Source organism: Maylandia zebra, linkage group LG2 (genome assembly GCF_041146795.1).
Source record: "Maylandia zebra isolate NMK-2024a linkage group LG2, Mzebra_GT3a, whole genome shotgun sequence".
Lineage (NCBI taxonomy): Eukaryota > Metazoa > Chordata > Actinopteri > Cichliformes > Cichlidae > Maylandia > Maylandia zebra.
Window position 1 is genome coordinate 37,676,771 of NC_135168.1, and position 60,948 is coordinate 37,737,718.

At 41.2% G+C, this 60,948-nt stretch overlaps 2 protein-coding genes and 1 long non-coding RNA gene across 3 annotated transcripts; 2 read left to right on the forward strand and 1 right to left on the reverse strand.

The window, feature by feature from the left end:
* Nucleotides 1–15,722: 15,722 nt before the first annotated feature.
* kctd16a (potassium channel tetramerization domain containing 16a) lies at nucleotides 15,723–27,846 on the reverse strand. The gene is made up of 2 exons (XM_004540950.3): nucleotides 26,359–27,846; nucleotides 15,723–16,984 (listed from the first exon to the last, which is right to left on the reverse strand). The coding sequence occupies exons 1-2, from the start codon at nucleotides 27,179–27,181 to the stop codon at nucleotides 16,533–16,535; spliced, it is 1,275 nt and encodes a 424-aa protein (XP_004541007.1). The 5' UTR covers nucleotides 27,182–27,846; the 3' UTR covers nucleotides 15,723–16,532.
* Nucleotides 27,847–30,848: 3,002 nt separating this feature from the next.
* On the forward strand, nucleotides 30,849–57,373 carry nr3c1 (nuclear receptor subfamily 3, group C, member 1 (glucocorticoid receptor)). Its single transcript, XM_004540949.4, has 9 exons — nucleotides 30,849–31,158; nucleotides 31,635–32,842; nucleotides 46,080–46,228; nucleotides 46,454–46,570; nucleotides 46,652–46,930; nucleotides 48,358–48,502; nucleotides 50,865–50,995; nucleotides 51,471–51,628; nucleotides 53,539–57,373. Exons 2-9 carry the CDS (start codon nucleotides 31,635–31,637, stop codon nucleotides 53,689–53,691), a joined length of 2,340 nt encoding a protein of 779 aa, XP_004541006.1. The 5' UTR covers nucleotides 30,849–31,158; the 3' UTR covers nucleotides 53,692–57,373.
* Nucleotides 57,374–59,171: 1,798 nt separating this feature from the next.
* On the forward strand, nucleotides 59,172–60,637 carry LOC143422028 (uncharacterized). The gene is made up of 3 exons (XR_013101624.1): nucleotides 59,172–59,957; nucleotides 60,043–60,152; nucleotides 60,233–60,637. It is a non-coding gene; the product is annotated as an uncharacterized LOC143422028 (long non-coding RNA).
* The last annotated feature ends 311 nt before the right edge of the window (nucleotides 60,638–60,948 follow it).

Here is a 60,948-nt window from a genome sequence, read left to right on the forward strand (position 1 = left end):
GCTGTAACATGATTATTATGGCCTGCCCTGTGTGCGCGGGTGATGAAAGTAATTCACATTAGAAATGACTGGCTGAGTTTCTTTCACTCATCTCCCGTGGAACAAACCCCCTCAATCACACCCTTTGATGTGCTTCTGTGTGTGTCTAATTCCCATTCAGTAGGCAGATACATGTGTCACACTGTTTGCTTGGTATCAGTTTTGGAGAAAGACTGGGAGCTTTCAAAATAGGTTACGCAACCCTTCTCCTTTCTCCCCTCTGCCTCATCATTATTCATGCACGTTCATCACAAACATATCTGGGATGCAGCCCTCAAATCAAACGGTTGTTTGGGGTATTACCTGCTGGGCTGACCTTAAGTGGATGATTGGCGAAAAGAGAGTTGAAGATACCATAAAAAAAAAGTGAAGTCTGTGTAAAAAAAAATTAAAAAACACGTCGGGATCCTCTGTCCTGTGACAGTCTTGGATAAGTGGTGCATGACAAGTGTGTCACCAGTGATTAAGGTGACACTGAATGCCATCTAGAGGCCGGATCACGGCTCCTGTTAAACCATGGAAATAATTTGTATGGTGCAGAAAACCGAGAAATATCACCAGTTCCTCGAAGCGGTTTATGTATTTGCTCAAGGCTCTTCTACACACACACACCCACCCACACACACACACACACACGCACGCACGCACGCACACACACACCAGCAGAATAGCATTTTGTCAGACCCACTTTCTGTCATGGCTTGAGTGTTTTTCACTCTGATTTACCAAGAGTTCTGAATGGTTGAATCATACATTTCTATTCAGCCCGTGTGTGTTATTAATCTAAAAATAAATAATACATCATGGGAGAGTGGCTTTGTCAGGTTTTTTAGGGTAATGGGCCCAAATGAAGCTCACAGAGGTAGAGCGACAAGAAGGAAATGAAATATAAGGATCTTTAGTGAGCAGCTGAAAAACATACAGGATATATGTGAGGGTAGCAGGAGCCTCCAGCACAGACAAACACGGGCAAATAATAGCACAAAACATGATCCCAGTGTTCACTCTAAGGCTTAAATGACATCACCTGCGTGTGCAGGTTGAGTTTGAGCTGGTAGGGATTGGAAATTGTATAAACAGAAAGTGGACTGCACTTTATGACTTATGAAGTGATGTTATTGTAAGGTTTCCAACTTATTGCAGCTTTTGGATCATTTGTTTCACTTTATTTTGGTGCTTCCATCAGCGCCCAGTAACTTAAAGGGGTAATCTTCCAGGGTCTCGCTCTATACCGCGAGGATGAAAGTTAGAATAATCTGTTTGTGGAAGTGCTGTACATATGAATGGGTAGGGCTAAAATCCAGGAGGATTTTTAGTCTTTGAATACATATCACATTATATTTATATCTAGCCGTATCTTGTGTCTTGAATATGTATTTCTATTTTATGCCTTAAGTATTACTGCCTGCCTAGGGACTGCAGATGGAAATTAGCATGAGATCATTGTTTCAGTGTGTGGTCCCTGACAAAAAATAAATAAATAAATAAAAATGAGCCTTAAAATAAACTATGTAATAAAAAAAACCTTTCATGTAACTTTTTTTTTTGTTTTCTAACTTTTAAGTTGTTTTCTTCTCCTGTCCTCGCTTGTTTACCATTTTTTTTTCCCATCCTTTTTTTCTAAGGCATCCCCTGCAACATATTTAACATCACAGTGCTGTGAAATGTGGGTACTTCCCTTTGGCACAAGTCGACAGAAATGTCGACTTACTGACAGTGTGCATAAAGGGCTCAAAGGCCCAACTTCAATCCGTGTCCTACACCCTCCAACTCCACGGTGAATGTAACTCCATGTGGAGTCACATTTGCAGCTGCTGAAGGGTCTCTTAATTAAAGGGCAGAGTGGAAAATAACTCAGCAAGCTTTGGGATAACTTCGCCTTTCTGCAGTGGAAAAAGAAATTTGTAATCAGCGTCTTTATTTGTACAGCTGTCAGTTTCATGTATTAAAGGTTATCACTTATTAGAAAATGGACCAAGTCAGATTTGTTTCCATATATATCTTTCTTGGGTTATCAATTCAAAATACACGCTCACACAGGAGAGATATGTTTATCCCACACTTTTTCCCTTAGTGACACCACACATGTGATGTTCCCTGTCCTAATCAGAGATGGGCAGTAACGCGTTACTTGTAACGCGTTACTGTAATCTGATTACTTTTTTCAAGTAACGAGTAAAGTAAGGGATTACTATTGCAAAAACGGTAATTAGATTACCGTTACTTTCCCGTAGGAACGCTGCGTTACTGCGTTACTAAAACCGTGATTTTTTGCGAGAATGTCTCACGACAGTGACGTAAGCGAGTGCGCTGTTAGTGACAACAGCTGTGTGCAGATCAACAATGGATCACATATCGATTGTGGGAGAGAGTATGAGCGTGCAGCGTTTAAAGCGTGGAAGTACTGACCTTACTTTGAGTTTGATTCCATAAAAAGTGACAAAAACATTAGCGTCCATTGTGCGTGGGAAGAAAACTTCTTTTTACAGCGAAAAAAACCCCTAAACTTCCAAGCAAGCACCGAGTGTGCTATGACGTAATGGGAAATTTACAGAGAAACTCGCGGATTCTTCAACTGACCGCTGCGGCACACCTGCACCAGGGTAAACCTCCGCCTACCACAGTCCTGCTTTACAGGTGAAAATAGAGCAACAGGACTGCTGAGTCTTTGACTTTATTTATGTTCTGCTGTGTTTTACTTGCATCTATTTGAAAGACTGAGTGTAAACACAAAAAATATTTTATTTTATGTGCTGGAATGTGCAGAAAATAGGTTTAAATGTTAAACTAATTTATTCAAGTCAGAGAATGTTGTATATAATTAAATTTTTGCTTGATGCATAAAGTTAAAAGAGTAAAACTGATAAAACAAGTTTAAAAAAAAAAGATACTTTTCCATTTGATTACATTTTGTATGATGGATTATGTAGAAAAAGTAGAATTGGGCTGAAAGATCTATCGCTTTATCACCTCTTCAGGTTGTAAATCGTGTTTTTAAAAAGTAACTAAGTAACTAAGTAACTAAGTAATTAATTACTTTGAAAATAAGTAATCAGTAAAGTAACGGGATTACTTTTTTGGGGAAATAATCAGTAATTAGTTACTGATTACTTTTTTCAAGTAACTTGACCAACACTGATCCTAATACACAAATCCCAAGTTAATCATACTTTATTTATGTAACCCTGATACTATACTTAGTGTTTTAAATGTAGGAACAACATTAAATCCAAATACTAATATATTACTTATATTTCGTACTTATATTACTTATATTAAACAATATTATTACCTTCTCCTGTTGGTGAAATGTGTAATTTTTTCAGATACTGTTTACATTGTTTGAGAATACGAAGATAGAGGTCCAACATGAACTTGGTCTAGGACAGGAGAAGAACGTATGTGCATGACTAGTTTGTGACAACAGCAATATGTTGAATGCATCACTTATGTTAACTGTTTTCTAAGTGTAATCTTTGAAAATGTACCTGTAGAACTTTAAACTGAATTAAAGTCAGACAGCACAACGTGGAGTCGCACTAACCCTCTCTGTATCATACATTTGCATCGAGGGTGGCTGCAACTGACTTTACTTCATTCTTATCCTACCAGCATTTTTAACAAATAAATAAATTAAATTATGGAGAACCTTTCAAGAACATTAGAAATCATGTACAAAATTTCCATAAATGCTATTTCCTTTAGTTTCAGTTTCCTCCATGCTGGACACAAATGTGCTGCACATTTTGCTGGGATTTATAAGCCCGCACTAGTGAGGGCTCTATGTGGGAGAACTTCATAAAGCACTTAAACTCAAGGCTAGGGTTTTAAAACAGCATTTTTTTTTGTGTTGGACTCTCCACATGAGTATTGGTTTAGGTGCCAGACTGGAACTATAATAATAATAATGGATTGGATTTATATAGCGCTTTTCAAGGCACGCAAAGCGCTTTACAAGGCCACTATTCATTCACTCTCACATTCATACACTGGTGGAGGGAAGCTACAGTTGTAGCCACAGCTGCCCTGCCATATTGTGCCATCGGCCCCTCTGGCCAACACCAGTAGGCAGGAGGGTAAAGTGTCTTGCCCAAGGACACAACGACGAGGACAGAGAGCCTGGGGATCAATACGACAGACGACAGAGAACCAACACAGAAACTTGTGAGGACTGACTCTGTGGCACAGTTCAAGTCTGTGCCACAGAGTGGTACACACCTGGGTAATGGGTGGAAAATCACAGGTAGACTCATTTGGATACTAATGAGGGTGGGAAGACGTAGGAAGGAAGTAAAAACACAGGAAGAGAATATCTACAAAATAAAAGATTGAGTAATAAAAAAAGAATAAACTTACAGAGAAAACAAGAAGAAACCGATGGGTGGAAGGCACAGGAAAAAGTAAAACACTCAAAAACACAAGGAGCAATCACTATGAAACTATCACAGGTGTGTTTCATCCTGTATGTAAGCCTTGGCTCTATTTCCTCGAGCAGCTCTGATCCTGCTCGAGGTCTCCTTTATCTAAAGTTAATCACAGAGCAGACCTGCTCCCGACTCGAGGCTGTTGCACACACACACACACACACACACACACACACACACACACACACACACACACACACACACACACACACACTCCTGCCCCTAACACAATCACCTTTTCTCCACTTTCACCTTGGCTTCGCTTTCTCAAACTGGACCTCCTATAACTTAATAAAAGACAAGAAGTTAATAAAAGAACGACTGTCCAGATGTTGATATTTCTCCTGGGAAAAATGAGATTCGAAGCAAATGACAGACATCCTTGTGGCAGAGATGTAATCAGCCTTACTTCTGAGGCTAAGCCAGGGTTCAGTTGTGTAAGATCCTTGTTAGGGTAAAGTCATGCGGGTGAGCTCTTTGATTGGACCGTGATAGACCGCAGGCTGTCTCTGTGTGGGTGACTAATTAACAGCACCCTAATTTGGAAATCAGACTTTCTTTGGTGTAGAAGCAGGCCGTGATTTAATACCACAATCAAAATCAAACCCAATTACCCAGGCGTTCAGGGAGCTGCAGGATTATTTTTAAGTTTGTTGCCATGGAAATCAAGTCCATGTCATAATGTAGTGAAGGATTAGATGGTGATGTCAGACATCTGTGTCAAATCCCTCTCCAGTTCATTTCAGCCGTTTGTCATGTTCTTGGATGACAGATGACAGGCTGACACTTGCAGAGGAAGTCAGCACGCTGCAGCTTTATAATGAGTTTCAAACTCCTGTTTATACCCCCTCTTGCTTTACCCCTATCTTGGCGTCATAGCCTCCTATCCCTTCACCCTGAGGTAATGTGGCCTTTGAGGTAAATACCATTTATTTTGTGGATTTTCTTATGATGGCAGAATAATGGCTTGAAGTAGGAGGCTAAATGAAAGTCCAAGGCCGGGGATGGGAGTAATCTCGCCTTTCTTTCTGAGCGCTGACACAGGCCAATAGAGATTAATGAGAGTGCCATGGTCTTAACACTTTCACGGCTATAAGACAAACAACATCTGCTTTGTGTTGGTTAGACTTTTACACTCACCACACTCACATTCACCAGCTCCACATAGTTGCACTATTTTAGCATTAAAACAAAGTTTTGATTAAAAAACTCCACCTTATCTAAGATACAAATCAGCTATTCAACTCTTTATTAAACATTATCTGGTTGTTGGCTAGCACTGAATGCTAAATCTTCAAGAATAAAATGAATGTGGGGAACTGACAAGTCATTTATTTGCTGTTGACCTTAAATGTAATGCATTTAAACGCCTGTCTCCTGTTCTTAAAAGCAGTGAAAAAAATAAAGGACATGATCTCATTATTCAAAGTGCATTAAGCTGTTTAAGTCACATTGTATTAAAACTGGGTTTTTCTGAAGAGATTTAAGCATCTTATTGCAGTCAAACATATTTTATTGACGTACTTTTTAATTATGTCATCATTTGTGACCTTTTTAAACCAGCCTCTGCTTACAGGTGACAGCACGAGCCGCATCATTTGCGAGCAGCTTCATTCAGCTAATTTGATTTTTATGCACTGCTCATAAAATTAAGGGAACACTCAGTCATCACAGTATAATACAAAGTCAGCTGAGGCTGTGCTGGGAGGCACACAGCAGATTTTCTTGCAACAGCATGTGTGGAAGAGCCATCCTGGAGGAGCTGGACCACGTGTGAATGTGCTGCAGGTACCGTGTCACGCTACCAGCAGGGTCTCTGAGCAAAAAAGCGAAACTGGAGAAGAATCAGTCAGGAGGCATAAGGTGGGGTAATGGTCTGTGGCTACCACCTGCTAAACCATTTTGGGAGGTTGTCTTGTTGCCTCTCTGGTGCACCTGTTGACACTTTCACTTGTAGGAAAAATGGATTTGAAGGGGTTCATGGGAGGAATGAAGCGGTCTTTGTGGTATACTGTGGTATACCAGTGTTCCCTCTATTTCTTTCAGCAGTGTTTTCTTAGTTAAGCTGCTATAGGTCTTGGCTGTTGGGGACTTTCAATGATGCACTGAGGATTTCTTCTTCAGTCACCTCTTTTCAGTTCTTCTTCTCACTGTCACCAAGTGACATTGTTGGGGTTTTCTGTGTTGTTGTATGGTCTTTACATCACAATATAAAGCACCTTGCTAAATAAATAAACCTGAATTTCAATGAATTGAATTGAAACAACTAAATGGGCAGATTTTGAAAGAAAAACATTTGCTAACATACTGATGTAATGCTAAGAAATCACGAGTTCATTTAATTAATTATTACTTTGTAAATAAAGCAGTTTGAAATAATGATATGTTTACTAGGTAATGGTGCAGGATGCGAAGTTAGCCTTTTACTAAAGTTAGTAAACCATTATTTTATTTTTATGTGGACCTTTCAGCGAAATCTACAATTGTTACCTTCCACATCTGTGAATCATCTCTGAATCCTCTCCCGTGCCTCCTGACTTCAGTGGTTCCAACTTTTTCAGCGTTTCAAGCAATTATGGAGTCCTGGCACAAGCTTTTTGGCACAGACACTCCATGGGCTGCATTCAAATGCATGAAAACAATTCTAGAGTTGGCACCAGGCACTGGTGAAAAAGATATATAGTAGAAGTCAGTGAAGTTTTTAGGATGTATTCACTGCAAAAAGTTAGAAGTTAATTGTTTCCACATCAAACGCCGAGAGCTTGGCTAAAACAGTAGTTTGCTTTATTGTTGCTTCATTGAAATAAAAAAAGAGAAGACTTTCTATCTCACTGGTGTTTTTTGTTGAGATGGGCACTGCACAGAATTGCATTGTAATTATTGCACTGTTATCTGACCCCAGAAGCTGAGTGCTTTGGCGTAGGCCTTCAGTGAAAATATGTGCACAATGTACTAATGTTTTCATGTTTTTAAGCAATCTGTGTGGATATGTTTAGTCCACTGCTGATAATCGCAGAGCAATGGTACCGGGTCAACTGATGTGGATGCAACATGCCCACCATCTGTGTGCAATGTTTAATCTCTGGAAGGATTAATCTGGTACTCCATGGGTGATATGAGCTCTTCCTTACATGCACGACGCACTCAGCTTTGGGAAAATAGTGCCTAATACCCATAAAAACACATCCCGCAGACCTGCATTGGTTGAGTTAAATATCTCTCCAGAGAAAAGAATTTGATTTAATGAGTGTAGCTGGGAAATAAATGCATTTGGCATTAATACGTGGCTTCCGTTTTGTGGTGCTGCACCTCCCCATCCTTCAAAAACAGATTACCACTGAAAATAGATTGGATTATATTGAAAGAACGCGGCATAGTGAGCATGAATCTTCCTCGCCGTCCAGTCTGGATGCCACATGATAGTTACCTCCCAGCTGTGATTTGATCTGACTCAGTTTTTTTAATTGCATATATTTGTGAAGATACGCGCCAACAATATTTATTTTTTCTCCCATCAGTTAGACGTCACATAAAGGCTTTGTTTGACTTCAACTTGAACCTGCTCCATCGCCTTAGAGTCAAATTGAATTCTCCAACTTAATACACAGATTATTTTCGCTATACACTACCAGCTTTGTAATGTATTCAGAGAAGGGCTTCTCCCTGGGCCCTTGTTAAAAGGCATGAAAGAAATTAACAGCCAACAAAGTCTTTATCGCGCTTGTACACTGAAAAGGGTTGCACAGATGGAAAAGTGCTCGGAAGCTATTTGAGGATGTTTTAAAGAGCGACAACACCTCAAGGTATGGTTAGGGCATGAAATTCTAATTGCACATCACTGGGAAAATGTTGGGAGGAATTAAGACAAAGTTCGCCTACTGATTACTTAATAGGCCGACACATTAGCTGAGCGCAGCATATTTTAAGGTACAAAATCAGGTTTAAGGGGACTGTGAAATCTTCCCTTGTGTTTCATAACATTTTGACAAAAGACAGCTCTCTCTCTCTCTCTCTCTCCCTCCCCCCCCCTCTCTATATATATGTAACGATATATATATATATATATATATATATATATATATATATATATATATATATATATATATATATATATATATATATATATATATATATATATATATAAGCAGAGTAAGTCCTTGTCTATTCTCTCATAGCTTCATAACTGTTTACCTGTCTTGCTGTATTCATTCTCTGATATCAAACCTCACAGACAATCAGTGATTATTTTCCAGATTTATGATACGGTGTCCTACAGTATTTTATCCCCTGCAATATTCTCTGCTCTCTTCCTTTGATTTATAATACCCTGTGCTCTGCGGCACACATCATAGCGTGCTGCTTTATGCTGTGGCACAGCAGCGCTGATCAGTAGCCCTTGGAGGTGATTTATGAGCAATGAGATTTCCGGTCAGAACAGCTTAATTGAGCCTGTATATGCTAGCAGAGCAGTCCTTGAGGAAGGGATAAGGTAATGAGGTGGAAAATGACGAGTGGGAGACACTTTGGCTGTAAATCAGCCTCCTTAAATCCGCCAAGAGGAAACGTTTTAAAAAAACCAAAACAAAGCATATACACCTGTGCTGATGCTGTGGAGCTTCAAGTTCACTTGACTGACCTTAGAACAATGCAGTGGGGTGACTTCTTGAGTGCACCCTCATTTTTCCTCTCTTTCATCACCCACTTATGTCTCAGATGGATCCCTGGTGAGCCTCTGTATGTAGTTAGCGGGCTCGCTCTTTGCACTTTTACTCTTACTCTGGACCTCTGGATATTACGCATTATTAGGAGCATGGATTTAAAAACTTTATTTTGTGCAGTGGGAGAGGCAGGAGGGATCCCACAGGGGGTTGGAGGAATATCCAAGAATGTAGCTGAGCACATAATCCAGACACAAGCTGCAATGCTGACAATGGTCGTCTGAGGTGGGCGGGAGGGTGGGGGTAAATTTGTCAAACCTCACTACTGGCGCCAGAGGGGAGAGCTGAGGGAGGAGATAGGGTGCCGAAGAAGTGCAAAAGAAGACTCGCATTGGACTCAGTGACTGCTGAAGTCAGCGGTATTGACTGACACCTGTCTTTGCAGTATTCATTGTGTGTCTATGTGTGTGTGTGTCTATGTTTGTGTGTGTGTGCGTGTCTATGTGTGTGTGTGTTTGTACCTGGAGTAATGAGAAGAGATTGCAAGGGGTTCTAGATCAAGAAGGCTCTTAAGGTTTTGTGCTGGTCAGCAGTAGAAATCTTGGACATGTTAAAACCTGGACACATAAAACTAAGAGTCAAAAATGACTCGGTAACACGGGGCACTTTACTATGTGTCGTTGCGTTTTCAAAATAAAGTGCTTCAAAGTCAAAGAGTGTGTGGGTGTGTATTGTTGTAGCTTGCACAGGGCGATCGTGGCTCAAGAGTTGGCAGTTCATCTTGTAATCGGATGGTTGCCGGTTCGAGCCCCAGCTCGGACAGTCTCGGTCCTTGGGCAAGACACTTCACCCGTTGCCTACTGGTGGTGGTCAGAGGGCCCGGTCCGGCAGCCTCGCCTCTGTCAGTGCACCCCAGGGCAGCTGTGGCTACAATGTAGCTTGCCATCACCAGTGTGTGAATGACTGAATGTAGTGTAAAGTGCTTTGGGGTCCTTAGGGACTAAGTAAAGCGCTATACAAATACAGACCATTTACCATTTAATAATCATTAGCTGTTGGCAATGGTGAAATTGAAGTGAGTTAAAGGAAATGGGAGGCATAAAGATTTAAGGTTTATGTTTGAACCACTGCATTCTCACAGGGAAGTCCTGCCACTCAGGGTGTTGCTCCCTTTTTTTGCTGGGGCTATGGTGATGATATTTATTGTCATCCTGTCACTTTTCCCCCAGAATTCATTGGTAATCTGCTCTGTTGGTATTTCTACACATTGGACTTGGCAGAATCAGGCCAGTTTAAGACCCCCAAAAATGCATTTCTCCATAGCTACTTCCCCGCAGGCTCTCTATGCATGTGCGAGACAGTATGTAAGTTCAGTATAATCACAGCTCGCAGCACAATGTGGCATGCAAGGGAAAATTGGCCCCATTTACAATCATAAAAGACAGTGAAATCTTACATATATCAAGTAATATGACACTGAAGGGAAATCAGGGCTCCAGGGTGGTCTTTCCATTAAAAAGAAAAACAAACAAAAAAAGCCCAGTATGAGCTGCAAGATTTTTTTTTAATCATTTTTTATCATATTATCAAAGGACACGGTGGCGCAATCCTGGGAATACCCTCTTCTGCCATAGCAATGAGGAAAGATGCAAATAAACAAAGATACGTACCACAGGAGATAAATCCTAACTTGGAAACATTTCCATTCACTTCCCCATAAAACCCAGAGATGTCAGTCATCTAAAATTTGACGAATGAGCTGAAAATGGATATTTATGGAAACACAGTGAAACCTCTCCCTTAAGAACTGTTTTTTGTCAGAAGAATGAAAAATTGCATAATTCATCTTTTTATGCCAAGCTTGTCAAAAAAAAAGAGAGCATAGGCTTGTTTATTGTATAGCTGCCTAAATCGTTCTTGTTGCAACAATGACACCAGTTATCAGGTTGGATTTATAACATAAGGAAGAACAACATAGCCTCATCTAAATCTCATACAATGCAGAGCCTAATCCTCACAGTCCTTGTGTGAAAAAAATATATGTAATCCCGTTTGCCTGGTTTTACATCATACGTCCATTATTTCTTTTGTGAATAACATCCTTTCTCTGGTCGCCTAATATCTGATAATCAGGGTAATTCTCCCACTCCTGAATCCTCACAGGCTGTGCTGTAATTTTCTAATACAAGGGCTGTAATCACGCTGTCAGACCTGCCTTGTGCTGAAGAAAGCTGCTGTGTGTAATGCAAGGCCTGCAGGCAGCCCTGGCAGATAATTGAGGGTAGTTAGCGGTGGCAGGGATGCTTTTTGAGTGAAGATTTAATGTTAGCTTGCATCCTTGAGGAGGATGTTGGTTATCGACTGTCTATAAAGACTAGAAAGGCCCGGGCCAGGATCTGAGGGTATTGATCTGTAAGGAAAGCAGAGCGATGCCGGCCGTGTTCAGGTGGTTCTGTGGGATATGTCAGCAAGGTCACCTGTGCAGGGCCAGGCTCGGCCATGCTACACTGTGATGTTGTGCATATTTGATATGCAAAAACAGAATGATTGATTTTCTTTTTTCTTTTTTTTTCTTCCATTGAGGTATTAGGATTCAGATTGTGCGAGGCGAAATGTCATCCAAAGCGGATGTGGTTCTCAAAGTCGGGGAAAGGGACATTGAATTTCAAAGAGATTTCATGCTGCGGTGCTGTTGAATGACGGCTGAGAGGAAGAGATATCAGTGCAGGTGCAGAGTGCAGGAGAGGCGGAAGGACCATGATATCCATGACAAATTCATTATGTCACCGTCACTGAGTTATTACGGATCTAATGCATATTTTTTTAGTGAGTTTCAGAAAGCCCATTTACATCCTTACCCACATCACTTCTTAGTTACAGAGCAGTTAAAAGGACTTTAATAGAGGCTTACAGGCCTGAATTTTTCTCTAACATATGGGTGTAAGCTGATGGTTTTTTGCCCCAGGATTATAGGTTCCAGTTTGCATTTATGCCTTAGCTGACACTGATGGAAGCTCTTGAGAGGTATTCCCCTTCCTCACTTATAATCTGGTTATTATCAAATGCATTTCTGCAGACAGAGCAAAAATCACCAAGCCCTATAACAAAGCTTTTTTCCTTGGAACTTGTGTTGGAGGACACTGGCTGCCTCAAGAGAGAAGCAGGTCTTCATCTATCATCGCAGGGGCTGTTTTTGGGTTGCAGTGATACGCTCCCTAAGCCTCGCTCCTTACGGATGCAGTAAGGAACACTGCAGAAATCTGTTTGCTAAAAATAGTGCTCTCTATGCTATGGTTTTCTTCGCCTTTCTTTAAGATCCTCTCGAGAGGATGAGGCAGACATTAAAATGTCAACAAGCAGGGATCTATTTCACTTCTTAAATGAAGCCAGTTTGTGTGGGATGAGCAGGTGATGCAGTGCATCTCAAGGGAGCATGGTTTTGTTTCCAGCGTAGACGAGCTTCTGTATGTGGAAAATTTATAAGGCATCTCTGTGTGGAGGAAAACAGGACATGGAAGGCGTATTTACATACTTCATTTTCAGATGTTGGTGTCAGAAGCAGACTTTGTAAGTGAAAACAACTGCAGACATGATACTGTGCTAAATGTCTGTATCTAAAACTATGTCAGCATCCGCCTTCGATGATCTGTGTAGTCGACCTATGAATAACAAACAGTACTGTTTATTGTAACAACCCTGGTATGGCTGCTTAATAAATATACCTGGATAAGAAGAACAGAGATTACATTAAAGAAAAATGTTTTCAAATCAGTTTGCAGAAATTTGTACAAAAGGAAACAAGTGTACTGTTTATACGCATCAAATACTAGTCTTATCCTTCTTTCTTCTGCTCCCTTTAGGGGTTGCCACAGCAGATTATCATCCATCTCACCCTGTCCTGATCCATGAGTCTTCCCTGTGGTTTTTGTCTTTTCCTCCAGTGTGACAGCTCCATATTCAGCATGTTTTGTTCAGTATGTCTACCATTCCCATTCTGCACATGTCCGGACCATCTCAGCCTTGCCTCTCTAACTTTGTCTCCAAAACACTCAACCTGAGCTGTGCCTCATTTATAATCCTGTTCGTCTTCATCAGTCTGAATGAAAGTCTTAACATCTTCAACTCTGCCCCCTTGAGCTCTGCCTCCTTACTTTTTGTCAGTTCCACTGGCTCCCATCCATACATCATAGCAGGTCTCACTACCATATTTTAAACTTTCTCTTCCACTTTTGCTTCTATTCTTCCATCACAAATCACCCCTGACACTTATCTCCACCCACTCCACCTTGTCTGCGATGTCTTCTTCACCTCTCTTATGCACTATTCATCACTTTGAATGGTTGACCCCGGGTATTTTAACTCCATCCATCTTCACTACCTGTACTCTTTGCATGTTCTGTCTCGCTTCTACTTTCATTCCTCTTCTCTCCAGAGAATACCTCCACCTCTCCAGGCACTCTTCCACCTGGTCACAGTACAGATCACAATGTGTCCATTACCACTGGATACTAATGCTAATAAACAGGAATAGGATTAATAAGTAAAACACAAACAGCTTTGTAAGGGAAATGAAAGCTATACTGAAACAGTGATGTTGCCGAAAAGATAAAAATTTCACACCGTAGTAAGAGTAGTCAAAACGACGATGTGATCATTCTGCCTCAGCAAAGTCTGTTACAGGCAGAGGTTTTATATAATTCTTTCCAGACGTGCTGTCTAACTCTTTCAGGTCTTCACGAGCACAAAGGCCTATGACTGAGTACTAGAAACACAGTGGTCAGCCAAGGACTGAGCACAGCAGACATGACACAGGTTAAGCTGACTTTCAAAGCAGTGTTCAGGGTTGCCCATCAGCTCAAAATTGGGATTCTAAAAAATAGGTAGGTACTCTGGACTAATGAAACTTAAAAATATCCACATCTGACTGAAGGTTTTTCTTTGCAGAGGAGTTGGGAAGAAGAAATTTACGGTGAAGCAAGTTACAACCTGCAAATCTGGAGTTCAATTAGTGAAAATAGTCACAGATGTGATCAAATTTATGGTCTCCAGCACAACAAGGACTCTAATCAAAACAATAAAAAGCTATTTTGCAAAAACAGCAATTAGCCCTACAACAGAGGGTATGGGCCCCATGAATTGTTGATGTCAACACCATGGCTTACATGAAAAAACTGAAACAGTCTAAGCTCAGCAAGCTGCTTGGAGCAACACACAACAAATGTCAACTAAATACCCAGATGTGGTGTTAATAGAGAAAACTGCCTCTTGTTTTTTAGTATAACATTTGGTTATTGACTAGATTATTGACAAACTAGGTTATTGTTGGCATTTTTCACTGATTCACAGAAATGGTAACAAATTGTTATGTTTTAGCAACAAGCTGATAGTAGCAAAGATGGTAGCCTGGATGATCATGCAACTTCAAAACCTGAAAGCAGGATCACCAGTTTCAAGGTGGGCATGAAAAATTAACCAGACTTTGAAGGTACGACTGTATTCATATCTGTGCACAATAGCCTCTTTGTTGACCTCACAAGTTACCAGGTTGCACTACGTAGGTACTCGGGCACTTTCAGTAGCTATACTTGTTAAAGTAAACCACAGACAATATAAAAGATAGAAATAGCGTCTCGTTTTTGCCATCAGTCTTGGTGCTTTGAGACAGGACATGATTAATTGTAAAAGTAAACACACACACACACACACGTTAGCTTAAAAACACAGGAAACTGCTTTACTTTAGAAGAATTACTAGCTTACAGCACTGAGCTAGCTAACCAGATATATTAGCAGTATAATGTTTGAGGAACTTGAGCAGATGAACAGTTTTGTCAGTTGTGTTGTTTTGACTGTTTGGTCTGTTCTTTTGGATTTTTTTTCCATTTCTTAAGAACATGAATGTATTTATTTTTTTAGGCCTGCCACTTCTTCTTTTTGTTTGTCTTCTACATGTCCAATTTCCTCAAAATTTTTAAGGCCACAAAGCACCCAATGCTCATTCGAAGTAAAATATAAAGAAATGAGAAGTGGCTCGAGGCTTTCACACAGTACCGGATGATCATGCAACTTCAAAACCTGAAAGCAGGATCACTAGTTTCAAGGTGGGCATGAAAAATTAACCAAACTTTGAAGGTACATCTCTATTCATATCTGTGCACAATAGCCTCTTTGTTGACCTCACAAGTTACCAGGTTGCACTACGTAGATACTCGGGCACTTTCAGTAGCTATATTTATTAAAGTAAACCACAGACAATATATAAGATAGAAATAGCGTCTCGTTTTTGCCATCAGAGTCTTGGTGCTTTGAGACAGGACATGATGAGGGAGGGGCAGGTTTAACTGTAAAACTAAGTACACACACACACACACCCTGGATAATCCTTCTTTCTGACTATAATAACCACCATGAGTTACAAAATGAGCTGCTGGCCATTAGAAGGAATGCAGGTTAAAGGTACTGCTGCGTTGGCTTCTCAGACCCAGAAGCTATATCAATCTCTTAAAGCACTCTTAGAAACAAAATAGCAAGTGTAAGTACTGAAGTAGGTCATCATTTGTTAAAAGTTGTAAAAGTTTTGAAGAAGGCTCATTTTGAAGGAACAGAATTCTTACTCATTTATTTACTTTTTTTATGCACACATACAATCAAGGATTAGATCAGTATCCATTGGCATTATACACTCTACCTACACAACATCAGCTATCCAACACATAATGACGTCAATGGACAAAAAGTTTCACAATGGCAAAACAGATCTAGGCAGTGCTTTCTTCGGTGAAGTCGGCCTCGGTCCTGACACGCCACTTTTACCTGTCACACGAAACGGTGAATTTAAACTTTGCTTGATATTGCATAATTATGATAAGAGTGAAATGACATGCAGTGCTGCTTTCAAAGCGTACTATAAGTATATGTTGCGTCGGTGACGTATAGTGATAATCCGTTGCTAACTCACAGCACCATCTGGGTACATCCATTTAGAAAATAGCTATTGTGGGCTATTGCACATACAGTATGTGGTGAGTTGATGAACTGAAATGATGTTGCCCCTGAGGTTGCTTTGTTGTCAGTGGTAGTGTTTCCTGCCTCTCAGCTCCGCGAAGCGAGAACAGGGTGTGTGTGTGTGATGTCAGCCCCAGCAGGAGAAACCTGATTTACACATGTGCATATCGTACACAACACTGTGCATACCTCACAAATAAATGACTCACACTGCCTCATACTGTGTGTGCTTGGCTAGTCATCCTGGCAGGAAAGTGGCCACAGTTTTGTTTTGTTTTTTTTCTAGTACAGTATGTGTCTTAGAGGGTGCAGTGTATTGCCTATGCAGTTTAATGCTCTCCACTGATGGTTAAATGATACTACGGCACCATCTCTCACTCTCTCTTGCCTCTCCTCCACTCATATATTTAGAGATGGTACTTCCTCAGAAGCTCTGATTGCCACATGTACTTCCTTTCCGGAAAGTGATCGGGAATCCTAATGCGCTGGAAGTCTTGGATACATTTCTCCAGCTCCTGCTCGGGAGTCATCTTCTCCTTGTTCGCTTTCCTTTTCGCAGCCTCTCGCTCCCGCACTCCAAAGGTTCTCACACGGAGCATGTCAGTCTTGCGGCGCATCTCCGCCTGCTGCAGCATGTGAACCGGCCCTTTAGGCACCGGCCGGTCCAGCGTCTGAATGTTGGAGTGCCGGCTCACGGGCCCGCAGATCACGGTTCCTTGAGGGGAACTGGCCTCTGACTGGGTCTCGGAGCAGGACGTGGAGAGGTCGTTGTAGGATGTGCCGCTCTCTCCCTCGCGCTCGCTTTTGTGGCTCTTGCAGCAGCAGTCACAGTGAGAGGACGACCACCGAGAAGGTCCGCCTACAAGACAATGCAAAAAGGTTTGTCAGTGGGGTCCGACCACATGCAGTTTGCAGAAAACCACCGCAAACAGTCTTTACGGAGACAAATCCCCACAGTAATCGACCGAAACAGTTGGAGTGAACAAGCAAATGCTGACAAATGCCTGCACAGCAGTTTCGGTGTCCACACGAGTATCTTTCAATTATTCAAAAAAGGCCACAGCTGTAAGAACATGCGAGGTATTGGCTTTGACATTTAATTGCTGAATTTCAAAGAGCTGGTGGGCTGTGCATATTGCATCCCCTGATAAGGAGAACCTCGGAGCTCAGTGCAGCTCAGTGCGACTCCCTTAAAGACCTTTTCCCAAGGCGAAGCTTGTCTCGGAGCCAAAGCAATCTGCTCTGCTGTTGCAGCTTCTTATTGGAGCTGTAACCCTGGCTGCCAAGGAGGTGGCGCATGATTTTTGTGTTTTCGGATCACTCAGTCAAATAAGTCTGGGATTATGTTTTACACCTCTGGGGGAGCCACCGGGCCAGGAAAATGTAGGCTAACAAAGCACAATTTATCTCAGCTGGTGTTAGAGTCAGGTCAGTGCATGTTGCAGGATGGGTGGATGTATGTAGACCTCTGATGTGCTGCAATCTCTGATCATGAATTTTGGGAACAGTGACTCACGCTCTGCAGCGAGCAGCAAACAGGTACAAACTAAAGATTTTTTTGTAGTCTTTTGTTTTTCTGCCCGTACCTTCTTCTCGTCTCATCTCACATCCTCCTACACGGCTAATTATGGACTGTACAGTACTGCCCGCTGGCTTGTGAAGTGTTCAAGTAAAGGCAGCAAACACTGTAGCTGTCTTTCATTTCCAAAAATAGCCACAGTATGTCTCATTTAGGTTGAAATGCGTAAACACCAGCATATGAGGAATAAACTCGCGGACACAGAAACATATTAATGGCTCTCCCCCCCAGTGTTATCATACAGACCACATAGCAGTGATATCTCAGAGGGAGCAATAATTTGTCCATTACTCCCTCCAGTGCACGCGCCAATTTAAACTGAGCATAGTTCAAGGGGGATTTTAACCTCTCTGCGCAGACAGTAATAATGACCTTATCTGTAGCACGATGATTGCATTGCGCTGATAGTGAGAGAGTCACTAACAGCTTTTTAATGGCTAATCCATGAGTAAAGAGGCCAATCAGCATGCCAATCCTACCCCTCCCCTTTCCACATAATGAATCCCACTGAATCCGGCAGACAAACAGCACCAGGCAAATGGATGCAGGCTCTTTAGCAAGGAGGATGAAGAGGAGGAGGCTGAGCATTGTTTCGAAATGGATGGATGCTGTAGTCCAGAGGGGGAAACCCGTTTAGGAAACTAGCCAACACCCAATAATACCAGCATGAAATTTCTGAGCCCATGCAGGGGAATGGATTGTATCAAAGCCGCCGATGAGGTTGAGAAGCACCTGTTTTTGCCTTTTTATTTTTGTTTTCCATAACAATTCATGTTGCTGGAGCATGGATACGGAAATGGGCTCTTGCCACGCAGCCAGTAACACAAAGACAAATCTGAGCGTTTGGGGAGAAGTTGTGAGGTTCTTATTTCTGCCGTCAGAGCCTAGTCAGTAAACAACTAAGAGACTTTCAGGAAACACAGGTGCATTTAAACAACTAGGTGGGTGTGATACACTCTGGTATCTTTTCAGGGAAGCCACTGATTGTAATGTGTTTTTTGTCTTTTTTTCTCAGATCTATACACCCCGTCTAAAAGCTCATATTCCAACCACATTAACTGACTAGGGCTGGTCCTCAGACTTGGGCTGTGCCTGCACTTCTCATAAATAACACAGAGAGAGGGAGTCGAGCTCTGCACAGAGCACGGGGCGCGAGCAGGCCTGTCACACCGGGTATCCTCTCCACCTCTGAGGAGAGCGGGAACGCTTGTCCCCGTGCCTGCAGAGGCCAGGTTTACACGGTTCTGGCGAACTGTGCATTCGCTTATAGGTGTTTAAAGGTTTTAAATGGCAGAAAAGTAGGACATGACTGAAGGCACAGCGATCTGACAAACTCAAATGCAAAATGTCAGAGGAATTCTTGCCAGACACTGGGGGGAGGAGGAGAGATTGGTTTTAACTGTGCTCCTAAACTGAGTCATCAGGGGTGTCTGATGATGGCAGCTTTAAAGGCAGAGCAGCGCTGTGCTCCAGTCATGCAATCTGAAAGAGACTCTGCACAATCGTGTGGTGAAAGTTGAGAGGCAAAATAATTTTTAAAAAAAAAAGGCAACAAGAACATTGTTATAGTACAAATCCACAAGGCCAGAATGCAATTTATGTCCCGTTCAGATGTGAGTGACCCAGATCTGCTTTTTAAATGTGAATATGGTGTGAACTGTGCCCTCAATCTACACGGATGAAAGTTTGGAACACACACACACAAAGAGCATTTCACATCAAAGCTGTTGGAGTCAGGCACAAAGATACTTTAAAAATTCTGAAATAAACACGTCTGCTTCTGTTCACTTTCATTACTGTCTGTTATTTGTGCAAACACAAGAGAAGCCTGTGAGACCTGAGAGTATGAAGCTCCAGTTGCTGTGTTTTCTCTTATGAAATAATATTTTCAGGCCAAGACTTTGGGCGTGAAGCAAAACAAAAAAAAGAAAAAAGAAAAAATGTAGAAAATTGGCCCGTTTATTAACTTGGTGTTGGAGGATGAATGTGTATATTCATGCGTCATGCAGCTATTCAGAGAGTAAGCTCATACAACTTTCTCATCTTATATTTTTCAACCTCTATATCCAGTTACACAAATATATCTATCTATCTATCTATCTATCTATCTATCTATCTATCTATCTATATATATATATATATATATATATATATATATATATATATATATATATCTTCCTGCCTCAGGAAGTAGTTTACATGCTTGTTAGCTCACAATTTAGGTCAGCATGTCCTTGGAGCAGAAAAATAAAGAATTGTCTTGCAAAGGCAGCGATTGTCCTTACACGGAGAGGGTAATCCATTTCACCAAGATAGTCTTATTTGCCGCAGAAGTATCACTTCAGCAGTTTGTGTCAAACCTCCTGCCGTGTATAATAAAGTCTGTAATATTTGCATACATTTGAATTTGTCAATATTAATTACCTCCATGCAGCCACCCTAATGTACTGAAACAACCATTATTGGCAGCAGTGATGAGAAAGAGCTGGGAAGTTGGGGTAACCCGTCCCAAAAAAGGACTACGTGACCTAATTCAAGGACACAAAGCATGGCTTGTTGTTTTTCATTGCTCTGGCTGAAATTATCTCCCTTCCATGAGGACAGTGACAGCATGACTGGCTGATTGTTAATGACAAGCGGGTGCTCTCCCCTCCCGAGTCAGAGGGTGGCTGTCCGCTGAGTGTCTCCCTGACAGGGAGATGAACAAGCATAGCAGGCAGATTGAAATGTCTATATCAGCCTCTCCCTGTAGGCCTGTCCTCTGACCCAGAGCCACACCCCTCTTCTGCACAAGCACTAATGAAGCGAGATGAAGGGAGGACGTGTCCCGAGTAGTTTGCAGTGCTCTATTCATCCCTTAAATGATGCCTCAGGAGAACTTGGGGGGTAGGGGTTTGTGGTCCCTCTCCCTGTCAGGTTGGTTTTAGTCAAAGAGGGAAATCTAAGAAAGTACACTGAACAATGAGTTTGAGTACGAGACTGTGCATACTTTATCAACTACATTCACTGGCCACTTTATTAGGTACACCCATTCAACTGTTTGTTACCTCCAATATCAAATTAGTCAATCACATGTCAGCAGCTAGGTGTATTTAGACATGTAGACACCGTCTACATGGCATGGCAGCAGATTGGTTATAGCAGCAGAAGGCCACAGCAAGTGCAAGTGTCATCAGCTAAGAACAGGAAGCTGAGGCTACAGTTCAAACGGGCTCGTCAAAATGGAACAATGGGACTTTTTGGTACTCTTTCGGTCCCTTAGTTCCACATGAGCATTGAGTATACAGGGTCTTACTCGATATAGTAACAATTTGTGCATATTTGTACGTATTTTTGTACACTATTATACCTATTTCATCTTATTTTTTTATAATATGTTTCTAATTCACTTTTTCTTCCTGACCCTTGTGCTGCTGTAACAAGATTAAATAAAGTCTTTAAAATGTCTTTAAAAAAAGACAGCCGAAAGTATTGTTGCTGACCATGTCCATCACTTTATGACTACAGTGTACTCATCCATGATGGCTGCTTGCAGCAGGATTTTCATGTCACAGAACTCAAATAATCTCAAACTGCTTCCTTGAACTTGACAAAGGGTTCACTGTACTCAAATGACTTCCACAGTCACCAGATCTGTCTATGGCACGAAAAATGTTCTAAAGGCAAAAGTTCAACCCAATGAACTGGTTGGTGACTGCAGAATGCCACACACCTTCAAAAAACCTATAACATGCCAGTGACTAATATACAACGGTCTCCTTCTGCATACCAACACAGGGGATCCCCTTTTCTTCAGAAAACACTCAGTCCTGTCCATAATGTGAAGACTTTCACACCCGAGCAGCCATTAAGTATCTCTGGAGGGATCGTAAAGGTGTTAAATGTCAGACAGAAAGAGCTGTTATACCTGCTCTCCAGCAGATTCAAAGAGCAGAAATAGCAGAAGCAGAGACCAAAATAATAACTTCTGTGTAAGTGCTGCCTGCACAATTCCATTAAGGGGGGAGAGTCTTCAGAGAAATATGAGAAAAGGGTTAGATACAATCATAAAACCTGCTTAGCTGATTAACGGTTAACGATTATGTCTGAATCCCAGGCAGTGTGCACAAAATGTTTCAGAACAACAATATATTTTATTGGATGAAGTCAGCTATAAAAGTTGTGTTTCAGTTTGCTGATATAGACTGTAGGGTCTATAAAGAGGGAATTTGGGGTTTTATTACTCAATAAAACAGAAAAGAAATTCTAAACAGCTAGAAAAAAAAAAGATTTTCACCATCTTTTTTGGAACAAAATGTTCTATAAATCAGGCTATGAATGATGTATGAATACAGCCCATGTGTAATGACCTTCGGAATAAAGATGGGAATAAAACTGGAACGGTTTCTTTCTGGCTCAGAGTATGAGAATGAACTTTTTTCCAAGTAAACAGCATTTAAAGTTATGCACTGTAGAATTTCACACACTTTATGGCAATTTTTCTAACTAATACATGTAGATATCACCACGAAACCTCCCGGCAGTTATTAAAAATGTGATTATTTGCATATATGTTCGGTAAAAAAGTGATGTGAAGACCTAAATATGTACTCAAATTTTTTTTTTCAGTTTGTCTGAAGTAAAACATGGTAAGTAGCAACAAAGTTTAAAATCTGAAGCTTGACCAGTCTTTTCATTTCAGTGTACAACTTGCTTAAGACTGATTAAAATCCATCATCAATGACAATCTTTATTAGTTTGTCACACACTTGTGTTACAGTATACTTAAACCAGAGGACAATCAGTATGCACAGACAGTCTTAAACATGAACAATTCCAGCTTTCATGTTGGGTTCTAGCTCTTTGTGTTGTAGGAAAATTAGGTTAAAACTGGGTAGAAATCGTAAAAGCTTGTAGAAGGTCAAACATTTAGAAACCATGCGGCAGGGCCGCAAAACAGGCCACAACATAATCTTTCAAAGAGCGATTGATTTCAAAGACTCGATTTTCCCTTTGAGATGTTTAATAAACTCATACTTTACTCCCAGGGTGGAGCAGATTGCCTGCGTGAGCTGATGTCACGCACAAAGTTCGGTTACCTTTGGGAGATGGAAAAAAATGGCACATGCACACAAACCTCGCCTTGCTTCCAACCATTTTTCCGCCCAGGTGCTCTTTAAGACGTGTACGAGTTATTCATGGGAACACCATCCATCTCTTGTAGGCACTGCCAATCCATCCAGACTCCAACCAGGCTCCGTGGGAGCTCAGGGACGGTCCAATCTCTGCCTCCATTACGCCCAAGCAATTGATTACTTTCACTGTCTCTCCCTGCCGATTTGTGGCCATTGTTCAGGAGCCATTATGGGCAAACATCATCTCTTTCACAGCTTAAATGAAGACTGCACAGTTATATTAACAGACTAGAGGAAGTACAATCATCCTCCATCTTTACTGTACAAATCTCCCATTTTGACAAGGCTCTCTGCACCGCTCTTTCAAAGTGGGAAAGATGAGCATGTCTCTGGTTTCGCCGATGAGCAGGCTAGGATGATATTTAGTCCAAGAAGACAGCTAGTTTTCATTTATGAATTGCCTGAAAGTTCTCCTATGGTGTAATGGTGCCTAGAGTGTCTCTTTAAATAGGGAGTTTGTTTTTTTTCTTCCTCGGTGGATGACGGCAGTTGAGGAAATATTTTGGGATCACAGATTGATTTTTAATTAGCAGCAGCACTCCCCTCTTTCCCCGGAGATAATTAGCAGTGAGGGGACCGGTCCCAATTGCCAGCTGGGAGGTTAGAGTTTTTAATCACTACAACGATAATGTTGTCACTACCAGTGGAAAACAGCAAACATGTCTATCATGCTAAACAACCTACGTCTCTGCCTGGGATGTCACTTGACAGAATCGCTTATATAAGGCCATTTCTGCAAGTCAAAGGGAGGGGGGTGAAAAGTGTGTAATGATATAATTAAAATGCTCAAAGTAGGTTAATATTTTGATGTACTGAGTCAAATTTCTCTGCACAGGGTGTAATTGAAAATGTCAGAATATGACGACGTCCACATTTAAATTCCTCACTCAAAAATTTATGATCTTTCCCATTTTTTCTGTTTTTTCTCTTCTCATTTTGATTAAGTAAGCTATAATTTTGACTTTTATCAAATATTTTACTTATGATTTAATCATTTTTAGCTTTTAAATTGCACAGTTTTGACTTGGGATTTTAAATAATTGATATTTTTCATCTCATGATGACTTTTTATGTATGACTTCAATCACCTTACTGTCTTGCTATTACGACTAACTTGCAAAGCAAGATCCCGGTTGACCGGATGAGCCTCTAAAAGCAAAGTACTGATCCCAGTCCTGTTCGCTCTGTGTGTTCATTAGCAGTTTCAGTTGTTTATTCAAAAGGTGTCCAAGTCATGCTTGGCTAAATGTGAATCATTCATCATGGCTGCAGCCTCCTGAGGAGATTGCCCTTTTAGATGAAAATATCATTTGTTTTAGTTTGAGGAGAAGCTGGCAGCATATTCTACAGCGCAGGTGAGGATGACAATAACTGAGATAAGAGTGTCTTAACATGATGAGAGGAAAAAGTCCCCTGACTGTTAACAGAAAAGATTATGAATATGTGGAGTCCACACTAATGCTGTCAGACAGTGGAGCCAGAAAACAACTGACGCATTTAACAAGAAGAGCAACACGGATGATGCTAAGAAACTGACAGGCTGGAAGGAAGTCCTCCGTTTTTTTTTTTCTTCCATTTTCTTTTTTTTCTTACCGCGCTGGATTGCTCTTCTTAGAGACTCAACAAACCCATCCTCCCTCTGACCATTTTCCCCACTATGTGAGTCTCTGTTAGAAGGAGGAGAGGGTATATAAAAAGAGAGCAGTAAAATGTTCAGCTGAAAACAACAAACAACAACAAAGCACATCTGTTTTCTGCCATCCCCGAAGGTGCACTTGTCTACATGCATTCTTAGCTTAGGACTACCTGCCCTAGGCCAGCCAGCGTCCCACATTTAGAATCAGGTTACAGTATTAGTTTTGAGAGTGGATGCAGGCCGCTGTGCTGCTGTGAAGAAAGGCCTGTCCCGCCTGTCTACCTTTGATGTGCCTATACATCACCCTATCATCTATCTATCTATCTATCTATCTATCTATCTATCTATCTATCTATCTATCTATCTATCTATCTATCTATCTATCTATCTATCTATCTATCTATCTATCTATCTATCTATCCCTGTGCTATCCCCTCATCCACTGTCTTCTAATGAAAACCCAGCCTGTCTCTCCCTGTGCTTCCATGTTTTACCACCCCGTTTTTTTCTTTTTTCCCCCCTTCCCCGCTCCCACGGCCTCAATGAACTTCCCTGTCTGATCCTTACTTTAATCTATTTTTGCTTCCACTGCCTCTCTCTTCTTTCTGCCTCAGTTCTTTCTCCCCATGGCCAGGTCTCATGCAACTTTTACTCCCTCATCCCTCCCGCTCGGCAGCTCTCTCCTCCATCTGCCAGCCTCCCCTTTCTTCCCTTCACTTCAGCTTGGCTTCTTACATTGTGCCTCTCTTTTCCCGTTTTTGCTCTTCGCTCTTATTTTCTCCTCTGTCTCTTCCCACCTTCTCTCCACCTCCTGCTGTCCCATGACCCAGAACAGTGTTTCTTAATGGGGAATGGGGTGAACACCTACACCATATGTTGTTGTGCTCCAGAATGTTGAATGACTCAGGAAAACCCTGCTAGCTGCCTGGTTGGATGTTTTCTCAGGTCAAGGCAGAGCCCTCTGTGATAATTACCTCGTATTAACAAAGCTATTGGTAAATCATTACCAAACCATATGTCATGTCTTCCTCAGTCCACCTTGCACCTCCAACTCTGACCCACCAACTGGATTTAATTCAGCTCTTCTAAGGGGAGCCGTTCAGAATAATGAACAAAGTGCTTTTTAATTGGCCATATGCTCCAACTCCTCCCTCCGCAACGGGACAAGCCATATTTGCAGCTAATTAGGTTATTTGCTGATGAACAAACTTTGTCTCCAAATAAAAAAAGAAAAGAAAAGACAAGCTGATTCAAGACAAGCGGCAGTAGCAGCATCCATGTGATTTCCCCCCGCCCGCTGGTGCTATATTATTCATCGCCCAGCGGCTGGCAAAAATGTGAGCAATAAGACATGTTTACGCATGACGCATGTGTACTTTAAGTGTAGCAGCATTGTGACTCAACTCCTCCGAGGGCCGTAGGCAGGTTTGCCTCTTATCTCGGACCCAGAACACATGTTTTAAGTCAGTCACTGTAAGGGATGCAAATATTTAAAAGGATAATGCTGCAATCCGACCGTGCCTCCTGGCGGTGTGAGCAACCCTTGTAAATCTTCAAATCACACTGACTGTCGTGTGGCAAACTAGCAGGATGGTCTTTTCATGTGAAAAAACCCCTTCCTGATAGGCATTACATGTGGATGTGGATTTATTAGAGGGGGCGAGAGGGGAGGGCATTAGTTCCTGTTTAATCGTTTGTTTTCTTTATTTTTAATTCGTATTTGGGGTTGTTTGTGTTTTACTTTGGTGATGGTTGCCTTATGATTACTCCTGAAGGTCAGAAAGCCTCCAGCTCAGCTTGTTAGCACTTCTAAGAGAACAGAGTGGGAATAAATCTTCACTCACGGTAGAAGATGTACTGTGCGTAATTGGACCAGACCCTGTCATCCGGGTAATGAGCGATCGGGGACGTGGTCAGGGACGAATTGCAGGCCACAATATGAAAGCCGCTCTCTGACAGCATGTCAAACGCCCTCTCCAGGTGTCTGAACTTGAGGTAAAATCTGCAGGTGTATCGGTCCGGAGGTCTGTCCGTGTCCCTGTTCTCATTCAGGGCGTCTCCAAACACTTCTTTCGCCAAGCCAATTCTGCTACTAATGAAGATTCTCGGTAACTTTCTGGCCTTGGCATCACTTTGATTTTCTCTGCCTCCCGCTGCGCAAACGCCTTTGAGGGCGACCGTGATGTAGCCGTACCTCCTGTCAAAGGAGTAAGAGGGATAATACCTCTGGTCGCTGCCCTGCGACGCATCATCCAAATCGCTGTAGTACAAGTCGTCTGCGAATAGTTTTGAGTCCTCGGATGACAAAAGTTTGACTAAATCTGGCAGCTGAAAGTATTCCGCCTCCCTTTTCAACCTTCCTCTTTCAGGAAAGTGATCAGGGAGGACGACTTGCTTGTCTCTAAGGTAATCCAGGATATACCGAAACAGAAACCCATCTCTGTCTATAAAATAGCGTCCTCTGAGGTCCCGGGACAAGTCATTCGAGGACCCCTTCTTGTTAGAGAACAGCTTCCCAAGTAGAGAATTTGGAAAACTTGCCAGTGTACCATAACGAGTGTAATACACCTGCCCACCCACGTTTAGCTCAATCACATCCGATGGAGGGTTTTGCACCGAGCCTTGCTCCTTTGTGGGTTGCGTTTTGCAGTTTTCGCTCAGTGCCATTTTGTCCGATCCTGTAAGAAATCCGAGTCTCGATCACGGAGCGCAAACGTCCCAGAAGTTCAGGGTGTAGGGTGTAGCTGCATACGGTGCCGATGCGCTCAGAGCTAACACACAGTCTCGATGCAAGCTGCAGCACTCGCATCCAGTATCTCATGACAGAACAATCCCAAGGTGTGTCTACAGTACATCCTTTAACCCCGTGCGTAAACGTGCCTACCCACCACGATGCATCCTTTTCTTTTTTCTTTTGAATGGAATCGATTATCCTAACCAGCGTCGAATTACACGCATCCACCCCGTTGATTTGCTAGTTTGATTCCAGATAAATGTAATATACTCACTTCACTCAGAAATTTCACAGCACAAAAAAGTGAATACATCTCCGCTCAAGTTTCAGTGGAGAGCGTCACTGGTTTGCGTTTGTCCCTCAGTTCAGCCAGATAAACTCAAATAAAGAATAAAAAAAAAACAAATGTGCATGCACCTCATCGCTCTGCTGCCACGCTCCCGGCTCCTGAGATACTGAAATGCGCGAGGAGGTTTCTCGCACAGATGAGGAGGATGGGATTCCTGCGCGCATCCATCTCTCCAAACTGCTGAGTGCGGAAATGTTTGGACCGACGGCAGGCTCAAGATAACGTTGCTCCAAGCTGTGCAAGAGAGAGAGAGAATGGGAAAAAATCGTCCCGTGTAGTAATGTCTTACATCATCTTAAAGGAAAATGACATTTTCAGCTGATGGACGCAAAGCGGGATGATTGGAGAGAGAGAGAGAGGGGGGGGGGGATCTGTGCAATTTTTCATGAAATTCTGATACGGCCACGGGCGACGTGCAGCTGGCGATGAGGTGTGACGCAATTTTAAGATCACAGATTAATCCCCTTTTACATTTAACACTTTTAGCTGGCGTGCTTATCCCGTGAGATGGATGAGGTGGGGTAAGGTGTCGCTGTGTCACTTGAAAGCTCGTCGTGTGTGACAGCTGCGCGTGATCTACACTCTTAACTACACCCCTGTCCGGTGTTACGCTTGAAAACTCGAGCTGAGTGAGCAATAATTAGAATCTGAGCGGCACTCTGACTGAACCTTTGAGCACCAGGGTCAGACATCACGGTGAAACTGATCTCTTTACCAAAGGAACTAATTAAAAAAAAATATTAAGAAATGCATTAATGAACACTTTTACTTTTTTCTGCACGTGTTATAATGGTAATTGAACATGTATATCATAACGAAGTCTCCGTTTAGTGCGCTCTCCCTGCGGTTTATAGAGTTGGAACCCTCATTACTGAGTCATTTTATTCTGGATTATATAGCAGCAGAGGGGGGCTGAGGTTTTGGGGACGTGTGATAGTGCTTAAGGCCTGCTCAGTGAATTTGCCGTAGAGTCATCAGAGTACACTGCGCTGAAGCCAAGTTTTCTTGGGGTGGAAAATCGAGTTTGGATAATGTGAGGTGCAAAGCAGAGGTGAAGGATTGACAGAGCATGTCATCATCTGCATGTGCATTTCTATGTAGGTCACAAGCTCCTGTTGTATATATTGTGCATAATATAAGATGTGTGTAGGAGAAATTATTTAAATGGGGAGAGAGGGCCATTCAAGGGTTCACAATCACCCGAATCTGTGATACCAAGTTGAAACGTACTTGCCTGTTTGCGCTGTGTGTGAAATATCCCATAAATCTTGCTGTCCACATCACACGGAGCCCCCAACCACGTTTCACACTGTTTCGTGTCTCGTGTTTGCTTTTCATGTTGTTTTGGTTTTGGATCCACGATGTAATAAAGCCGCGGCTTTTATTGCTGCAGTGCTGAGAGAAGGCGTTGGTGATGGGAGAGCACCCTTGACTCGTGGTTGTGAGGAGGCAGCGGTCACGCTTTACCCTGTTAATTCGGAGTATATTGTGCTGGAGAGGGGTTGCTAAGCAGCCGCAGGGGACTGAGTGGGATTCAAACAGTGGGGATTTAGAGCTACAGTGAGCATACTGATCTCCTTTTCTGTCATGTGAGGGCTTTGCTGCTTACATTTGAAATTATATCCTGATGTTTTGAGGCTTGTGCGCCCTCCACACTGAAGCGCACGCCACTATAGATAAGGAATAGCATCATACGGTGTAGTTTACTGTATAAGGCAGGTTGTTTGCAGTTGCACATGTGCAGATAGGGCGATGTTTGACTTGTATAACAGAACGACTTGGAGTTAATTCCCTAAAATGTACTTGGGGATGACTCTCCTCCTGTGTGTGCTATAGATCCTATTTCTTATTCATCTCACTCATCCTCCCATTAAAGCCAATTTCCCTGCCTCCTGTCTTCACTTTATTTCCTGTTCGTGCAGAGCTCCCAGGTTAGATTCTATCTTTTGAAAGGGATTGAATTTCATGCAACTTCAGCATGAATAATGTAAGACAATATGTCTCTCAGCTGAGCGTGAAGTAGAAATCTGTATGAGCTGTAACATTAAATTCTCAGCTGTGGGCTTTGGAAGCTCGTGCATTGTAATCTGTGGTGTGGGCTGATTGGACAAAAGATTTTTTTGAAGCAGGTCAGCTCGCACTGCATGCACAAAATATCTCTTTTAAATTATTTAAGACTCGTTTGTAAATCTGAATACACACGTATGCTCGGTGATGAATGTCCCCGTTCACTCGTTAAACGCTGCTCTTTTACTGTGCAAATTTACTGACAGGCATTGAATTTATGCACTCTTGTGCAGCCTTTAGAGGGGAAAATAATATAGGACTGATCCTCTCTGCAGAATTATTGTCCCCATGCACAAACAACCTGCCTCACACGATTTCCTCTTCTCCCGCCCACTTTTCATCCACTTGTATTTCCACATAAAAAGGCAGAAGTGTGAACCGGCTTTTTTTTTAAATTTTTTTTTTAGGGCCAATATGTGTTTTGCAGCTTTTTGCATAAGCAGTGCAGCAACTGTCTTTTAGTTTTTTGGTAACTATCTTTTTCTTGCTTCATAATAAATTTCAACATGAATATTTTGATTGATGACGCCCATTGTAACAGCTTAACTATTAACCTACCTAATAAAAACTAACACGCACAGTTCCCTTTTGTAGCCCCTAGAGGGCGGTAAACAAATTAAACCAGGAAATTGCATCTCTAGATATGAGTTATTCGTTTATTTAACTACTAAGCCCAAGCATTCTAGAATATTTATAACAATCTGACGTTAGGTGTAACTTATATTGGATCAGGTTCAATCATTTGGACAAATAAAACATGGGTTCAATTTAAAAAACAAAAAAGTGAACAGATATTGCAGGAGTACACTAATAAACACAGTGTTTCATCATACCTGAGTTTACACACCAGTAAACACTCTTGAAATCTTTAAAACTGAGAGGAAATGTTCTTGCAACCACGAATACCACCCTCCACCAAAAACCACCCACCCACACAAACACACGCAAAACATAATTAACTGTACAAGAAAGCAGAACTTTGCTGTAACTGTGGCACTAATTCTGATTCAGTAATTAAAACAAGCAAACAAAAAAAAAAACCAAACTGTCGTTCTGCACCCATTTTCTTATATTTGATCGACTCAGTTTTATAGTTTTTTTTTCTGGAAGTTTAAATCGGAACTTCAGCTGCAGTTCCCCGGTGCGGCCAGCAGCGGGCAGGGCTGCATGTAGTAAAGCAGGTCAGCCATGGAACCGCCTCTTCCAGTTCTCCATTTTGTATGTTTTTCTTAGAGGTTAGCGCCTACTTTCCTAAGGGATAGCTGGCAATCAGTGTAGTTACCAATCTCACCTTTTGCATGCAAATCTACAGCTAGATTGATTTGGGCGGCTGAAAAAACGCCGAGGCTGGGTGTGTTGTATCATTTGATGTCGGAATGTAGAGACGATACGCCGCGACAGGAGTAATGTTAGCAGACTCAATCAGGGTGTATCAACCAAAACAATGTTGACAGGCGACCTGTGGACAGATATCTGCAACCACTCATTTCAAAGGTAAATACGATACATTATTCACATTTAGTTGGTTCAGTTAATGCTAAAGCAGCCGTTGTAAGGACTGCGTTAGCTTGAAGGCTAATATTAGTGTCAACGACATTAGCCTATTGCTACCTAGCATGTCAACAGTTAGCAAGAAGCTACCGCTGGGAAATCTTAAACTTGTCTTAACTTTACCAGTCTCTGCATACAGTGTGTAGTCTAATTCGCGATGTGTGTGTTTGCTTTAATTGCAGTGGATAAGAGGTCGAGATGTGTGCATTCATGTCAATATTGTGCTAATAGCTAGCGTAGTTAGCGGTTGCAGTTCGTTGAGTATCAGGCGCGATCAGGCAACTTTCCTCTGGTCTTGAACATAACTGGAGTTACCTGCTCTGTGCATGTGTTATTATCGAACTCCGTAGCATTTCTGCACATTTATCTGTGTTTGCACTCTGTATCTTATCGCTGTCTGTCTCCTCTCCCCTCTAAAGATGGATAAAGGTGGAGTGAAGAAGATAGCATACAGAAGAGATGACCATTTAAGCAAACTGGTCTATACTGAAAGCCCCGAGGAGGGAGGTCTGTTGAGAGTAGCTCCTCACAGTGCCATGTCTGTCACCTCTCCCGCCTCTGTCGTTCTTCCATCCAGCTCTTTGATGCAGCCAGGACAGGTGCCCAACGGCCTCAACAACAACACCCTTCCTGAGGAGCTCACCTCTGCCTCTGTCACTGCCACCGTAGGCTCGTTGATCGACAGTCCACAGCCCCGGGGATTGACCAAAGATCAGAGACCCCAGCACCAGCAGTTACTTCAGACGCAGACGACTTTTGGTCATCAAACCTTATCAGAAAATTTGTCCCAGTTGGATGCCAGTATGGCAGACATCACCCAGTCCTCCATGGATTCGCTAATTGGGGGATCAGATCCCAACTTCTTCCCTTTGAAAACGGAGGATTTCTCCTTGGATAAAGGAGAGCAGGACCCAATTGACCTTGATAATGCCTTTGAGCCCATTGGGAAAGATATGGACGTGAACCAAAAGTTGTTCAGTGACAACACTCTGGATCTGCTGCAGGACTTTGACCTCTCTGGGTCCCCTTCAGATTTTTATGTAGGGGATGATGCTTTTTTGTCTTCTCTTGCAGATGATTCTTTGCTTGGAGTGACATCCGAGAGGGACATAAAACCTGCTGTAGTTGACAGCAGTAACACGACTGGGGCAGTGCCTGTTGCCCTTAATGGCAACAGTGTGACCAGTCCAGATCTATCCAGCCCTACCATATCCACAACTACTTCACTATCCCCTACAACCACTTTGTCTGCAATGGTGAAAAAAGAAAAAGATGCAGACTTCATCCAGCTCTGCACCCCAGGTGTGGTTAAACAGGAGAAGACCTCTGGAGGACAGAGTTATTGCCAAATTAGCGGCACGGCTTCTGGAGACATGGCTGGGACTAACGCCATCTCAGTCTGTGGGGTCAGCACTTCAGGAGGACAGACCTACCACTTTGGTGTGAACACACTGAGCAGTGATACTCCGCTGCAGAATGAGCAGAAGCCAGTTTCCAGCCTGTTTCTCCCAGTAACGACCATCGGTGGGATCTGGAACCGAGGCCAGGGTATTGGTAACAACTCATTAGTCCAGAGGGCTGGTGAGGGGTTCTCAAGTTCCCCCTCCTACCCCACCAGCTTTACCAGGTAACAACTGTCGACATCAGCTGTGTCCTATCACCCTTCATTTCAGTATGCCTGAATAACCACTATCTTTTATGTTTTAAGCCAAAAATGCCTTGTTTTTATCATATATATCATCTAGAGAAATTTAGTATTTAGTGCTGAAATACCACTGCAGCAGTGTTAGACTGCATTTTAGCAGCAGGTCTGTGGTCTTCAGAAGTCAGCCTGGTCATGAGCTGACTTGCCCACAAATACTCAAGATCCTTTGCTGAAATTCTTGTTTTTTTTAATTGGGTGTTTTGTTTTTTTTTGTTTTTTCTCGGTTAGTTGACTCAGAGTGTTAGTGGGGGTTTGCATCTCAGATTTGATCTTACTTGCAGAAGCCTTGCACCCCCTTGGTGGATATTCATAGCTTGTTTATGAGACTTTTGAGATGAGACTTTTTTTCTTTCTTTCTTTCTTTTTCTTTTCTTTTCTTTTCTTTTTTTTTTTTTGTAAATGCTGCTTGTGATTAAGAAAGTTGTGTTTGAAATTCGGTTGCTGTTTTTATTTTCATGTGATTTGACTGTTAGTTTCAGTTGTACTCGTCTTGTTTATGTCTCAACTTTGGTAGACTTTGTTATCTGCTTTCAGATCGGACTTTGGCAACTCTGGTAAACCAGTCTTACAAAATGGTTATCAGATATTGGTGTCAGCCCAGACTGTTTCACTTTGACTTCACACAAGCAGCTACTCACGTCTACCTTTATCAAATAAAATGCTGGGTAATTAAAGCATTTAGTAAACTTTTATTTGTTAAACACATTACATTGACACTATTGATCCCTGGGAGGAAAATCAGCTTCAAAAAGTAAGGGTCAGCAAAGTAAAACGCTTACTTTTCAATACCAAGAACAGAAGTAAATGCGTTACAGGTGAAAATAATGCAGTTGTATAGAATTGGATCAGCAATCAAGAAAATATGTGAATTGCTATAGAAAGAGTCGCTGTATTGAGTTTTGACCTGCATCTTTTTCAGTCTGTAATCTTTATTTCTTCCCTGTATTTTAGTTAGTTTCTATTATTTGTGGGTTTTCAGCTAAAAAAAATGTCTAAATTAAAGTTTTGCTGTTGATGGTGCTATTAGTGTGGGGCACTGATGTTTAGGTGGATGGTGTACATCAAAGTAGCACCACTGCTGCAGTTTTATTATAGTTCCTGATCAGTACAACTTCCTGCTTTTTTTTTTTTTTTTTTTTTTTTTTTTTGCAGCGATAAGAGACGGTCTATTTTTATACCCACAGTGAGACATTTGAGGAAGTTCTTTATTTCTGCAATTTATTTTAAGCCTTTTTTATTTATCTCTAAATACATAAAAAATCATATTACAACCATATTACAATATGGCACAAATCACAGTTTATCACTCCAGTGTTTGTATTTAAATAAAAATACAGATATGAGAAATAACAATATGATATGTAACATTTACAATGGGTTTTGTTTCTCTGTTTCCTTATTCTGTAGAATTGGTGACTCATACAATTAGACGTTTTTTGTTTGACTTGTTTTGGTTCAGCATGGTTTAACCTCTAAGATAGTTAACCTACTAATCCTGCTTTGTGAGGCAGACTGATGGTCGCCACAGGATGTGGCTGCACCAGAAGCAGTAAGTGCTGAGATCTAAAGGAAGGATGTGCTGTTAAAGGCTCGGGGAATTCCACTTATATTCGAATCAGACAGGCCATCCTTTTGTTTTCCTTGACAAGAGTGTCAGTATGAGTCTCTATAGCTTGTTTCACTTCCACTCTGTGATCAACTGTTTTCTGATTTGTTGTTTTTATGTCCTAATCCCACTATCTCTTTTGTTTTCTATTATAAGAGTAAGGTTACCCAGTCAGGGAGTTCAATGAGTCATTTTTAGTAGCTCTTCCAGCTGTTTTGTGCTAAAATAAACCTGAGGACAGATAAGTAGGATCATGGTCTAAACAGATTATTTGAGCCCGTAATGTAATAATCAAATTATTTCTGTGTAAGGAGAAGTGAGGGGGGTAGGAAAGACACCTTCTGTTCCTATGATTTATTTCCAGTGAGCTTGCATTCTGGCTAATAGGAATCACAGTGTTTGCAGTGCACATGGCCTTACAAAGCATATTTTGTTTTGTAGTTACTTTGCTGCCCTGCAGATATTTTATGATTTCAGCTCCGAGGCTGACATGCAAACAGAGGTGTGTCAGAGAGTCTAACTGTCTGCTTTATTTGCATCTCTTTTACATTCACGCCTGTTTGATTCAGTATCTGATATGGGAGTGATCAGCTTAAAACTTGGTGCACCCTGTCAACACAGCCACCGATGTGGTTGTGTTTGTATTGTGCAAATGATGCATGGTGCCATCTCCACAGCTGTCACACTGCTTGGTGAGCAGGAACAGATGAGTTCAGACATGAGATACACCTCAGCTTCATTTCACTTGAGCCTCTAATCGTCCTGTCTTTGTGAACAGTAAAGGTGTGTTTAAGCATGGGATTATGCCTGTCCGTGTGGTGTGAGGCGAAATGATTTTGTGTGCACCTCTGGCTGTTTGATGACTATCTTATTAGTGTCTGAGTCTGTGTGTATGAGTAATTTTTGTGTGGTGTTTGTTTGACTCTGGTTGTGTTACATTTACTGGCTTGAAATGAACTGAGCACTGGGCTGTGTTTTGATTGTGTGGTCACCCGGCAGTTTGCATTAGGTAGAAAACTTCTCACGCTGCAATGCCACTGCTGCTTCCTTCTAAAATTGTGGCTCAGAGGGCATTGCGTGACACTGAGTGACCGACCTGAAATGGCACATTTTATAAATAGCACACACAGTAGATTTTTGCTGGGTTTCTCTGTGCAGGACTCCTAACATGAGTCCATTGTCCATTAGTTTCAAACGTCCGCTGTGAATTCCGTGCATCACGTTGTATTATAGTATGATGAACTGACTCGTAGATAACCTGTTTGCAGTTAATCAAGAATGCGAATGCGTCACTTTAAGAAATGTGGAGCTTTGTTTATTTTGGGAAATACACACCCTCATCATGTCATGACTAGTTTTGACCACCAGACGTGATGGATCGATGGAACTGGTATAAATATATTCCTTCAATAGATAATAATCCACCTTATTTTTTCTGAGTGCTTCTTCAGCCTTTTATGAAACCATAAAAATATAGATGTAGGGGAAAGGAAACCTTATCCCTTGTTAACATGCAAGTTCCAAAGATAACTAAAGACACTGGCATGATTGTGAGATTGTTCTGTGCAAATTCTGGGCATAGGTTTGCAGACAGTTTTCTACTTGTTGCAGCTGTCTATACTTTTACCACGGGGCAGTGTCACAGACAGCTGGTCTGTGGGATAGTTGTCTTCATGTTCATGTGGTTATTGGTAGTTTAGCTTAGCTCTCATCTCTGAAAATCAGAGTCAAGTCAGAAAAGAGCATTTGTTTTGCTCGATAGCGTATGGTAGAGCACTCATTAGCAGTACTTGGTGTACAGCAAATTTCTGTTTAGTTTTGGTTTTTTGCACTTCAGAACATCACCGTTGCTCATTTACAAATAAAGTCTGGTTGGTATTCAGTGTATGGCTTATTTTGTAAGCCACAAATGCACAACAGCGCTAGTACACATTACAAGCTCTATAGTTTTACTGCTTTTCTACTACTTTACTATTGCTTTCATTTTTGCCAACGTTGATACTAAAGTTGGGGTTGGTGGAACCGCTCCAACTTTACAAGTAGGAAGTCCGATTTGAGGGGGTGTTCCAGCTGAAAAGTACGACAGGGAACTCAGGATTTCAGACTTCCCTTCAGATGGAACACAGCTTTATTATACAAAGAACAGGATTGTAGTAAAGTAAAAGAGAATGTTAAAAAAGATGAAAACTGTCCACTGCAGTCACTACCTCTGCTTTTCATTAGGGGTGGGGGAAAAAATCGATACTGTGTAGTATCGTGATATTTTGTTTGCTAATAATGTATCGATACAGGGACAGCAGAAATCAATATTTTGTTACAAAAAAGTTTTTGTGGAATGGAACATGCTCTGACTTCAGAGCATGTTGATCAGCTCCTTTTTCTGAGCAAGAATCCTGACATTCCTTCACTGTCCAAATGTGTTTAACTTTTTTTTTGGCAGCAATAAACATGACAGTTTACTTATTTTAATTTAAGACATGTTTTATTTTAATTAAGTTTAAAACTTTTTTTTATTTAATGTAAAATTATATTTTGTTTTAATTTACTTTCAAATTCTTCAGTTGCTGAATGGGCTGCATAGTTATCATAAATTTCATAGTTCAGAATAGCTATAATTGTACCAGATGGTTGCATTCAGTTAAGTTGGACTAGACTGTAATACAAACCGTTCAGTTTGTCAACAGTAAAACTGACTGAAATGAGAGAAAGACTGAGTGTGAGACTTTGATATTAGATAAAATGAATATTGATAAAGTTTACCTTGACGTACAGAATCTGAATATCGCAAAATATTTTAAAAAATTGCAATAATATCATATCGTGGGATGTATGGTGATTCCCACCTCTACTTTTCATGGTGTTTTTTTTTCTTAATTTGTTTGGCACTTCTCCCTGTATCAGTTGAACTTTCCTCACATGTTCAGAAGAACTTCTTAACCAAGCAGGATTTATCCTTTGTGGAGGGTCATCCCCATTGGGCTGTGTGCTTTTTTTTTTTTTTTTTTTTTTTTAATCGGACTACACAGAAGCACATCTGTGTAGAGTTGCATAACCAGTCCGTCACTCTGGATAGCCAAATACCATAAATACCACTTAAGCTGTTACTTATAGTCTTCTGGTCATTTTCCAAAGTTGTGCCGCAGTGGTTTCTGGAGATTTACTTTTTGCGGGGTGTATCTCAGCGAGTTTTGAGGTTATTCTAGAGCTTAAAGAACATTCAGACACAAGATCTTTTTAACACGGGTACTTAAAGACATTTGGGATTGTCATTGTTAATCCATCTTTGGTTTTAGAGTAGGCAGTCATCAATTTGAGTAATGGTATCTTCTGTGCTGACACACATGGCAATGGAAGAGAGAAAATGGTGAAAAAGGCTCTCAGACTGCACTGAAGCTAAACAATGGCACATAATTTAAACTATCTTAAAAATAATAATGTAAATATTTTGTGTTTAATTAGTTTTCCCCTTTGGCTTATTGGGATCTCAGGGGTTTTCATTGGGTTGGTGTGCTGCTCCCACTAAGGCAAATACACTGGACTAAAGATAATTAATATTTTTGTTAACCAAAACAACAGACGCATCATTAAAATATTGATTTGTACTTTGTGCTTTGACATTATCTTGTCTTGTTGTAGGATAAAGATGAGCTCTAGTTTTTGTAGCATAATCATATTGTCTATCATTATGTTGTTGTTGGTGCATGCTGCAGATTAGTATTTGTAGATTTGTGCATTTATTCAAGGAACTTTGTTTGCAGGCGTAATGAAACTGATTCATTGAATAGAGCCGTTGTCACTTAGAGTTGTCTTGTGTAGCTTCAGCATCTGCTTTTCACTTTATGTGTGCATTTGGATGATTTATGAGTTAGGTTTTCACACATATAAAAGGCCTTAAATTCAAGTTTCCGCTCAAGCAATTCCTTTAGCTCAGTTTTTCTGTTTATTAAGTAGATTCTCTGGAAAGTTAAAGCAAATATTTTCGTAATGGATCCCTCGTTTAAGTTATTTTTTTGGCCAAAAAAGCCACACTTTACTTTCCTGGAGCAGCCATGGGGATTGGCTGCATTTTTCTGCATGATACTCTAGTGGAGTCTGAGATTTTCTTTCAAACAAGTGATTTGAGAACACATTTGGTGCATTAACTAATTAAAAAGAAATCATTTGTTACAGAGTAACAAATGTGTTGTTATAGTAACAACAAATGTCTTGTTACTGCAACCCAAACATTTGTTACAAAGTCACAAATGTTTGGGTTGCAGGGTTAACCACCTGACTTGATGACGCTGCACAGGCAGCGTTTAGTGAATCTGACCTTCTGACTCTGAGCTCGTGTGCAGTCAAGATGGGGGCGAATGAAGCAGTGCCTGGACGAGACGGTGATCTCACTAACGTGGTAACTCTCCAGAGAATTTCACATGTGGGAATACTGAGTCTACTGTGGAAACTGACTATGACTCACAGCTGAATGAAACTCGGGAGAGTAAATCTCTTGAAAATATTTTGATTCAACACAGGTCCTGCTTTGAAGGAGCTTCTTCTCTTCCACAGAAAATGCCTTTGTTTAATGTTTTATCATGCATTAAAAAGAAACAAACAGCTAAAGCTTCTATGTGAACATTTTAGGCAGTGCTCTTCCGATCAAAATGTTGGTATGATTCCTGCCCTCAGGGCTGTGTATTATGATAGCTACAGTGTTTATAAGACACTGCAGAGACCTGTTCAGCTAGTGAGATCCTTATCAAACCGTTGCAGCAGTGGTGGGCCTCAATCTGAAGTTAGAAAGTGTGTTTAAGTTGTATTGGTGAACTAAAACTGGTGTCATGAGTGCCAGCTGTGGTTTAAAAGCTGGTTTGATACTTGAGTTATTTGTGGGCAGTCATTAATTTATATATAACTGTGTGTATTTAAATAAAACCTGCTTGTAAGCCTATACTAACCTCTGTGCCTTAACTCTGTGTTTAGAAAGTAATCTTTGGTCAGAGTCCCAGTTCACTGCACAGTCTCTACTCGCTCAGCCGTCCTCTACCTCTCGCTCCCTCTTTCTCCCTCTGTCCCCTGCTTTTACTTCCTGCAGTCAAGGGCAGAGACCATGACCGTCAGCAGAAGCTTTCAACTGCTGTGTATCGCTTCTTCTTGTGTGTGTGTGTGTGTGTGTGTGTGTGTGCGTGACATTTCTTTCTGTTGACTATGTGTATTATTCATGAATGTGTAGGTGCGCGCATGTATGTGTGCATGTGGGTGTGTCATGAGCACCGAGGCAGGAAGGCAGACCGCAGAGCACAGCCGTGAAGCTCTCACTCCTCTGACCTACTTTCTCTCCCGCCTCCCCACATCTGGCGCCGAGTGAATGCACCAGATCAAATGCCAGCCATTCCAGTCTCTTTCACGTTATTACTGCATTCCCCTGTAACCACAGTGCTGCTTTTTCTATATTTACTCTTTGTTGAGTTTTGATGCTGAATAGGCTTACAGAAACTCCCCATATTGAGGATAAGAGGATACAGCTAGGTTAACTCTGTGCATTATGTGCTTTTTTTGTTGTTGTTGTTGTTGTTGTTGTTTTTTTTCCTTTCAGTGAAGTTGTTGAGTCAGCAAGTCAAACTTTTGGGAATGGGATCCTCCCACATCCAGTAATACCCAGTTAAAGGTATTACAGTATCCAATTCATTCAGCCAGGAAGTTACCTCCCACCTACACGTACGAACAGCTTCTATTATGGAAACTTGTATGGAAACTCGGATCCTAGGGGGTTGTTCTTCCTATGCTTAGCAGCGAGTTGAGTCTAATTTCCTCTTCTGGTGCTCGAAGCCAAGCAGTAGTTGCTGCTTTGGGCTACAAACTGCCACTGTTATTGAAACCGATTTAGCACGAAGAGGAAGACAGTGGCCCTTTGTGGACAGTGACACAGAGGGACAATCCAGAGTGCCTGTATGATGAAACAAAGCAACAGCCATGAGAAAACTTGATGTAGATGTAAAAACCGAAATAGTATGCTTTTTCACGTGTTCACTGTACCTTGACAGCGTGCCTCATTGAGTAAAGGCGTAGCACCAGTATGTATAAAGACATACTGTTATTATTAGACACCATACATCATAGATATTTTTGAAACGTCTAGCCCAGAAAGAAAAAAAAAATCCTGCCACTCACTCATAAAACCTCTTTAATTGTTCTGCATATGAGAACGATTCAGAGTGCACAAACCAGTTCTCCTCTATATTTCAGTGGTGTACTTCCTCATACACTTCTACCGGCTCTGCTCCAAACGTCTGATGAAGATGAGATGTTTGTGGGATGATGTTAATCCATATTTGTAGCTGCAATTGCCAGTAAAATAAAGCAACCATCACAAGTGAGGCTGACAAATCCAGTAAAATGATTGGTCATAATCTTTTCAGTGCGATGACTCATTTGCAGTGGTTGGTTATAAAGTAGGTCAAGTAGTTTGATTGAGAAAAATATGTGTAAGAAAAGCTTCAAATGATTTATCATCTGCAAAAGAAGAATAACTGATAATCTGAATGGGCAGACAGTGGAGTATAGAGAGTAGGGGGCTGCCAAGTTCCTTGTGATGCACGCAGCTTAAAGGGGATTATGAATTGTTAAGCAGGGCATTGGGACACCTGCGTTAGCACAAGTGTGTTGCCTGCTTAACGCCCAGGCTCATTGATTGCGCTCCTAAGCAGCTAACTTTCTCAGCGCTGCTCGTGTTGAAGGCGAGCCCCCACTCAGGGTGTCTCTGCCTTTGTTCTGCGTCTGAGCTCTGACCGAGAGTACACTCAGAGGGAATGCAAGAACTTCCTGTTGATTGTGAGCACGCACTTCAGCAGATGGTTTCAGAAAGAGGAAATTTGGTCTCCCCACATTGCCTTGCAGCTTTGAGTGGTTTGCATCTGACAATCCACAAAGACAGATTTGCAGCTCATATTATGGTGAAGTTCAGTTTCATCAGCTGATTTCACAATGAGATTTTGAGAGTGTCATAGACAGCCACAACTTCTCTTCGGGGTTACATTGTTGTCGTTCTTGCAAGCATTTACCAGCAGCAGTAATTGGATTTAAGCCAGTAGTCCAAAGCCTTCTAGTAAAGCTGCTCTGCTGACACCATCTCAGTGGACCAGTCAAGGACAAACCCTCTGACATCATCATCATCAGTCTAGACTCATTAGCAGCCACCGCCCATCGTGCAGGCCACTACACTCTCATTTGGGGGCTTCGTGGTCTTATTTTATTTTTACCCATCATGCAGTACGATCCAGAGGCCTTATAAGTGATCCAAAATGCTGTGGCACAAACCTCAAACATAGACCCGAATCATGAAACATTATCTTCAGTGACAAGTACAACAGCGAACTGTGCAGCAGATGGTATTTCCCCCACACAGCCATGACCTCTCAGATCTATAGGCCTCAGTAAAGCTGTAGTTCAGCCTGTGTGGAGAACTGGTGATGTTTTAAAGGGAGAGAGCAGAAAATATTGATTTGATTTTTAGCTTAATATGGGAAAAAACTGTATATAGCATTGTTGTTCAAAGCATCCTGGCTTTATATTTGGTTCTTTATATTTTTCTACAGTATAGTGTGTTGGTATAGCCACACTGAAGCATTGTGTAAAACTCTAAAGCTTGGAACAGGCTGCAAATATAATAGCGACGTATTATCACCTAATAACTTTGTTACAGGACACATTTTGGCAAACCGTAGCTTCTTAACACATCCAGCAGGGGTGAAACGATAGCATTGTTATTTGGAGGCATTCTTCTGAATATTTGCATACATATTTATACATCTGTTAAGAGTTTCTGCTTATTGTTTTTGTTTTTTCTTTGTGCTTAGGTTAGAGCTTTTGTTGAAAGCAGCCACAAGCTGTTATTACTGAAAAGTGCTAAAGGTTAAACTTTTAAACAATGCACTGGAAAAGGCAGAGTGAGTAAAACATTTTGGAAATTGTTGAGGATTAACAATCATTTTCACATTTGATTCAGTGGTAATGTGAAAATATTGTTTACTTAACTAGGGTCACCTTAACTTTGGTAGGCTATGAGTTGTGCTCTGGGTATAAAGTGTAAAAAGATGCGTGGTCATTACAGGATGAATTTTGGGGTTTACAATGCGCACTTGAATGCATCATGAAGTCACATTTTCTTTTTATTACATGGTTGGCAAATTGATCTTGTTGTTAAAGTAGAGATGGTGCAACCGTCCCTCTCAGGTGATGTTAGTGTATAAATATAAACCAAAGTTCAGTGAGGTTAAAACCAGTCAAGGTCAAGGACATACCCCGACCTTGGCTTGTTTGTGTTAGTTTGGAAGAACTGCAGAGAGGGCAAAGTGAGCAGCACTAGAAAATAACATAACTTTCTGTTGGCTCACTTTGGGATCCCAAATGAATGCAAAGGTTATTCCACGTCAGTCATCAAGTCCCTCAAATCCAACCATTTAGGATTGAATTGAGAAAAATTCCAGTGGAGCAATCCACCTTAATAGGATTTCTGCAAAATTTCAGGTCCCACTGTTATTAGTTTTGTTTCTCAAAATACAAGACAAATCGAAACTAAAAGATTATTTGCAAAGTTTGTTTTGGAAGCAGAGCAGTGTAGTTTTTGCATCCTGACAGTACATCAAGAAGTTATGGTTGAGAAGACATGATGTGTCCTGGATGTTGTTACAGGACTTTATTGCAAAGAGAGAACTTGCTAATGCCACCTCCAGATCCCGTCTTAAAAATTAACTACAGTTTTATCGTTTTCATATGAATTAAGACAGTTTGTAGCAGCCAGACGTTGCTAATCAGATGTACTTGTCAAGTGTGACAATCCCTATAAAAGCAGACCTTCAGGCAGTTTGCTGATAAGGAACATTCAGGTGTGCATTAACACAGTGCAACCATATTCCCAAGAGTGGAAATCCCTGCAAATTCAGCACATGGTCAGACAGTGCAATGCTCAAAGAAACTGCAAAAAACCCAAGAGCTACCATTTTCTTTAGCCATCTAGAGCCATTTGACATATTAAAAGTGGAAGTTCATGACAGTAAAATTATAACAAGACTGAACATGCATGGCTTGTTTGGAAGGGTTTCAGGAGAAAACTCCTCTTGACAAATGACATGGCTGCACAGCTTAGGTTCACAAAGATGCATCTAGCAAAACATAAGACTTCTGGAGCAGTGTCCTTTGGACCGATCAGACCAAAGTGGAGATGTTTGGTAATATGCAATGTCAAATATGGAAATAGCCCGACACATCATATCAGCACTAACACCTCATTCCTGCTGTCAAGAGTTACTTTAATTAAAATGTTGAAACATTTTGGATCCTCAGTATTTTGGACCCTTGATCTGGAAAGCAGTGAATATCAGAATTTATTAAAGTCTTCAGCTGCTACATAAATGTGACTATTTTAAATATTTGTATTGGCAGATTAAAAGGGAACATCATCAAAACAATACAAATGTATTGCTGATACGTAAATGGTAATCATGTTATCCAAAATATAAAAAACTTTATGCAACCATTTTAGTGTCCAAAATGTGTATGAATAAAAATCAAAGAAGAATACGCTAATAACATGAGAGGGATTATGTGATAATGTACAAACAGGTGAAAAATGCAACGCTTTTTGCAAAGTGGAGCTCCTTTCAGTAATAAACAAGGTCCAGTGCAAACCGTAAAAGGTCAATTCCTAGTCATTTGACAGCAGTTTGGCGTTTAAGGCAGTATTTGAAGAATAACAGGATAATAGTGCCATCTCTATTACCCTTCAACCAAGGTGATGCCTTTGATTTAAAGCATAACTGAGCAGAACTAGTTTTTCTTGTGAATACTTGAAAAGACGGAGGGATGAGGGAGGCTCTGCTCTCTGTCATCACACATACTGAGCTATAATACGGGCATGTAGTTTTAATATTTCTTTTAAAGTGCAGCCCACATCAGCCTTAAATCAGTTAAAAAATAAATATCTCTAGGCTTAGTAGTCACTTCTTTGGTGTAACTTTGATGGATAATGAGAGTGGGAACATACTGCAAAACCATTACCCCACTGTTTGGTTTGTTGAATGTGGATTTGCTGGTAATTTCTTGTTTCCCTTTTCAACTGTTGCAAATGAATGATTGATTGTTTCTTATTTATACAAGTAATGCACCTACTTAAGTTGGGATGCATTGTTTTTTTTAAGCTGGGACGATAAATCTGGTTTTCAGGGCTTAAAAAACAGTTGTTATTGCACCATGCCCATTTATCATAATGTTCTTTCTGCGTAGTCTACCTCAAACATTTTGAAATCCTGCTCGTGTTACTCTTAAAAACATTTGTTTTTAAGTTCAAAATAATCATAAATGCCGGTTTCCTGGCTTACTCGTGAATTTAGTGGCTGTGTTCACTCTCTTTAAGCTGCGTTCACCGCTCACAGCTGACCAGAAGGGAGTTGTTTACGTAACACTCCACTTTTCGGCATTCGGCTCTCCTAATTAAAACGAGATTTGGAAGTAAACACTGGTTTGAGTTTGAGGTGTAAGAAAACAGTGCGGTGAAAGACGGAGAAAATGAAAGCTCAAACAATCACACAGTTGTACAGATTATAGAAAACTGACATGTATTGGCCACAGTGTGTTGTCAGGGGAGCTTAGCTTTCACAGATCTCGTGCTTCTTTGGTTTTCTTGCCTTTCTTTTGTAACAAGATTTATGAATGCTTCTGGACTTGATGCTTTGATGTTTTACTCAGGTTTTCCGGTCCTGCGCTGTCCATTGAAAGTGCATGAATGCCTGCTTTCATCTTAATACCCTCATGTTGTATAACAAAAAGTGAACTTGAGTCCTCTGCCAATAACCTCGATAAGTGTTTTGTTGTGTGCAGTGATGGTGTTCAGGAGAAGCTGTTGTCAAATACAATAGTTTTCATTGCAGCAGCAGATGTGTAAACATATGGACAGAAACGGTTATTGCACGTCTCAGGCTGCATATCCTCTCAGTGTGGGCGTTGTCATTGCTGTGGCCATTGGGTTAGAAAAGTTCATGAATGCAGCAAAGTCCTCTAGTGGCGGTTTTGAGCAAGTGCATTCTTAACCAGTATTGACCGGGTCTGGAAATGTTTGCGGTTCAATCACAGGAAGAAGGGCTGTTTGATGAAAACCACCGGATTTAGGATGTGACCGCAGATGTTGAGATAATTTAGGTTTTAAGGGCTGGGACTTTAAAGTTTTCTTCACTCAAGATGCTGAGATCAAACCAGAGTTTACAAAAATAGTCACTAGAGTGTGTATATATATGTAAATTGTTTTTTATTTGCTTCAAAGCTTCAGCACAGAGTTATAAATATGAACTACAGCTCAATTCTGGATAGGACAAGGCTGCATAAATAGCACTGTGTAAACACGCAGTTTGTGAATTTTACATGAATTTGATTGTGTTTTGCAACTGTTTGATTTGAATCAGTTTAAACACTTTTGGCATGCAGTAAAATTACATTAGCGAGATGTCACTGTGTGTGAAATTGTGTTTTATTAAAAAATAAATAAATAAATAAAAATGCTGCTTCTTCCAATTCTATCTCCAGGCAGGAAGGGAGCACCGCTACATCCTCCACACAAGGAAAGAGCGGGACTCATAAAATCTGCCTGGTGTGCTCTGATGAGGCTTCGGGCTGCCACTATGGCGTTCTCACCTGCGGCAGCTGCAAAGTCTTCTTCAAGAGAGCAGTAGAAGGTGCAACACCCTAAAATATCATCATTTGTGTATTTATTGCCTCCTGTTACACAGTAATTACTAGTGTTTGCCTCTCATGTTAGCTCAAATACAGGGGTTATAATGTTAAAGTTGATGCCTTAATGTTTTAAAAGACCATGAAACACCTCATTAGATTTAGCCTGCAGTGTTTGCCTTAACATTTAAGGTAAATAACACATGGATCTTCTCTTCTGTGTGCTGCAGGGCAACATAATTACCTGTGTGCAGGGAGGAATGACTGCATAATAGACAAAATCAGGAGGAAGAACTGCCCAGCCTGCCGATTCCGAAAGTGTCTGATGGCAGGCATGAATCTGGAAGGTATGCAGCACCCGCATGGATATTTCAGATGCTTTGAGTTGTTTTATTTGCAACTGTTCACCCCTGTTATGTCTCCCGAAGCTCGCAAATTAAAGAAGAATCGGTTAAAGGGCGTCCAGCAGAGCAACCCACCAGAGGTTACACCTTCACCGCCAGTTGAGACCCGCTCCCTCGTACCCAAGTGCATGCCTCAGCTCGTTCCAACAATGTTATCCCTGCTGAAGGCGATAGAGCCAGACACCATCTACGCTGGCTACGACAGCACCCTGCCCGACAACTCCACCCGCCTCATGACCACCCTCAACAGGCTTGGAGGCCGACAGGTCATCTCTGCCGTCAAGTGGGCCAAGGCCCTGCCAGGTTAGTGGTGCTTGGTGTGATTAAGCTTATGGTGGGGAATTTGTAAAGTATAAATAGTAAAGACAGGTGATAAGTTGAAGGGTCTTAGCAAGGTGTCGTCACCAACACCTTGAGGCGCCTTGAGGCGACTGTTGTGATTTGGCGCTATATAAATAAAACTGAATTGAAGCAGGACAGCTTCAAGTCTCTGTAATGCTACTCGGGGGATAGATCATCGTTTCTCCCAAAGATATTCCATTTTTGGGTGTTTCGATGATGGTGGTAAAGAGTCTGGCATGTTTGACATGTTGCTACAAAACCTCCCACTGGTGTTCAACTGGTGTTAATTACGGTGAAAAGACAAACACTTAGAAGAACATTTTATTGATTTGTGCCCACTAAGGGAACAAATGGAACCAAACCACAACAGCAAAAATGCCCCCAACAGCTAAACAGAACCAGCAAATCCCAGAACTGTTGCAGTCAAGCATTTAGGTTTGTTCTGTAGGGCTGGCCTCTTTGCTCGACGGTCTGATTGTCACCCTGTGGGATCCCACAGAGGAGGTTAAGGGTTAGGGTAGAGGTTAGGATAGTGCAATCCACCCTCCATTAAAGTACAGCGAGTGGCCCACATACACCAAATCAGTATGCAACAAATGAGAGAGAAACACGCACATCTATGAGTTTGTTTCTCACTTCAGCATGAAGAGATGTCTACACATCAACATTTCATTTTAGCCTAATTAGTTGAAATAAGTAGATTTATGCTGAACATCATATTAATGGTATTTTAATGCATGAAAGGGAAAATGAGCTAAAATGGCCTTGATTGGCGAGCTATCATCAGTCACTTTGACCATCTGCACAACCCTACTGTGCCCTTCTCTTGGCGTGCACCACACGTACACTCGCCCACCTTCAGAGAATATAGTGACAGATGACTCATCTGACCTTATCACTTTTTCCACATCTCTGCGAACTGTTGTCTTTGCGGTTTGTTTGTACTGCCAAACTCTCAAATGTAGATTCTTCTTTGTAACGAGGACTTCATGTTCTGTAACTCCATGTAGTTTATTTCAGTGTAGTTTCCAAAATACCTGTTTTTAATGACAGTTCCACTATGTCCTTTATTAACATTTTAAGCTATGTTATGAGGAGAAGCTTCTTTGTTGTTTTACATGCTAATGCAGAAATATCATGTTTGTGGTATTAACCACAGCTTCACTGGTTGCTATTGTCTTTCTGAAGCAAATGTCACTCTGGGTGTTTTCCGTGTTAAGCATAGTCTTGTGTGTTCGCCAACAGTGATGCCTCTTTAAAGTCTGTGCAAACAGTTGTTTAGCATTTTACTTGTAAACCACAGACCACCTCTGGAAAATGAATATAATTATTTTATATCGTGACTGCTTTGAAAACCAGTTGAGGTATTTCCACGTCCTTCCCCTCAGGTTTCAGGAACCTGCACCTGGATGACCAGATGACTCTGCTGCAGTACTCCTGGCTCTTCCTCATGACTTTTAGTTTGGGCTGGAGGTCTTACCAGCAGTGCAACGGCAACATGCTCTGCTTTGCGCCAGACCTCGTCATCAATGAGTAAGTATTGCTAAGCATTCTAAATCGTCTGATACCTAAAGGACGACTAGACCGGTGTATATTTAAAATAAGTGAAATAATGTGTCACTGCTGTCGGGATTGTTAAAGTAAAAACATAGATGACCAGGTGACTCAAGCACAAACATCTGCTTGTTGAAGTGTATCAGAGCAGCTCTCTGCTGTGTGTCCCATCTACCAACATTCAAACTGTGTCTGCCTGCTCTTACTAGTAATCTGTGTCTGATCCTTCTTATAGAATCTGAGAGCAGTGAGCCGTTGTCAGAGCTATCGTGCTTAGGGCTATAATAAGCCTTTTGCTTTTCATTTTTCTCCCCCTAATCAGAAGCTTAAAATTAGCATGATCATAATTAATATCTGACGAGGGTGTGTTTTCTGTTGTTAGTCAGCTCCAAACAAACCTCATTTGCTGCCTGTCTTTTGTCATAATTTGCCAAAAATAATCTCTTTCAAACATTTGTTTGTTGTCCCGCCATGGGGAACGCTGTCTTAGTATTGTCTTCATACCCTCTTTTTTATCTACCCAAACAGTACTGGAGACAAAATCATGCTGCTTCCCTATAAATGAGGATAGCTCAGTATCAGATGTCATTTAAGTTTCTTTTCCTATTTTACCCAGAAGGCCTCTCTCAGCTGACTGTTTAACTGTACCAGTTACACAGACCTAGAGATCTGGTAACCAACGGTAGTAAAGGGGGGAAAAAAGAAGCATATTCCTAAACCAGTGGGGAATTGGTCACTGGAAGTTGCTGGCAGTGAAGGAGATATACAGCACTGCACTAAAAACCACGATTTGATTGCCATGGTCACCTGTAGTTTGTATGAAAGATGCAGATTTGTCTGTAAACAGAGCTCCAATATATACAAATGGCTCAATATAAATATCCAAGTATATTACACAAGCCCCTGCTACTTAGCTAATAGTTGGCTTTTGTTTGCACACAAGTTGGAATCTACCATGCTGGCGACAGCTTTCAGCCAGAACAATCACAAGGAGGTTTTTGGTGCAGCACCCTCTTTGCAACAAATTTCACCTAGCTACCAACTGTGAACAAGCACTCACCAACTATACTCGGGTGATACAATTTTTTCCTTTTCAACTTGAAGCCTTAACTGTCCAGCTGAATACCTTCATCATCAGATGCCATCATGGCTCCTCTCTGACAGTCACCGTCTAGTCCTCGCCATACAGCCAGGTGTGGGATCATGTTAACTTAGACATCCAAGCCTGTTGGGGTTAATGCTTGTTTTTATGCTCACCATGGCCCCTGTAACACGGCGGTTATGCTGCTAGCACGTTGGTGTGTTGTGAGACTTTCTGGGACTGTAAAGTCTTTGATTCTGGTTTAAACTTCTTCCCTTCCTATACTGGCGCTGATGTGGCGTTATCTTCTGAGTGTGGGCACTTATGATTCGGGAGAGTGCTGTGGTAGCTTCCTTCACCTTGACAGCAGACATAAATAGAAGCGACTGCATGACGACGTTGCAGTGGCGTGCGAAGCATCAAATGTGGGGGGAATACTGGTGCCTTAAGCCTTGCACATGAGGATCAGTTGTTTGCTTCATGGGCTAACCCCATGTTGGCAAGCCTGTTACTAAACAGTGGCTCTCTCACCGGATTATGTAAGTTAACTAGCAAAGGACTGCAGCTACCTGTGTGTCATTGTGCTCATTCCTTTAGGGGAATGACACCTCCTGGGCTCTGTTTATTCAAGATGAAATTGTATTGAAGTCAATCATTGCCGGGATTTATAAGTTAAGTGTCACTGTACTCCACTGTGAGCTGTCTTACCTTGAAAGAAGAGAGAGTAGCAGAGATAAAGAGAGGCTCATCTTGAATGATGAGTGATATTGAACTACCCTCATTTTATAGGTAATGCTGTTAGAGCATTCACCATAAACATCAATCATGTTATCAGAGAACCGAGGTTAAAGGACCAGTAACCTCAAGTTTGTTTGTCAGCGACATGTCGCAAACGTTGCCCAGGTGTATTTCACAAAGCTTGGTGTAGAGGCAGCACATGTGTTCGAGAAGACACTGCACACGAGGATCACTTATCAACTGGAAGTTAGGACACTAGCCTCAGCAGAGATTACCCCTTTAAAATACCTTCCTTAGAATAATATCTAATAGAAGCAGATAGTTTATTCTATATCCTATTTTTGAGGTTTTCATGTTTTGGTGTAACTCACAATATAAATGGATCACTGTAATGATCTGTACTAAATGGAAAAATGGATTTTCACCCTTCTACATCATGACCATGGACATAAAATGTACAGAAATATTACAGGTAGCACAACAGGAGAAATATTCTGAAATGTCTCTGTCTGAACCCACCAGGGAGAGGATGAAGCTGCCCTACATGACCGACCAGTTTGAGCAGATGCTGAAGATTTCCAGCGAGTTTGTTCGGCTGCAGGTTTCCCACGATGAGTACCTGTGCATGAAGGTCCTGCTGCTGCTCAGCACAGGTCAGACTTCCACCTGAGAGCAGCTGAACCTATGTTACAAAAGTCATTATCTCAATCCAATACTATAGACAATGTTGATGGATGCACAAGGCACATCTCAGCACTTTCTCAGTTAAACTAATACGTAGTTTTAATTGAGTACAGAAGTTTACAAAACTGCATTGTGGTGTGTGTGATCATTTAGTGCTGCAGAATTAAAGGTGCCAGACTACATTTAATACTTAAACACATTTATATAGTCTTTAGAGCTAGATCTCTGCCTTGTAGACTATTTGGATAGTCATTAGGTGCTGTTTGTGTCCTTCACAGCATGGATGTTTTAAGTAGTTAATGGTGTTTAAAATGCCCTTCCGTGATTGCGGTTTAAACCTGGAAGTGTGATGGCTGTAGCGTGAGACACGGGCAGTAAAAGTGAGGCACACTCCCCTGATTTTATTTCCAAGATGGTGACATTGAGTGTCCTCCTCTCCCACAGTGCCAAAGGACGGCCTGAAGAGCCAAGCAGTGTTTGATGAGATTCGCATGTCGTATATCAAGGAGCTAGGAAAAGCCATTGTGAAGCGTGAGGAGAACTCCAGCCAGAACTGGCAGCGATTCTATCAGCTCACCAAGTTGCTGGATTCCATGCATGAGGTACAAAGACTGAGCACATGATCCCAAAACCTATCCGTGCAAGTCGTTATTGACCATCTGCAGTCCCTAAATCCTTAAACAATGGTCTGTTATCTGTGACTAATCAGATTAATCATTTTAAAGTGCAGAGAGATTTGAGGGAGACTTGTTTCAGTGATACAAAACAGAGAAGTACAGATTTGATAGTACTTCCTAAAGTGCAGCAAAATTGATCAGAAACTATCTGTGGAGGGTTTGCTCAGTTGCTTAATGTCGACAATTAAGAGAGTGTGATATATCAAAGACACTCACTGAGGTTCATAATAAACTAGAAGCACCTTTTTGTGGGGAACAAACTGGAACTAACCCCCAGTGCAGATGGACCGCCACTTACAGAAAAGATAGGAGAAAATAAACTTTAGACAGTATTAACGAACAGTGTCTGGCTTTTGACTCTCAGCTGGAAACTGTGCATAAAAAGCCAGCAGCCCGAGCCGATCACATCGCCCGTCACTTATCAGTGATCACCTGCTCTGGCACCTCTGCTAACACGATGCCAGAAGTTAACGAAAGACTCAGAAACCAAATATCCAATCTAGGAGGAACTCAACCTACTTTATCAGATTGCTGAATGTGAACCAGAAGCAGCTGTGTGAAAGGGATATGGCTTTAGAAGCAAGGAGTAAGCTAGTGGAGGGCTAACATACCGGCACAAAAATTGTCTGAGAATGCAATCAGGACCTTAAAAAAAAAGACTACAAAAAGGCTCATTTAATACTCGAAGTGAAACTGGTGAACCCACCATCAAAGCTACACATTGCTGGTGCAGTTTGTTTTGTAGGTTTGCATGTAGCATTGTCAGCCAGTGTAGGGTACTGTGCACAAGTCTTGATCCATCCCTCATTTCTTTATGTTTTGCTTAAAAGAAGATGGACTTTTTTGTAATTTCTAAATTGGTCTTGAGCAGTAACACTACAGGCTTTTCAAAGGTTTTTTTTTTTGTTTTTTGGACATTGGCTGCTTTTTCATTCACTTTCACTCCTCGTACAACTTTCAGAGGAAAGTTAAGAATGTCACTTAACACAGACAAGTGAAACGCGGAATGAATCGGTGTTGTCTACAAATAACACATTTTAAATTATGGGGGTTTTAAGCAGTTTGTTACTAGCAGCCTGCTCCAAAAACACATAATTTGTTCCCATTTCTTTACTTAAAAGATGTCAAACATAACACAGAACAGTATTAATTGTAAAATAATATTTTATTAATAATAGTAACATAGTATTTTTGTACCAACAAGGTGATTCCCAAAGAGCTGTTAGCTGAAATGTTTGCCTTAATATTTTAAGGTGGATAAGTATGTACAGTCAATCAGTGGTATCTGACACTCATGTCCTTAAGAAATAGGCCACCTGTAAAACACGCTGGGCACTTATAGCTAGTGTTGTTGATGGGATAATAAAAAGCAGAAAAGTATGGTGATCACATTACTATCTAGAAAGCATCAGATTGGCACCAGTTTTCAGTCTAATATAAAAACACACTGCCAGTGTAGTAAAAGCATAAAAGATGGTGTTCCATTGTGGTTTTCTATTAGGCATGGATTGTCCTCCCCACAAAGTGGATAAGCGTTATTAAAGCAGGGAGGGATCATCTTGACAGAGAACAGAACAAACTACTTAAGAAAATGACAAGAAAGAGTTCAGGCTGTATTTCTGTGTATGTTAATTGAATTACATGAGAGCAGCAGCTGTACTGTAACTTTGACTTAAATGTTTTCAAGCCAGTTTTTGTTGCTCGCTGGAAATATTTGTATATTTGATGGACTGTTTAAAATGCCACTCATAGTTTTAAACCATTATTCAGGAAACACTTGCATGTGTTTTATGTTAATCACGTTCTGATGTTTCCTCCTCTTGCGTTCTCTCCAGATGGTCGGTGGTCTGCTGAGTTTCTGCTTCTACACCTTTGTGAATAAATCCCTGAGCGTGGAGTTCCCAGAGATGCTGGCAGAGATCATCAGCAACCAGTTGCCAAAATTCAAGGCTGGGAGCGTCAAACCTCTGCTCTTCCACCAGAGATGACTCACCCCCGTAACAGACACAATGCCTTAAAAAAAAAAAAAAAAGAAAAAGAAAAAAAGTCCCACCACATAATCTCACCTCACCACCCTTACCCCAACCCCAGAAGACTTGAGGATCCCAGGCGCGGATGATGTATTTTGGGAGCACGTATGCAACTCTTGTGTAGTGGCTCACGGGTCTGATGGGAGAGGGCGGAGATGTTTGTGTAGAAACGGCAAGCACAAGAGGTTTGGTTTTGTTGAACAGTGTAGGATGTAGTGTGTAACAATGATTAGGACTTGTTTGTAAGATAAAAGATAATCACAGAAGAACTAGACTAACATCAACGTCATCTCAGGTTTCTTACCTTCAAATTCAGAACGTTATCTAAAATAGATTGAACAAATATCTATGTACAGGTTCTGATAGTATTTTCTACATTTTCAAATTATGACAGTTTCTACAATTACCCAGGTTGATGTTACCCAAGAGGGTAGCGAAGCTTAACATGCTCGTCGGTAGGCTTTTAGACTGTATGTTCCACTTTTAGTTTTTATAGGAGGTTGTAACAAAATGTTTTATCAGTCACATGGGGGGAGAGTGTGTTTTATAGTCATTTAAAAAGCGTATTTAGTGGCTTTTCTTTTTTTTTGGTTTTGCTAATTAACTTTGGAAAATACAAAACAAATCTATGGGACTGTTAAGAGACATCCATCGTTCTAAGGATTATTTCTTTCACAAGCTGACCTCTTCCAGGTTTACACACGTCTTTTATTATAAAAGGGAAAAAAAAACATGTGCCTTTTTTGCTTCAATGATCACTTAGCCATTTTTCTTCCGACCGTACTCTTTATCCCGTCATGGTCTACCTTCATCGTATGTTGATTGTACTTTTTATACTTCTTTCGAGTTTTCCTTTTTGATTTTCCAGTGGCTGTATGTTATCTTTAGAAGTGGCAGCTCACGTGTAGAAATGATCCTTATTGTTAAACAACGCTCAGAGCCTGCTTCCTCCTGCACACACACACATACACGGGAGTCTTTAGGTGCGATTTGAGCACTTTGTACTCTGCTTAAGGCTTTAAAAGGCTGTGAAGAAAGACTGTTTAAATTGTCTTTCCTGTTTGACTTTAGATGGAAAGTAGAGCTGCTTTTTTTTTTTAGGAAGTAGCCCATTTTGTGCTCGTTTTAGTCCGCGCTCCTTCACCGGTAGTCTAACAGTTGGATGGATATCTGCGTCTACCAATCACAAGAGAGAGGGCTTATTCTTATTGTGTTTGCAAGTTTGTCATTTTTGATTAATCAGGAAATTTCTGTGGTTTTTAATGTGGCTCAAAGTGGAAGGAGAAACACCTGTCTTTCACTTTTTAAGCTCTTTTTACAAAGTGTGTTTGGTAAAGATGATGTGATACATACAGTATATCTCTTCTCTCAATAAGCTTCTGCTTTGGATTTTTTATTTTTTTTATTTTTTAAATTTTAATTAAAAGCTCATGTATTATTGTATTCATTAAAGGAATAGCTGGACATTTTGTGGGAATGCAGCTATCCCGCTGTCATATCTGTACAGTGAATGTGAAGCTGGAGTTTAAAGTTGGTTTGGTATTTCTGGCTTTTTTTATTAGTTTTTTGTATAAACTAAAGAAACACAATCTAACTGGTATTAATGAGGTGTTAAAGGTCCTGGCAGTCTTATTGTTTTTAAATGAAACCATGCCAGATGTTCCCCTCTCTACACTCTTTCTGTGCCGGCAGCTTCATATTCATTGCAGGGATATGAGACATTTTACAGAATACTGGTCAAAATGTCAGAGTATTCCTTTGAGAACGAACAGTCTGTATGATAGACGGCTTGTGTATCGAGCAGTTCGGCTCATGCATCGTCCCCTCCCTAGACAACGTGTCCAGCATCTGCTTGTGTTCTTCGTATGTTTGTTTGTTTGCCATTGTGGACGAGTCCCGGCATTTTAAAAAAAAACCAGTCACCTCATAGAGTCCTGTCACAGTCCGAGTGTAGCGTTGCTGCTTTGGGGAAGCAGGCAAAATGGATCCTTTTTATTCTCTGGGAACTGTTTCAGTGCCAAACTCCTGTTTTGTCTGTTTTCAGTGATGCTGAAAGTCGGTCAGTATTGTATGAGAAGCGGAAATGAGCCCAAACTTTGAAGCTTATAAATTTGTCTTAAATAGAGGGGGGGGGGGGGAAGTCCTGAGTTATCTGCACTTCAGGACACTGGATTGTTGTAAGAGATAACTGAGTTTTATATGTAACACAGATGTATAAACACACGTGTGTGTTTGTGAGGTCTAAGTGGGAATTTTCACCAGTCAGCCGGCTGTGTTTCCTAACCCCTTTTTTTTATGTTTTACATGAATGTGACCCTTAAAAGAGGAATTCATTTATTTCACTTGAGTATTTAAATATGGAAAAATGTAAAATTGTCCAGTGGCTGATCTATCCCCCACGACAAGTCTAAAAGAACTTTCTCCCCCATTCTCAGGTTATTTAAACTGTCTGATTCACACAGCATTTAGCTGTCTGTGCTCCGTTTTGACACTAAAAACCAAAAACAAGTTTGGATTCCCCAGATGTCTCTTTTGGTGTTTTTTTTTTATGTTTATTCCTTTCTCCCCCACCCCCACAAACAAAGATTAAAAAATTTAATATATGAGAATAATTTAATGACTCTGCTGCCACCAGCATCACTCTCACTGAGGCTCAGACAACAGATGCTTATCATTTTTCTGAGAGGTTTGTTTCAGATATTTGGAAATCATCTTGGGTTACTTTCACATTCAGTGTAGCCAAGTCTCTACTGCTGCTGCTCTTCATTTAAACAGGTATATATACACACAGAGATATATAGATATATATGTATGTATGTGTATATATATATATATATATATAGAAAGAGAGAGAGAGATAAAAATCGCACACTTGCCTCTTCTTGCTCAAAAATGTCTTGTGTGTACATTTTTGAGGAGGACATCTGAATATGCAATAGAAACACCATCATCATAGCATAACATTACATTACTTCTTGTTTTCCTTCATTTCTTTCCTATATAAGCTATTTACGTACAGGGGACTGACTTTGATCTCTGCAGGCCAGCTTTTCAGGATATTCAGGAAACAATAATCAGTCCACCCAGATTGCACAAACAACAGCCTGTTAGATGTTTGACTACAAGGTGACCAAAGCAAGTGCAGACAGGACAAATGTACAGTTCTTTTTGTTTCTTTTTCCTCTAACGTGGAGGCTTTGGTCGGATTGTGTAATACTGTGAATAGGATAGGAGTCAGTCTATTTCACACGCAAACTGTTTGTGAAAGTAATCAACCAGCTTGAATCTTAAATAAAAATAAGAAAAAGAGAAAAAAAATTTGCACTACCCAAATATTATTTGAAAATCTATTTTGTATAAAAACATATGCAGACATTAACTTTTGAGAATTATCAAGGGCAGATCATCTTTCACTGGTATATGCTTTCTCTAAAGAGCGTTTGTTTTTTTTTTTTGTTTTTGCTTCCAACCAGTTTAATATGTACATATAATCCATTGTAAAGAAATAATGTGGTGTATTTGTCTCCAAAAAAAGAGTTTTTCAGTACCTCCCCCCACCCCACCCCCTCTGTATTATTTCCTCTCTGTAGTGAGATCCTGTTGATATTTTTCCTCCATCGATTAAAGTTTGAACCTTTAACGTCTTTGTGTGGTACTTGTCGAAACGGGGACGTGTATGATGATGTTTGCCATCCGTCGCAGTAAAACTAAACTGTGGAAATGGTCATTCTTGGTGCAAGGCCACTTTTCATGTTCACAGCAAGCACGTGTTCATCAAATAAACATGCTTTTCCATTCTGACACCAGGGGCCTGTTCTTCGTACCGCGCTAAGTGAGTTAGCTGGATGAGATTGTTGACGATTTCGCGTGATCCTGGATCGTTCGGTTCCCCGAAGCCCATCCGGGACTTGCTGTCATAGCAACAGAGCCGTAAGCGTAAACCTGCTGGGGAGCAGGTTTACTTTATGTAAACAGGATTAGATCGCGGCCACGCAGGTATGCCCGCGTCATTCATACGAAAGCAACAGCGATATTCCACCACTGTTTCACCATAAATAAATAACATCAATGTAACCAAAGATAATGCAGCACTTGATCCTTTTATTGATTTCACACAGATACATACAGGTCATTCCCTAAAAAAGGGAAATGTACTATTAACATTCTATTACATGTATGTGATTATTACAAATGTAATTCATATTTCAGAGTAGTAATTGTAAATTACTTCGTGTAATCAAGATGAGAGACCACGGCTATAAAAGCGAAGGTGGATTTGGGAAGTCTGTCGCAGTCATATCCTGTCCGTTTACGCGAGCAACCCATTGCGGAAGGTGCAAGATTGATAAGGAGAGTCCTCAGAATTCAGCGTATATTGCGGGACAGACAGGATCCTTTAGCTCAGCGCGACAGTGTGCTCATAGAGAGATATCGATTTTCCCGTGAGGGTATTATTCACTTAACCAACTTGTTGACGAGGGGGTGCAGGACCACCACCTGTCTTTTTTTTTGCTCTGCCCTTTTCTTGGTTGCTGTTATGAACAAACAAACAGAGTATTCCAGGGTCTCTTTCCAAGAGACGACAAGCAATATAAGTGATAAATGTTACCATTCTGTAGAACATTCTTATATTTCACTTTTACTTGTTCCCATGTTCTAGTGGGTCCTGTTGTGGCTCTAATGTGAAAGGGGATATAATATAACATATTATAATATAATATAATGTAATATAATATTGGATAATATGGTGTGATATGATAAATCTACCCTACCGCCTACTGGTGTTGGCCAGAGGGGCCGATGGCGCAATATGGCAGCCTGGCTTCTGTCAGTCTGCCCCAGGGCAGCTGTGGCTACAACCGTAGCTGCCTCCACCAGTGTGTGGATGTGAGAGTGAATGAATAGTGGCATTGTAAAGCGCTTTGGGTGCCTTGAAAAGCGCTATATAAATCCACTCCATTATTATTGTTATTATTGAATTACTTACGAGTTTGATTTGTCAGCAACTTTCTGCCAGCCCTCTCTCCTTGCTTTTGCACCCTTTGCAGTGTTCCCTTGCGTTTTAATTAAACTCTGAAACTCCTGAAATCCCTCACTCAAGAGTTCTTGCTCTGCTGCCGAAAAATACCGAGCGCGCTCCTTCGACATTTTCGCCGACCAATCAAAGGGTTGCCGATCAATGTTTCTACTATCGATGCGTAGCCCCTGTTGGGCCACCCAGTGATCTCACATTACTTCATCCAGCTATACTAATCGTCAACAACAGGTGTGTTCGGGGAACCGGAATAGCGAGCTCAGAGTTAGCGCGATGATTTGGTCTTGGATGTTTCATTTGATCTTGGATGTAGTAAGCGACGTACGAAGCACAGGGCCCTGGGCCCTGTTTCAGGAAGCCGGTTTAGTGGAAAAACTGAGTAAGTATACCCTGAGTTAACGAAAACTCTGGGTTTTCGGTTTCACAAAGCGAGTTCAGCTGAAGCCTGAGTGAGTCACTATGACGACACACGCCGTGAAGCTAACCTGCCCCCTAGCAGGTTTACTACAACTAACCCTGACTGTCTCCGCCTCTTTGTCGGAAACCTGACAGTAGGAAGTGTCAGACATGGCGTGTCCCTTCCTTGAAGAGCCAGTAGATGTTGAAGCCCAAATTCTCCGCAGAGCTCTCCGCCGGGAGAGAGTGATTAGAGCGCGTTCGGACATTTTATCATTTCCTGATGATTTCCTGTGTGAACGTTACCGTTTCTCAGCACAATCTATAATTTATTTGGATAACATCCTCAGGCCTAATATTACGCATGTGACACATCGCGGACATTCTCTCAGTTCTGTACATATTATTTGTATCGCACTTCGGTTTTTTGCAAACGGGAGCTTTCTGTATAATATTGGTGACGCTGAGCACGTTTCCAAGGCTACCGTCTGTCGGGCAGTCAGGAATGTTACAGTTGCACTGAAACGTCTCCTGTACACGTTTGTGGTGTTCCCCGGTCATAGACCCACAAGATTCATCAAAGAGGGATGCCACAAAATTGCAGGTATCAGGATGACCAAAACTTAATTTATGATGTGGTGATACTTGAACTACTACTTAAATTTTACATTTATTTTCAGGGTTCCCAGGCGTGATTGGCTGTACAGATGGCACTCACATTCCAATCATTGCTCCTTCAGTAAATGAAGGAGACTATGTGAACAGGAAGTCTTTCCACAGCATTAATGTACAGGTACATAGTTCCCTGTAGCATTTCAAACTAACAAATTATTTCATCATAGTAATGGATGCTAATTTGTGTTCTCTGCACTGTGAAGATCATGTGATGCTGCCAACATTATCACAAATGTGGAAGCCAAGTGGCCAGGCTCTGTCCATGACTCACAAATATTCCGTGAATGTACACTGAGCACAAAATTTGGACATGGTGAGTTGAAAATACTTTAAAATATATAAAGACCAATTGCTTCAGGGACATTTGAACTGAAGTGTATCCTTCTGTCTTAGGAGAGTTCACTGGCTACTTGCTTGGTGATAGGGGGTATCCATGTTTACCCTATTTGCTTACCCCTTACTCTGACCCTGAACCGGGCCCACAGCAGCGATATAATCTGGCTAATTGCAGGACAAGAGCCAGAGTTGAAATGACTATCGGAATGCTTAAGGCCCGGTTCCAGTGCCTGCAAAGACTCAGGGTCACCCCAGAAAGGGCATGTGACATTATTGTGGCATGTGTGATTCTTCACAACATTGCCACAATTAGAGGAGAACACTGTCCTTCTGAACCAAACAGCAGTGATCCAAACCATGAACATCCTGACCCTCCCACGGACATACAAGATGGAAGCGCAGTCAGAGACACCATATGTCACAATCATTTCTTTTGAGCCATCACCTCAACATGTTGAAAGAAGAATAAACAGATTTTTTGTTCAACTGGCTTTATTGGTCACCTGTGTTTCCTGTACACAAAGTATTAAAAGATGTAAACCTCATAAAGTGTCTCTGTTGCTTCCTCCTCTGTAACAGCTGTCAATGTTTCTTCATTATTTTCCTGCAGTAAAGAAATTAACAACATTGCTGTTCTACTGTAAACTCATATAATCTGTGGAGTATTACTCACAACTGCATGTTGGTCTGGCTCAACAGGAGGCTGCACCAGATGCAGTACACCACCACCATCAACTGATAGAATATGAGGTTTATACAGGTCACTTATAACT

Bases quoted from the DNA above. Each gene is read 5' to 3' on its own strand.
- kctd16a (XM_004540950.3), bottom strand. From the start codon at position 27,181: ATGGCACTGAGCGAAAACTGCAAAACGCAACCCACAAAGGAGCAAGGC. The intron at 16,985-26,358 runs GTGAGTGAAGAT...ATTGTCTTGTAG, and splicing joins CGCACAGTACATCTTCTACC to GCGGACCTTCTCGGTGGTCG.
- nr3c1 (XM_004540949.4), top strand. From the start codon at position 31,635: ATGGATAAAGGTGGAGTGAAGAAGATAGCATACAGAAGAGATGACCAT. The intron at 32,843-46,079 runs GTAACAACTGTC...TTCTATCTCCAG, and splicing joins TACCCCACCAGCTTTACCAG to GCAGGAAGGGAGCACCGCTA. The intron at 51,629-53,538 runs GTACAAAGACTG...CGTTCTCTCCAG, and splicing joins TGCTGGATTCCATGCATGAG to ATGGTCGGTGGTCTGCTGAG.